This window comes from Diospyros lotus, chromosome 11 (genome assembly GCF_014633365.1).
Source record: "Diospyros lotus cultivar Yz01 chromosome 11, ASM1463336v1, whole genome shotgun sequence".
NCBI classification, from domain to species: domain Eukaryota; kingdom Viridiplantae; phylum Streptophyta; class Magnoliopsida; order Ericales; family Ebenaceae; genus Diospyros; species Diospyros lotus.
The window spans coordinates 23,957,529-24,029,617 of NC_068348.1; the positions used below are offsets into that span (position 1 = coordinate 23,957,529).

At 39.7% G+C, this 72,089-nt stretch overlaps 3 protein-coding genes and 1 long non-coding RNA gene across 12 annotated transcripts; 3 read left to right on the top strand and 1 right to left on the bottom strand.

Annotated features, from left to right (window-relative positions):
* Positions 1 to 2,643: 2,643 nt before the first annotated feature.
* LOC127813197 (subtilisin-like protease) lies at positions 2,644 to 26,492 on the top strand. Of its 9 annotated transcripts, none has more exons than XM_052354014.1 (7): positions 4,069 to 4,310; positions 5,985 to 6,148; positions 17,753 to 17,980; positions 18,195 to 18,417; positions 18,506 to 18,645; positions 23,621 to 23,674; positions 23,754 to 26,492. In XM_052354014.1, the coding sequence occupies exon 7, from the start codon at positions 24,004 to 24,006 to the stop codon at positions 26,272 to 26,274; it is 2,271 nt and encodes a 756-aa protein (XP_052209974.1). In that variant the 5' UTR covers positions 4,069 to 4,310; positions 5,985 to 6,148; positions 17,753 to 17,980; positions 18,195 to 18,417; positions 18,506 to 18,645; positions 23,621 to 23,674; positions 23,754 to 24,003; the 3' UTR covers positions 26,275 to 26,492. The 9 variants fall into 9 exon arrangements, 7 of the variants coding, with proteins under 7 accessions (XP_052209974.1, XP_052209977.1, XP_052209975.1 ...); XM_052354017.1 differs by lacking the exons at positions 4,069 to 4,310; positions 5,985 to 6,148 and adding exons at positions 8,109 to 15,689; positions 15,812 to 15,891; XR_008026087.1 differs by lacking the exons at positions 23,621 to 23,674; positions 23,754 to 26,492 and adding an exon at positions 18,823 to 19,151 and having other exon boundaries at positions 2,644 to 4,310.
* A 3,789-nt stretch (positions 26,493 to 30,281) lies between these two features.
* LOC127812785 (uncharacterized) lies at positions 30,282 to 31,196 on the top strand. The gene has a single exon (XM_052353314.1). The coding sequence runs from the start codon at positions 30,282 to 30,284 to the stop codon at positions 31,194 to 31,196; it is 915 nt and encodes a 304-aa protein (XP_052209274.1).
* Positions 31,197 to 32,008: 812 nt separating this feature from the next.
* On the bottom strand, positions 32,009 to 32,857 carry LOC127813703 (uncharacterized). The gene is made up of 2 exons (XR_008026174.1): positions 32,797 to 32,857; positions 32,009 to 32,574 (listed from the first exon to the last, which is right to left on the bottom strand). It is a non-coding gene; the product is annotated as an uncharacterized LOC127813703 (long non-coding RNA).
* A 22,006-nt stretch (positions 32,858 to 54,863) lies between these two features.
* Positions 54,864 to 56,991, top strand: LOC127812786 (subtilisin-like protease). Its single transcript, XM_052353315.1, has one exon. It carries the CDS (start codon positions 55,030 to 55,032, stop codon positions 56,989 to 56,991), a length of 1,962 nt encoding a protein of 653 aa, XP_052209275.1. The 5' UTR covers positions 54,864 to 55,029.
* Positions 56,992 to 72,089: the final 15,098 nt, after the last annotated feature.

Sequence of the window (72,089 nt, forward strand, 5' to 3'; positions counted from 1 at the left end):
ATATAGAAAATATTTCAAACTTTTATCATTTCTAATATATTTGTTAATTTTTTTTTAATAATCCAAATGTCAGAACTTGCGCCCCACAATTATTGGAGGAGATGAACCTCATCCCAACTCACTCCCAGATAAATCATGGTTTAATGTTCATATAACACTTTTAAAAAATTTCGAACTTGAGACCTTAGAATTGTTAGTTATGTATTTATAATCTGAACCTGAGACCTTAGAGTCGTATCACTCATAGTTAGTTATGTATTTATATATATTTTTTAATTACTTAACACTATAACTCAATTTAATAAATTAATAAAAAAATAATTTATAATTCAATTTACTTCACCTCAATAAACCCAAAACCCAAATCTCAAAACCCCCTTTAGTTGTGGCGATACCATTACGACGTTATATTCCTACATGTCCTTATCATAATAATAATAATAATAATAATAAAAGATTAAAGAAAGAAATTCTCGTGAAGGCGACGCTACATGGGGATGGGTTTTGTTTTGTAGGAAAGGAAAGTGAAGTGGCAGCCAAAGCAGATAGATATTCCAAGGTGCCTCCTCTAAATCCTCTAATTAAAAGCGAAGAGAAGAATATGAAGCTAACCGGCCGTGACAACATATTCCGCATGCATCTCTTTTCGTTAATCATGTCCCCTTTGTTCTCTCAAGATAAATGGACCCATATTGCACCAATGCGCTACTGTTGTATTTCAAATATTCTTTAGATATTATATTTGAATTAAATTATTCCATCTTATTGATAAAATATCTTCCCAATAATTATCAAAAAATAAAAAAAGTGACGGCGGAGTCTTGACTTTTTGTTGACTAAATTAAGTAAATGAGCTCATCTTAGGATTGATAACGAAAACACAGAAGAATGAGTGATTTATAGGAATAAAAGAAACATGGGGGGAATCCTAATTTCCAATTTGTGATTGTGATAGTAACGTTGGGTTGCTATCACTTCACATGAATGAAAAATTCCAAAGCCAACTTACCAACCCGCCACCCCCCCAAGTATCCGCTGGTTTCGCGTCTCAGAACATCAACCCAACAAAGAAAAACATCACAACCAACATTCCCCTGCCACGCCACGCAAGGAAACAAACACTCCGCATGTTCAATAGTAAAAACCATAGAATTAAATATAGAAGTCACGTCTCTCCAGTTTGAGGCCGGAGGTATGTATTATAGGAAAATATTATCGATACATAATAAATGATTGAAAGACGTCAAAATAATAAAAATATCTTCACTTGCAATTGCTTTCTCTTTTCTTTCAATGATTGCCTTCTCTTTCATTTCTCTCCCATTCTCATAGGCGTTTCAAGCAATCGTCGACAGCCGCTACCTCACACCGATCGTCACATTGTCATTGTCTCTACCATCGTCGCTGCATCCTCTCATCGCCTTTCTGAGAGGATTGTGTTGATCGTCGTCGCCCTTGCCATCATTGGCAACTAATACATCATCTCATTGCCTCACCTTGCACCTCGGGCCAATCGTCGCATCTTTGTCGCCCCTACCACCAAGCTGTCGATTCTCTTTTTCAACAAGTTTGTAGACATACTCTTCTCTGATGAAGTCCAATCTCGAGCTTCATCCATGACTGTGAAAATTGTGTTAATCCGTGATGGAGAAGCATTTGGAAATGTCAACGACAATGGCAGGTGAAAGCGACAATAGGTGTGACGCGCAATTATGGCTGGCTGATGGGGGCAACAGAGGTGCAAAAGTGACAATGACGATGCGAGGGCAACCATAATGATGGGTTTTTCAATATTGAAGAATTTTGTGAGAGTGATTTAAGAATATTTTGGTTATTTTATCATATATATATATAAAAAATTATCCGTAAATCTCTATCTACAAATAGCATTATCCTGCACTAGATGCCAATTGGATCATTTGATTCCCCAACATCTCAGCTCCAATCCTTCCAGGCACCACCAGCTATATGACCTAAAAGTCAAACCAACCTTAACCACAATTAAATTAACTTTTTATAAATAAATAAATTATATTCGTTTCCTAGTTAAAAAAAATAAATTATATTTGGTATTTTATCACTTGGGTGATGGTGACGTCACCTAATTTTTATTTGCTAAAGGTAACCGTTGAACTTTACAGTCCGACGCAAATAGTTGCCTTTGAACTGATTCTGGTGGTGACGGATGATGGAGAGTAGAATTTATTAGTGACATTCATAATTTAGTGGAGTGAGTGGCAGCGCAGCGGCATGTGTTTAATCTATTAAATAAATAATAATAATATTGTACCCCAACAAGCCGCAGATGTTGATGAGTCCCGTGCAAACTGCAAACAGACCCTAGTCAAAAGGACCCCTCTAAAGTAACTCATCAGGGTTGACCACTTGGTCACGTGTCACTTTAACTGAATCTACACCGTCCATTCCCGGTGGCACTCCAAATCCAGCCCTTGGATGATACGCGTTTTGTCCTTTGCAGCGAGAATCCGCATAAAGGTAGCATGATATTCCACGTGGACTCCCCTAACCCACCTGCCCTCTAACCATGCTTACTTTATCACCCGCTTAACCCTAACCCCACTCCACGCTATATATATATATATATATATCCCCAGCCTCTCCTTTCTCGCATGCATACGCCATCTCTCTCTCTCTCTCTCTCTCTCTCCCTCCCTTTCTCCCCCCCTTTCTCTCTCTCTCTCTCTCTCTCTCTCTCTCTCTACAGCTCTCTCCCCTATGTATTTGTTTCCATTTCTATATATTTATATATATACACATCTCTCTTTCTCCGCGAGTCTCGATTCTCTTGAAGTAGAAAGAGAATTGAGAAGAGGATAGGGAGATTGATAGGCGAAACCCTAATTCTCTGAATTGGAGAGTTTGGGTTTTCCGATTTTGAGTGTGGTTTTGTTGGAAGGTTATGAGTTTTGTGCCGTTCTGCGGAGAGATTAATGGCGGAGACAATGAGGAGATTCGGAGTCGGTTACGCGCTCGCGGAGAAGAAGCAAACGAGCTTCATTCAGGCGTCTCTTGTGAATATGGCGGAAGAGCGAGGCATCGATCTCGTTAGGATCGATACGGAGAAGCCCTTGGCGGAGCAAGGGCCGTTCGACTGCGTGCTGCACAAGTTGTGCGGCGAGGATTGGAAGAGGGAGTTGGAGGACTACTCTGCCAGGAACCCTAATGTGTTGATAATCGACTCGCCCGAGGCGATTGAGAGGCTCCACAACAGGGTTTCGATGCTTGAGGTGGTGGAAGGGTTGGAGGTTGAGAGTGATAGCGAGAGCTTCGGGGTTCCCAAGCAGATTGTGATTTACGACTCGGACAAGCTCCTCGATCCGAATGCGTGGGGGGAGGGGCTCAAGTTTCCGGTGATTGCTAAGCCGGTGGTGGCCGACGGCAGTGCCAAGTCGCACAAGATGTCGTTGGTGTTCAACCAGGACGGCTTGAGCAAGCTCAAGCCGCCCATTGTTCTGCAAGAATTCGTCAATCACGGTGGGGTGATCTTCAAAGTCTATGTGGTTGGGGACTATGTGAAATGCGTGAAGCGGAAGTCCTTGCCGGACGTTTCAGAGGATAAATTGGGTGGCTCGGTGGGCTCTTTGTCTTTCTCACAGGTTTCGAATCTGACCAGCCATGAAAGAAACGATAACAAGTATTACGAGACGATGAATTTGGAAGACGCAGAGATGCCTCCACAAACTTTTATTGCTAACATTGCTCGTGGATTACGGCAAGCAACAAAACTGCATCTCTTCAACTTTGATGTCATTCGAGACATTAGACTTGGGAATAGGTACCTTGTAGTTGATATTAACTACTTCCCTGGGTATGCAAAGATGCCATCGTATGAGATTGTCTTGACGAACTTCTTCTGGGATGTATTAAACAAGAAAGGGACAGCTCTTGATAATCTGAAGGTCACTAGTCCTGAGAAAGAAGCAAGAAAATTGGTTGGCAATACTGGCTGTGAGGGGAATGATGGCCCTCTTCCAATTTCCCCTCTTAGTATGGAAGGGAATGGGGAATCCTATTCGCGTCTGATGTGTGGCAATACACATTAGTCCAGGGACCATGGTATACCTTGTTGCTGTATTGGCCAATGTTTTTGGTTCAGCAGAAGCAAGCTATGCGCATTTCTTTTAGGTAGCAGTTAGTACAGTGGTGAATAAGTAGGCTCTTTGCGTCTGTTCTTCTCTCCAAAGGCATTACCTGATGTTCCTTGTTGATCATGTACATTCTGTTGTTGCTTTGATTTAGGTACTTCTCAAATACTCTGAAGTTTTAGGAAGGTCAAGTTGTCCTTCGAGGTATATGTAATTTCTGGCTCAGAACTCTTCTAATGTCTGCCTTTGGCAACTTTATTCAATGAAATTTTCCATTTTGTCAAAGATTGCTCCATATTGTTTCCTTTCCATTCCAATATTGTTAAATCTAACGCTTACTACAATTCTTCTAGAGCTCATATTTGAAATATCTTTTCACTTAAAAAAAAATTGACTATGCGGTTGAAATCATTCACTGGGGCGAGTGATTTGCTATTGAGAGCCTCTAATACTTGGTCTTATTTTGTTGAAGTTGAAACATCAAATTTCCCATTGTCTGTTTATGCAATGGCCCCTTTTTCTAGACCTAGACCTTAAGGCCAGAATGAAAAACAAATTGCTGGTTTTAATTTATCTGATGGTTTGGCTATGATGTGATACCTAGCTTGCAGTTACTAATCCTGAATGGAACTTGTTACTGCATGGGACTGCAGTGTTACCTTTTAATTTAATGATTGCATCTTCATATAATTATGTTGACTGCTCTAAATGAGCTTATTGTCGGATGTGTACTTTATTGCTTATTTTGTTCGTTGTCTGAAGCTTTTTTTCTTTTCTAAAGTTTTGACAAAATTTTCTTGTATTTCTGCTCATAAAAACTTTAACAGCTAATTATTGTTTTATAAGAAGCTTTTTTGTCACCTTCATTTGGTGTGCTTAACTCTGGGAAACTCATCGAGATCAGAAAGGGCCTGCTTACACCAAAATCAGAGGGTCGTAAAGGAGCTTGTTGTCGGATGCATACTTTACTGATTATTTTGTTTTTTTCTCTAAGTTTGTTCTGACAAAATTTTCTTTTTTTTTTTTCTACTTTAGCAGCTAATTATTCCTATATAAGAAAACTTGTTTTCATCTTTCATCAATACTTGGATTTGGTGTGCTTAACTTTGGACTTGATGGAGAAAGGAAAGGGCCTGCTTGTACCAAAGTGAGAGGGCTACAAAGGAGCTTACTGTCAGATGTGTACTTTACTGCTTTTGTTTGTTTGTCATGCCACATATGAACAGTCAGAAGTGTATTTTTTTTTTGGTAAAAACTTTAGAAGCTCACTATTTCTTTAGAAGAAACTTTTTTTTTTTTTTTTCTTTTTCTTTTTGGGTTTGAGAATGGATGTTATTTAGTATCTTCCATCAATAAGTGGTTTTTGTGTGCTCAACTTTTGGAAACTTAATGTCAATGGAGATAGATTTGTGGATTTGTTTTCTACTACTTTAAGTGACGTTGTATGTATACGAACACATACATGCATCAAAGTCTGATGGCATATGATGCTCATGCAACCTTTCCTATAAATGATCGGTCTCTATTTGTGGATTAAAGAGAGACATCAGTTTAACACTCTGTTGCTGTTTTATTGCTTTAAAAATAAAATTGATTTGCACTCATATGAAAGATACATAGAAATGCTGAGAGTTTATCAGGCCAGTTTATTTTTCTATCTTTAAAGTTGTATACCGGCCTGAGGAATTGTAACAATAAAGCTTGTATCAATTGTTGTCTCACAACAGCAACAACAATAATCAGAGACTTAATTTTACTTGGCAGGTGTATTGTCTCACAAATTTAAAGAATTTTGGTTTGAGTTTGCGTTAATCCAAGAGTAGCTAGTGAGTTATATGTTTGTAACAACTGGATAGGCTTTTTTTATTTTTGCTGCAGGGTGATATATTCGTAACTGATCGAAAGGAAGCTTGGACCTTGTTAGACCTCTCGAAGCAGGGTGACACATTTGGAACTGATTAAAAGGAAGCTTGGACTTTGTTTCACCTCTTAGAGAGTGGGCTTGGTTATAAGGTTGCTTGATTTCTTTCTTAGGAAGGCAGGTGTGTCCTTTTTCAGAGCAATGATCCTTTTGATTCTGTGCCATTTGCACGTTTTTGTTTTGTTGTAGTAACAACATTTGTTATTTGTTCTGTTTTGTGTTTTTTTTGGTAATCCATTTCCCTTGGCCTTTGAAGCTGATTTTTGGTTCTGCACCTGGCGTTCTATGATGTTCTCTTCCAGCATCATTTCATGCAAATGCAGGGAAGCATAACTTATTTACATCCTGTAGAAATTCTTTTATCGTTTTATAACTGTGGCTTATATGTATCCACTGAAGGCTTTCTGAAAATGGGAAGAAATCAAAGGCAGTAATGTCCAATTTTCTGTTTCTATTAATTAATTATTATTTCCTGTGGGAGTTATTGTTTTTTTGGGGGTGGGGGTATGAGCTTTTATCCTTGTTCTGTGTTTCCTCCTTTTCACTTCAGTCTCTTTTAATATTATTAGTATTGAAACAAAACTTTGAAAATAATCCAATAGCTTGCTTGAATTAATTCCGAGAGTAGCAGAAAATATATATACAAACTACTGCTATATCACTTTCCTAGAAAGTAGGAAAGGATTTGGTACTCTACTAAAAAATAGGGATAACTATCTTCTAAAACTTAGGAGATAAAGAAGATGTAAAATACAAAAGATTATAACAATTATCTACTACTAACAAACATAAATTTAAATAATCTGAAGATAATCTTGAGTTCCAGCAGATATTATCATGTTTCTAGTCATTCTCCACTTATACTTCTAACATAAATTGATCTCGTCCAACACTCCCCCTCAAGTTGGAGAATAGATGGAAGTCATTCCCAGCATGCTAATTAGAGCCTAAAAAACTGGTCTTGCAACTGCCTTTGTTAAAACATCAGCCACTTGATCATTAGATGGTATATAGGTCAAGATTATTCCTCCTTCCTCAATTTCTCTTTTTATAAAATGCCTATCAATCCTCACATGCTTCCTCTGGTTATGTTGCACTGGATTTTTAACAATGCTGATAGTTGATTTGCTATCACTAAATACTTTTGTTGGTTGAGATAGGGGAATCTTCAAGTCCTCCATGAGCCTTTCCAGCTAGATTACTTCACATATCCCATGAGCAATTGCTTGAAACTCAGCTTTAGCACTGTTGCATGCCACAACTGACTGCTTCTTGTTTCTCCATGTAACAATATTCCCAAATACCTTAATGCAATACCCTGAAGTTGAACGACTATCTTCTCTAGAACCAGCCCAGTTTGCATGTACATAGCCTTCAATGCTCCTATTTTCAGTTTTCTTGAACATTATTCATTTTCCATGAGTTCCTTTTAGGTATCTTAGAACATGTTGAACTGCCATCATATGTCTTTCCGTGGGTAAATGCATATATTGGCTGATTACACTACTGAATAAGCTATGTCTGGCCTAGTTAATGACAAGTAAATCAACCTCCCTACCAACTTTTGATACTTTTCTTTGTTCATGGGAGCATCATCACCTTTTTCTTTGAGTTTCCAGCCCTTTTCCAAGGGTGTTCCAGCTGGTTTGCAAGCTATCACTCCGATATCTTTCAGCAAATCCAAGGTATACTTTCATTGTGAGATGAACAAACCCTCTTTGCTTCGAGCTACCTCCATGCCTAGGAAATATCTCATAGTTTCTAGGTCTTTAACTTCAAACTTAGCCTTCAATTGCTGCTTTAGATGATCAATTTCTTGCAAATCATCACCTGTTACAATAATATCATCAACATAAACAATCAATATAGCCATTTTTTTCATTTTTGTTAGAGTTTAATGAACAAAGTAGCTCGGATTGGCCTTGTTTATACCCTAGCTGCTTGAGGGTCATGCTGGATTTGTGAAACCAAGCCCTTGGTGACTGTTTTAGACCATAGAGTGACTTTTTCAGCTTGCACACACTACCACTTCCGATATTTTGCTCAAAATCGGGGGGGGGGGGGGGAACCCTTATATAAATCTCTTCCTCCAAATCACCATTAAGAAAAGCATTCTTAATGTCGAATTGGAAGAGAGGCCAATCAAAATTCACAACAATAGATAATAGTAATCGAATGGAATTTAGTTTGGCAACTGGGGCAAATGTCTTCTCATAGTCGATTCCAAAGGTTTGGGTAAAACATTGTGCAACCAACCTAGTTTTGTATCGCTCAATGCTCCCATCAGCCTTGTGTTTGACTGTAAATACCCATCTACATCCAACCACTTTCTTGTTAGAAGGCAATGGAACTATCTCCCATATCTTATTTCCCACTAATGCATCCATTTCTTCCATTACAACCATTCTCCACTTAGGATCTTCCATAGCAGCCTGAATATCTTTTGGAATATTAATGCTGTCAATCTGGGCCAAATATCCTCTGAACTGTGGAGCCAATTTCACATAGGTTAGATGATTAGATATTGGGTACTTTAACCCATGATCTTACCCCTTTTCTCAATGCTATTGGAACAACCCAATCTAAGCCATCTTCTTCTTTAGTACTGCTGTCACTTTCTAGTGCAACTGTCCCCTTATTGCTACCCCTTTTTGTTGAAGGATTGGTCTTTGGATATGGCTGGTTTTGCTTCAGTTCTATATGACCTTTAGATTTTCTTGAGTAGACAAATAGAGGAGGATTTTTGGCTGCTGTAGGACTAGGTTTTTCCTGCTCAGAATGATGAGAGGACTCAGAATTTGCAGGATTTTTTGTGTCAGGTTCAGAATTTCCAGCACCAAACAGTATGTTGTCATGAGGCACTAAGAATTCTCCCCCTTGAGAACATACTGGTTGATTGGGATCGAAGGAAAATAAGGGAGAAATGGATTCATTGGAACTGTTATGGTGGCCTGTGAGGGAATAATGGGGAAGATCTTCATAGAATGTCACATCGGTGGAAACCAAAAATTTGTGACTGGTAGGACAATAGCATTTGTAACCCTTTTGAGAGGGGGAATATCCCACAAAAATGCACTTGGTGCCTTTAGGATCCAACTTGGTCCGAGAAGGGGCATTGTTGTAAACATAGAAAATGCAGCCAAAAACCTTAGGAGCAATAGACAAGATGGTAGAGATGGTTGGATACATAGTACATAGAATGTTGAGAGGAGTTTGGAATTGCAAAGTTTTGGATGGGAGACAGTTAATTAAGTAGGCAGCAGTGATGACTGCTTCTCCCCAATAAGAATGAGGCACATTTATAGTGATCATCATAGCTCTAGCCACTTCTAGGAGGTGTCGATTTTTTCGTTTGGCCACTCCATTTTGTTGGGGTGCATATGGACAAGAGTTTTGGTGAAAAATACCATGCTCGGCAAAGTAATGAGAGAGATCATTTGAAAAATATTCTCGGCCATTATCAGTGCGAATTATTTTGATGGAAGTTTGGAACATATTCAAAATTAATTTGTGGAATCGTTTGAATATATTTCCAGTTTCAGTTTTTCCTTCATCAAGTACACTCAACAAGCCTTAGAATGATCATCGATAAATGTAATAAACCATCTAAAATCAGTGATATTAGGGCATTTAGAGGGTCCCCAAATATCACTATGAATTAATTGGAAGGGAGTAGAAGGCTTGTACATTTGAGTAGGATGATGAGATCTATGTTGCTTAGCAAGAGTACACTGTTCACATGAAAGAAATTGCTCTTTATTACCAAATATATCAGGATATAAAGATCTAAGGTAAGGAAAGCTAGGATGTCCTAAGCGTTTATGCCATAACAGGACATTGGCATTGGTTTTTACACTTAGAACAACTTTATTAGAAGAAAAACTAGAAGGAAAAAAAAGATCTATTGCAAGACAATAAAGGCCATCCATTACTTTAGCATTGCCAATCATCTTCCCTGAGGCTCGATCTTGAAAAACACAATAAGAAGGGTAGAACATTACAGTGTAGTTCATATCTTTACTGATCCGGCTCACTGATAATAAATTGTGTTGCAGTCTAGGAACATGTAACACATAATTCAGCTTTAATTGGAAATATATGCAGTCCCCATACCCAAAACTGGTGAAGTGGTTCCATCAGCCATAGATATATTGAGAGATGAGTCACATAAGGTATAATTAGCCAAGACCTTGCTGAATTTGTCATATGGTCTGGTGCTCCCGTATCAATCACCCATAGATTCTTAGAAAGACTTTTAGAAACCAAGAGGTAGGGCTGGAAATTATCTTGTAGTGCTAGAGAAGCAGAGGGCTGAGGATTGGTTTGGACGAACTGATTTGTACCTTGGTTTAGAAGCCTATACAAGGCTTGAACTTACTCTTCTGATAGATTCAGATTGGATTTATTTTCTGTTGGAGCCTCAGCATTATAGGCTGCTGCTTTGGGGTTATTTCTCCTCAGCCGTGGCTTCCAATTTGTTAGTTTGCCATGGATTTTCCAGCAATTTTCCTTAGTATGGTTGGGCCGGTTGCAATGGTCACACCATAACTTGTCCCTTGCCTGACTCTTTGCAAAAACATCCCCCTGTTTAACAGAGGCAAGAGCCGAATGCTGGTGAGGTAAGATTGAATCTGATGGGTTTTGGAGCATCACTTTTCTCCTGCTTTCTTTCCTTACTTTTGAGAAAACTTCCTTCGAGTGATAGAAGAGGCTTTGTACCCAAAATCCTACCCCAAACTTCATCCAAATCAGGGTTAAGACCATATAGGAAGTCAAAAATTCGCTCTCTTTCTATCATCTTATTATATTATGTGCTATCAGTTGGAGACTCCCAAGTTATTGCATAGAATATATCCATCTCATGCCATAATCCAACCAAAACATTAAAGTACTCGGTCACACTATTCATACCTTGTTTAGTGTTCCTGATGGTTGATCGGACTTCAAAACATTGAGAGAAATCTTCCAAATCCGAATACATCTCTTGGATTGATTCCCAAACTTCCTTGGTCGTTTTGTAAAACAAGTATGTTCTCCCTATTTTTTTGGCTCCATGGAGTTGATTAACCAAGTCATGATGGTAGAATTTTCAGCCTCCCAAAGGCCATAGTTGGCTGCTGTAGTAGGCGAAGCAGGGATGGATCCAGTTAAATACCCGGATTTTCCTTTGCCTTTTATCACTAACATTATCGATTGAGACCATTTCCTAAAATTACTCCCATTAAGTTTGTGTTGAGTAATTTGTAGGGGATGGTTATCAATAGGTGTTGTAGTGAGGTGTGAGGGAGACGGAGATGTAAGAGAAGCACTTGGAGATGAAGTGGCTGAGGCTTCGGTTAGGGTTGGGTTGAGATTGGCGTCGGCCATGAATGAAATCGAGAGAAGTCATTGCCGTTCTTCCTTGATCGAACAGTTATTTGATGCCATGAAACAAGACTTTGAAAATAATCCAATAGCTTGCTTGAATTAATTCCGAGAGTAGCAGAAAATATATATACAAACTACTATTATATCACTTTCCTAGAAAGTAGGAAAGGATTTGGTACTCTACTCCTAAAAAATAGGGATAACTATCTCCTAAAACTTAGGAGATAAAGAAGATGTAAAATATAAAAGATTATAACAATTATCTACTACTAACAAACATAAATTTAAATAATCTGAAGATAATCTTGAGTTCCAGCAGATATTATCATGCTTCTAGAGTCCTTCTCCACTTATACTTCTAACAGAAACTGATCTCGTCCAACAAGTATCAATTGTTAAATGATCTTCTAATCTTTTGTGTATATACAGCTATATACTACAATATGGAAGAATGGGGGTTGTGTTTGAAGCATGCTGCCTTTTTTATTTTTAAACAGCCTAAAAGAAGTTGATCAGTTCATTCATAGCCTTACAATTATGCATGAGTTTTTTCCTTTTTTTATCTGATCATGTCTCCTCTAATTCTTGGGGGTTGACACTTGTAGAACTTGTGTTGGTGAGATGGTGGTAGAGTTGTCAACTTAGTTATATGCTTGGAAATCATGTATTGGTTAGGGTTAAAAAAAAAAAAAAAAACTATGGTTGAAGTGCTTGGTGGCATTTCTCGAGATCTAGGCCTTAGAGGATATTGGCATTTTTTCCCAAATTTTGGATAATTAAGTTTAAACTGTCAGGATTTCAGTATAATTGATAGAATTGGAATTGGAATTGGAATTGGAATACTTCCAAATTTTCTAAAGCTACCATGACCCTAGTAGACCATGTATTATTTCCTTCAATCAAATAAAGAATGACGTAAAATGCATGGGTAAGGGGTGCTAGCTGTTTTTATTGTTCTTGCACTAAGTATGGCGCTCGTGCTAAGTAAGTTTTCCAAGGTAGGTGATGACTTGGGTCGACCATAGCTTACCATGAGGGTTTTGTAATCCCTGAGTGGGTGAAGAACCTAACAAGTGGTGTCATAGATGTTTAGGAGGGATTACATGGGGTATTGCCTTAAGGGTAGGGGTCTTGGTGTGTATAGGTGTTAGGCTATTGTTATGTTGTAAGCAATGTGTACTTTAGGGATTGAGTGGGCTACTGATTTGTCATCTTCCATGTTGTGTGCTACAGTAGGACGTGGTTAGGTTCAATGTAGGCTAGCACTGCTACACTCTGGCAATGTGCTTACTTCCTCCCAAGTAAGCTATGCAATGTGTGCTAAAAGATTGTATTCTCAGAAAAGTGTCATGTCTTGCAAGTGGTGTTTAAAAGGGATTTGCTTGGCTTGTGACTTGTCTTGTGGTAGAGCACAACAAAACATACTGAAAGGCATGTACTTGGTATGTCTGAATTGACTGTGCATACAGTGGACCTTTGAAAAGAGTAGTAGGTGATTTTTGGTATGCTGCATACTAGTGGAGGTCACTAGGTTGCTTGTACGCAATATTTGTTTGTTAGTGTGCATCACAGCTGTTATCACCAATATTCAAGTTAAGAGACTCAAAAGGGAAGCTCCAAACCAGGAGTCAAGGTGGCTGAGTAAGGAGGTAGAAGAAAAAATTACGACCAAGAAAATTTGTTCCAAGACTTAGCATAACTTCCCTAATAAAGAAAAGTGGAAGATGTATATTCTAGGAAAAAGAAGGCAAAGAAGATTGACCACGAAACAGATCAAATGCTTGTGAAAAACTGTACAATTGACTTGGCATAAGATAGAGAGAGGTGTATATATAAGTTGGCTAAAACCAGAGATTTTAACTAAATAAAGTGTATAAAAGATGAAGACCGAAAAGTATTTGTAAATGAAGGGGATGGGAGGGGTGTTTCTTGAAACTATTCAATGAATGTGGAGAAACAAATGTTACCTCAGGGCTTCTTTAGTGATTCTGTAAAAGATAGACATTATATGTTTTATAGATACTTTTGTCCAAGTCCAAAATAAGTGAAACAAGCCATAAAAAGATGAATGGTAAAGCAGTTGAACTAGATAGTATCTTGATATAAGCATGGAAATGCATGGGAGAAGAGGTATTTGTGCTTAAATGAAATTACTTAATAATGAGGTCCTTAAATCATAAAGGATGCCTGACAAATAGAGGAGGAGCACTCTAGTGCCTATAATGTGAAAAAAGAAAACATTCAAAGTTGTGGAAATTACAAAGAGATCAAGCTACTGAGCATATTATGAAACTTTAGGAGAGTGATTAAGAAAATTTTCCTATTTTGGCTCTTATACATGCTGCTACTTAAGGGAAATCGAGGTGTTTGAAAATCAATTTGGTTTCATGTCTGGTAGGTCAACAAGGAAAGCAATATATAAGGTGCCTGATGGGAAGGTCTAGAGATAGAAGAGATGATCTACATATGGTGTTTATAGATTTAGATAAGTTTATGACAAATTCCCAAAAACAGTCCTATAGAAGGTTTGAGAGGAGTTTGAATTGCTTATGTATGGGTTATTAATGACATTTATCATGGAGTTGAAATATGTATTAGAACATGTAGATGAGATATTGAAACTTTCCAATTACAATTGGATTACATCAAGGATCTAATTAAGTCCTTATCTCTTTACCCTAGTAATAGATGAACTGGCTAAACAAATTGAAGTAGAGATGTCTTGGATTATGCAATTTGTAGATGACATTGTCTTGGAGGATTAGACAAAAAAAAAAAAAAAAAAAAGGTGTGAATATTAAGCTCAAGATATGGGGGAACACCTTAAAATCTGAAGGCTTTAAGTTGAATAGAGTGAAAACTGAATATATGAAATGTAAGTTTGGTAAAAATATGTGTGGATGATATTATGGTGAGACTTGAAGATCAAGTCATCCCAAGAGAAGATCAATTTGGATATCTTGGATCAATTATTTACAAAAGATGGAGAGATTAATGAGGATGTTACCTATGGAATTAAGGCAAGACGGTTGAAAAAGAACAATGTGTTCAACATTTTATGAGACAATAAAATAAGCTAAAAGGAAAATCTTATGGGATGGCTATAAGAGTTGTTTTGTAGTATGACATGGAATGTTGGGCAATAAGACTCCACCATGTGCAAGATACAAGCGTAATGGAGATAAGGATATAACTAAAAATGAGTTTATTTGTAATATGGTTAGCGTGACTCCTATTGAAGGTAAAATTTATGAGACATGATTAAGATGGTTTGTTTATGTGAGAAGAAAACTCGTACAAAATGTTGTGAGGAGTGGATAGAATTGTCATGTACTTACTGAATGAAATTGTCGACGAGAAATAAGGGGGAGTAGTATTTGTGACACCCATAACATAAAACATACTTAATAATAATAATAATATTCGTATGAACTTCAAGGTTTAGCGCATAAAAACTAGAGAAACACTACTTTTATAAACTTAAGTAAAGTTTCAGTATACAATAGATTCAAAGCATGTTTCGTGTAAATATAAAGTTTGATATTGAAAACAAGGCTTCAATAGAAGAAAGGAAGACTTAGCAAATATACTTTGTAACAATAGCATCCATACTGAGAAATCCGGACTTGAAATGAGACTCAGCCTTTTCATAAACTTATATAAGCTTTAAGGACATACGATTGAGCAATAGTGTACATATATCATAAGAGTTTAATGCTGAAAATATTTCTAAAACAAAAAGAGAGAGACAAGATTTCAATTATTGAAAATTATTTTCAAAGAGCCTCCACACTCCACGTCCATGTCCCGATCTCCTCATTCATGATCACCTGGGAGGGAAAAATATATGGGATGAGATTTATGCAAATCTCAGTAAGTGCAAGAGAACCATCATACGTATTTAAGCAAAACATGACATAACATAACATAACATAAGGAGACACAAGAGGTTCCACCAACTATGGGGGCACGAACCCTCATGCATAGCGCTACCGTACTCCAGTTCCGAAACTTGTGTGAACATAAACATAACATAAGGGACCACATAACATGATTCATGAGCATACTTAAATATTATAAATAGTTCATAATGTACTTACCTTAACTTGGTTGGATGAGATCTGAATGTTTAAGGCTTCACACCTTACAAGGTTTGCTTTTCTGCAGAAAATACATATTTTGTGAACTAAACCCCAAATAATTTTACATAGTATTGTAGGTAATTTAATAAGGGGTTGATACATGAAATTTCATGGGAAAAGGGGATGTCACGCGCCCTCACGCGTCGACGAAAGGTGCCACTTTTAATTTTCGTGACAGCTTTGCACCCTTTTGGTTTTTCGGCCATATCTCCCTTGTTTTAACTCTGATTTGACCTCCGTTTTTTCCTACATGCTCCTCTTTCGTCCCTCTACAGGAATATCAAAAAGAAACTGGACTTACCTCATTGTTTTCCGGTGATTCAGGCCTAGATTCTTGCGACGCACAGTTTCTCCGGTGAGGCTCGTATCTCCTTCGTTCCTTCACCGATTTCCCTTGTTTTTCTTAAAAAATTTCTCCCCCTCTCTCAATAACACACTCTTTACCTTCACACTTCTCAATATGGCATAAACTTGGCTTCGAATGATTTGGAATGCCCAAAACTCAACCCAAGATCCTATTTATAAATGTTTTCGGCCAATCATGTTTCGCCACATATCTCGTCATCATGAGGCCTCATTATTATCTTCCATGTGTGGCCAATAAATGCTTGCCACATGACCCAAACTTGGAGGTTAAGTAAAATACTTGGAGAAGACTTTTAACAAAGACTTGGAGAAGACTTACTTAACAAAGACTTTGAGAAGACTTATCAAAGATTTTGATTTAAATAAGGTTTGTACTCCAAAATGATCAAAAACTATATTGGAGTTTTATTGAAATCCACAATCATGACTTTCACAATCTCTTGAAATGTGCTATTTCCTCAAGTATCTGAATCTAAACATCTTGAATATTACATCATATTTTAGTATAAAATCTCGGGTGTTACAGTATTAGCCGAGTGCACATACTTGGCATGAAGTGGTTAGGTGGTTATGTAATTTTGGCGGGAAACGTCCCACTTGAATTGGTGAGATCAGTATAAATATGAATTGATCTCACCCGATGAAAGGCATGCTATGAATCATTTCATTCTGGAATTCTCTCTCTAATTCTCCCATTCTCCCTCTCTCTCCCTACCAATTCTTCTCTAATTCTCCATAATTCTCTATGGAATTCTTGAGGATTCCTTGTTAGATCTCTAAGACCGGACAAGAATGGATTAAGTCTTTAGCAAATGAAGTAGAGGAGGATAAAAGAAAAATTTAGTGGGGAACTCTTAGGTATGATATAGGTGCCATATAGAAGATATGGCCCCATAGAGAGAGATGATTCATGAGTTAGAATTCTTATCAGTGGGAGAGTGGATAGAATGGAAGAATCTTTAGCAAAAGAAGTAGATGAAGATGAAAAATTAGGTAGGAAACTCTTAGATATGATATGGTTTATAATTGCCATACAACGGTATGGTCATATATAGGGATGATTGGCAAATTAGTACTCATATAGGTGATTGCACCTATTAGGATTAAGCTTGATATTTATTATCATTGTTGGTTCAGTGTACAGTGGTGTGAGTTGTGCTTTGCCTTGTTTTTTTACTTTCTGCAGCATTAGATGACCTTGTTTTTGGTTATCCATATCCATCAGTTTTCAAGTTTTTTGAAGTTTTTATGATGGATAACTATACCTATTGGGCATTGGAATTTCTTGCAAATGTTACCCTACCTACTTACAAAATTTTAAATATTGACATTAACCATGTTCTTTATATTTTTCTTATTAATCTCGTTGCCCTTAAATTTGGGTTAATTTAATTTATGCTCCATTTCTTTATAATGAGCGAACTTATGAAGAAGTGACTGTAAAACAAATTGAAGGCATTGAATTGCAAGAAATTTGCATCCTTTTATAATGATACACAATTGATTTTTTAGAACTTGATTGCATGCTAGCATGATATTTTGGTGCATCGCAGATCATGAATCTTAAGATGCCTACTCCAGTGAATAAATAAATGAAATTCATTTTGTGTATGCACTTCTATTTTGGATGTTAAGTTCCCTTAAGGCCAGGATAAAAAGGGCATCCCCAGTACTTTGCTAGGGTTGGGAGAGGGTTGTAGTTGTATGCGACCTTCTTGCTTTTTGTAAAAAGGCTGTTTCCACAACTCCAACCCTATAATATTTTATCCTAATGGGGTTTTGCTTTTGCTTTATTTCATTTGTCTTATGTTATATTGGAATTATAGTTTACTGAGCTGCATGGTTTTCAGGTGTGCCATATTTCGTATTCAAATGCACAAGTTGATGCATTCTCATTGAGTCTTAACAAACATTTGGAAGGCAGTGTGCTGCAAAAAAGTACCTATTTTGGAAGTTCACACGTTGACATTTAGTTCATGATTTCTTCCTTCTTATGTTGCCAGCAGCAGAACCATCTTGGCTGAACTTTGTTCAATTGCAAAATTAGCATGGAGAAAACAACTGGCCAAAATAATCTGGTATTGTATCTTTGAAAAGTTGATTCTACAGAAGTTTGTGCATTAATATCAAATATCATATCATTTTGTCCTTTACTTGTTCATTGGACCACCCGCCAGTTTTCACCCCATTTGTGGACTTCTTGGATAATCAAAATGGAGATATCATTTGACACGTTCTGATGCATGATTTCCTGCATTGTTGTTGTTGATGATTTATTTCTTTCTGTTGCAGTGGCAATAGCTCTACACGGACTTAACTTTGCGTCGAATCATGATTGATAAAGTGTTTGACCTGTTCACGTGAAGAATTAAACCATTGATGACTTGGGTGGCTTCTGTTGTTTGTTTATACTTTCTTGACATTGGCGCCTGACTTCACAAATGGCTCAGAATTTGTAGGCTTCAGTTTGCCTGGGATAAGCATGGTTTTCTGCGGCTTCAAACATAGCCTGGTGGTAAGCTTGATTTGACTGGGGCTTCTTCCAGTCAACACATACAGGTCTGTTTGTTTTGTGATGATGCAATTGTTATTTATGACTGCAGATTTAAGGTTGAATACGGATGGGTAAAGAAGAATATACAGAACAGGCTTGATATCTTTTCATGCAGATGTAGGGACCCCTTTTGGCTTTTTCTATAGGAGTTGTCAAGGCAGTAAGGCATTAGTTTGGGTTCTCATGCAGGTGAGTGTCCTTGCAATGCTTCAATAGAGAACACTATTTTCAAGTGTAGATGATGACACAAAGATAATGGCTTCAAATTTCCTTATCTTTGTTAATTGTTTTTGCTTTGAATACTAGTAGTTTTGGTGGTTAAAGGGATACAACAATAACAAGCCTTATTCTCGTTTGGTGGATCAGCTACATAAACCTCCAGCCATCTCTATCTATGGCCATATTTGGTGCTTTTGGGGATAAAAAAAATGAAAACAACTGCTGTTTTCATAGTGACTCATTTGTGTTAAAATTGTTGTTCGCTTTTATAGTGACATGCACATTGGGTAATTTTATTATCAAGATGGGAGGAAATACCAAATGCATTTTAGTTTCTCCAGCCATTGGCTTTCTCACCTTTGTAAAGAGAGAGCAAAGTTGTTGAGTTTTGTAATATGATGGAAGGAAAGCATAAAAGAGAGATCATAAAGAAGAAATTTATGAGAAGGTGATTTTAACATGTGGTTTCCTTCTTCTGTTAAGTATATAGAGAAGAAAAGACTTCTTTATGTGGTTGAACCCATAGAAAGGAGAACTTATGATTGTATTTACAGGAGAGATTATCTAAAAGCACACAAATAATTCATAATTTTTCCTTTTCTGACAAAAAAACAAAGGAAAATGAAAAATTGTTCCTTGAGACAAAAATCCAACTTGTTACCCTTTTAAAAGCCCTATTTTTCTCATATGCCAAGATTCATGAGAGATGATTTAGTACTGAACAGGTCTATGGTCCCCAATGTTTGGGGTACAAAGGGGTGCACTAGTGGTGTGGGCTACCGAACAACTCTCCCCCTGGGTAATTCTTTGCACAGGTTGCCTTGCTTTCATATCCAGGTAGATGCACAGAAACATCAGGGACAGCTCATCGCAAATCCCAATGGCCATCTCCAATCCACTATCATTCATTATGGACTCAATAGCCATCTCCAATCCACTATCAGTCATTATGGACTCAATAGCCTATCACTTCAAGTAAAGATGGCCACAATTTTTGACTTTACCAAATCTAATTAATTCCCACTAAGTCACAAGTTGAGCAAAGGAATTCCTCTTTCGTCCCTCCCTGTCTTATTCTGGCAAATGTTTTTTTCCCCACCAACATACCTCATGCCATCTCAGCTTTCCTCCCATTGCCCATTCCATCAACACACTACCCTTGTTGTCTAGCCACCTATCCTGTCAACCACGTTATGATTTCACTTCAACTATTGAAACAGGAAGAATGACAAAACAAGCACCAAATTTTCCATTTCAAAAAATACAGCATAAAAACATTTGCTATTATACGCACATTTCACTTGGTCAAAAAAGACGTGCACACACATTTCCTGTTTCTGACATACAATCTTCACAACCCTAAAAAAAGATAATATTTAAAGAATCATGTTACATGTACATCATTTTTGTACATTTTAGGCTACACAAGGGGTATTATGACCAAAATACCCTGCGTCTCTTCATGCGCCTCACGAGCCTTTATGCGCCTCATGAGGGGTTTTTTTGTCATAATACCCCATTTTGTACCCCAAGATGTACAAAATGGGTGTACCAATAGCATTTTTCATATTTAAAACGTATGCATGTATGTCTAGTTCATCTGTTCACATCCTCATATACATATAGCAGAACAAATAGGGAGAACCACTACAGCCCCAATCTGGTCGCTTAGAAAACAAAAATAAGTTTTGTAAACAATATCCTTTTTTTTTTTTTTTATCTTAGTTATTAGTACTAACCCCCTAGCCCCCCCCCCCCCAAAAAAAAAAAAAAAAAAAAGAAAAAAGGAAAAGAAAAACAAGTTAACTGGATAATTTAACACAAAACCACCAGGAAAATATTCCAACTTCAATTTTTATTTCTTTTCCAACCATTTTCAAATCAACCAAATCATATCTAAATGCACCCAGAATCCAAAGAGGGACCCATTTGTAAAACAAGAACCATTTTGTAAACTGATTTCCAGAAATTTTTATGAAAATATGAACTGGCTATTCTGGCAGAACGACTTTGATGTGTGTGTTCAATGAACTTCAAAACATTGAAATGTGACTTTAACTATTTCACCTAGCAAAAATCAGAAATAATAATCTTCAAATATTTTTAGTTCCTAATATGACTCAATTAAATTTAGTAGCAATTTATATACTCTAATAATTATATAACCGTCCAACTTGTCAATTTATAGTTACCTAGTTTGCTCCTCTCCCCTGGAACCCTGGTCTGGATAATGGTTCTTTTGCATCATTGGATTGCGAGAAACCTGATTTGGATCCCCAAGAATGGGGATCCCAAGTTGTGTATGAACTTTGTTAAAACAATTTAGAACTAGTAGGGAAGGAACTTAAAATAAAAATAATTTTCAAAGAAAATTTAAAGAAAGTTTACCTACCTCTCTTTCTTGTATGTTCTATTTCTATTTCATTTTGAATTATATTCAAACCTGACTTCCTTTGAGTAGGATTCTTCAATAATAAGACTATAAGGTTGCGTTTGGATAGAGTCATTTCAAATGGGAGTCATTTGAAAATTATAATTTGAAGTACTTGCAGTTCAAATTCTGTCATTTGAAATGTGACACTTGGGAATATGTCATTTCAAATTCTTAAGTTGCGTTGTCTTTATTTTTTAATTTTTAAATTTGAGTTTTGAAATTATTTTTAATTTTCTATTTTGATAGCCTATTTTTAGAAAATTGAAAACATGTTCTTTTTATCATTTTGAAAAATTATTTCTCAAAACAGAAAATTAAAAAACGCGTTCTCTTTGAAATTTTGAAAATAAATTTTTAATAATATTTTATTCAATAAATTTGATTATTCAGTAAATTAGAAATATTTAATGTTAATATATTATTAAAAAATATATATTTTAAAATTAATGAATTTTGTAATATTTTTTCTTATTATAATAATAAAATATGAATAAATAAATAAATAATTGTGTTTTGAGTTTAGAGTTTGTTTTGGATGAAAACACTCAAAATAACTTTTTATAGTTTTGAGTTTTTTTTATAATTTTTTTTTTGTTTTCAAAAATACATTTTTAAAAATAATAAAAAGAACACGTTTTCATTATTTTAGAAAATCGAAAACTAAAAATGATTTGAAAACAGTAAAAAGAACGCAACCTTATATTTCTTAGATCTGTCTAAATCTATGGTGGATTTGGACCCAAATATAAATGCTTCTTACAGTGATATTGTATCCAAACAATAGATAAAGGAATTTGAGACTCCATAGCTATCTTTCTAACCAAAACATGGATGTGGAGAAAATAGAGGAGAAAGGCACTTCTTGTGAAGTTGAATTCGATTCATTCATAGTTTTGTAACTTCTTTTTGAACTAGTTCCTAAGATTGAAATATGAATTTCATGAAGTATATAGAATGCGAACTAACTGTTCAACATAGGTTGTACAATAACATAGAAAACAATTCAAAACAAAACAAACCAACTTCTGTAATAGCAAACTGTTAGTTCAACTAATTTTGACTCAAGTACAATTATAAAATATACAACCACCAAACAAGAAACCAATTAAGCCCACCCCCTCTGTACCCCAAAGTTAGCAACACTACTACCCTGTACCTGTTCCCTTACCACAACCTAGAGTGTACCATGGTAACTATTTTCTAATTACTCGTATACAAACCTTAAAAAATACAAATATCTGAAAATTAGTTTATCTTTCCACAAATATTCATCATACTGAACATTTCCATTTACAGACCCTACCAAAATAACCCAATAGAATATTTTAATCCTTGTTCCTTGGACGTAAAAATAACCTAAGTCTGATGCTTGGACACTTACCTGCTCTCATTTTGAAGTAGCCCAATCCATGTAACATACAGTAGATTGAGGATGAACTATCCTTTGATCTTCACCAATGATGGAATGCAATCAATTTTTCATAGCCTATCAGAGATAAACCCTATTTGCTGTAGCTTTATCCAACCTGAGGAAGCTTGCACATCAGTCCTCTGTTTCCTTAAAACCACCTCATCACAGAAATGTGGTGGAACTCCTAGAAACTTCATGCCTGCTGATTCTTCTTTAACTGAGATGTCTGGTCAACTTGCTAGGTTGTCCACATAGCAAGCTTGAGTTCACTGCTGTCGAATAGCTATTCCTGAGCCTTGATGCAATCTACTGCCTCGTTTGAAGGGAGGAGAAAGGGTAAATGGGCCACTTAATCTTGCACCTCCATTCCAGACCATTTGACACTCCTTGATCCCAAACTGGACCATGATTCGATGTCCTCTGCATCTGGAAAGATCTTGCCTCAAGTTAGGAGAGTTTTCATACGTCAGGAGAAAACTATTGATGCCTAAAATTGTTCACAGCCTCCGCCAATGAGAGGTTGCGGAAACTTGACATGGTGGTCTGGCCATGATGGAATAGTGATGCCTTCCCGAGAAGATCAACCAGCAGCAACTTATTGCCTTGTGGGCCCGATGTTTCAGTTTGTTCAAGGAGATATGGACTGACAAGTCTTGCGGTTTATAGGTGTGCAAAATCTAGTCAATGTTGTATAATATCTCCACATTAATCTTTGAAGGGCCAATCTGCTGGTATGCATTGTATATATGTGGCCGTGTTCCTTTCTGAACTTGATATGTTAATCTGTTCAAAATTTAAAAAAAAAAAACTTTAAAAAGGCAACTGCATACCCTCCGTACTTTCATGTTTGCGCGTCTGTCTACACATGTTTTGGTTACTTGTACAAGTATGGTAAGTTTTGGTTGGTTAACTGAGTTGGGAGTATGACTTGCCATCTTGTATTTATTCCCGTGTGGTCAATTAAGATATATATATATCAAAAAATACAAGATGTTTATGTATTCCAAATTCAGATTGGCTTAGAATTTTTTTATTTTTTTATTACGTTTATTCAAACAAACAAATATAATTTCAAATCAAAGAATTTGTTTTCTATGCAGCTAGAAGGAATCTGACGGAATAAGTCAGTTAGCATTGGGTAAACCGAGTCCAAGGTGCGTACTTATCTAGAAGAATAAAGAAATTCCCGTTTGACATAAGATTAACCGCCAATTGGTTCGTACTTCTTAACAGAAAGGCATTTGCCGGCCGAAGGGGATTTTGCCAAATCCTCCATCCTCGAATTTCTCTGCTTTCAACTTCCTTCAGCTCTTCATTTTCCCATCTGCCAAACACATCCTTCTGTTGCACTTGCAGCCGGCCATTGTATTTATAGAACCCAAAGCCATCTCTCTCTCTCTCGCTCTCTCTGTATCAATTTATATATATAGTTGCAGGTGGACTTGTACAAAGCATTAGCCTTTTCTCTGCTTTGTGAACAATCATGGAGCAAAAAAGGTGTCCACCACGGCCAAGCATGGCTTCCACGTTGGTTCTTGCTCTCATAATTTCCAGCTTCAATTCCAGACCTGCCATGGCCGAGGAAGTAGAAACCACATTGGCAAGACAAACATACATTGTTCATGTAAAGCTTCCAAATGACCTTCTTTCCTCTTCACCGAAAGATGTTCGAAAGTTTTACCGGACTTTCTTGCCAACCACCACTCCAAACGAACCATCATCACCTCGCCTAGTCTACTCTTACCACACCGTGCTCGCTGGTTTTGCAGCCAGATTGTCGCCCGAAGAAGCCAAAGCCATGGAAAAGATAGATGGGTTCGTCTCCGCTCGGCCCCAGAAGGAGTTCTCTCTGCACACAACTCACACCCCAAGCTTCTTGGGGCTGCACCAGAATTTAGGCCTCTGGTTGGGCGCAAACTACGGCAAGGGCGTGATTGTGGGAGTTTTGGACACTGGGGTGTATCCCAACCACCCTTCTTTCAGCGATAAAGGGGTGCCTCCTCCGCCAGCTAAATGGAAGGGGAAGTGTGATTTCAGTGGCACAGCCTGCAACAACAAGCTCATAGGCGCCAGGAACTTCGTAAGCGGCGAGACCGGGCCGCCATACGACGAGGAAGGGCACGGCACCCACACTGCCAGCACGGCTGCCGGGAACTTCGTGGAGGGCGCCAATGTGTTTGGCCAAGCCAATGGCACGGCGGCCGGGATGGCGCCTCTGGCTCACTTGGCCATCTACAAGGTTTGCTCTGAGGTCGACTGTGCGGAAGCTGATATCTTGGGTGCAATGGACGCCGCCGTGGAGGATGGAGTTGATATCCTGTCTCTGTCCCTTGGCGGTGGCTCTGCCTCTTTCTATGCTGATGGAATTGCAGTGGGAGCCTTCGGCGCGATCCAGAAGGGTGTGTTTGTGAGCTGCTCGGCTGGCAACGGAGGTCCCGAACATGGCACCTTATCGAATGAGGCTCCGTGGATTCTGACTGTTGGAGCCAGCACCATAGACAGAAGCATAAGAGCCACCGCGGTACTCCAAAACAAGCAGCAATTTGACGGCGAGTCCCTGTTCCAGCCGAGCGATTTCCCAACATCCTCGCTGCCTCTTGTCTACGCTGGAGAGAACGATCCAGACGCTGCTCTGTGCGGCCTAGGATCACTGAACAACACTGATGTGAAAGGCAAGGTTGTGTTGTGTGAGAGAGGCGGCGGCATAGCAAGAATAGAGAAGGGGCAAACAGTGAAAGACGCTGGCGGCGCAGCCATGATTCTGATGAATCAGGAACCGGATGGCTACAGCACATTGGCTGATCCTCATGTTCTGCCTGCAACACATGTGAGTTATGCCTCTGGTGTGAAGATCAAAGAGTACATAAACTCCACAGCTTCTCCCATGGCCACTATCTTGTTCAAAGGGACGGTTATAGGCGACTTGTCTGCCCCTGTAGTCACTTCCTTCTCATCAAGAGGCCCAAGCTTGGCAAGCCCTGGCATACTGAAACCTGACATTATTGGCCCTGGTGTCAGCATTCTAGCGGCATGGCCTGTCTCGGTCGAAAACAAGACCGACACAACCGCAACATTCAACATGATTTCGGGCACCTCCATGTCCTGTCCTCACCTCAGCGGCATCGCAGCTCTGCTCAAGAGTTCACATCCAGATTGGTCCCCTGCAGCAATCAAGTCTGCAATCATGACCACTGCTGATCTGCTGAACCTGGGGAAAAAGCCGATCCTCGACGAAAGGCTGTTGCCGGCTGACATCTTCACAACCGGTGCAGGCCATGTCAACCCACCAAGAGCGGCTGATCCGGGCCTCGTCTTCGATCTCAAGCCTGAGGACTACATACCTTACTTGTGTGGTTTGAACTACACAGACGAGGAGGTCAGCTTCATCACAAGCAGAGCAGTGAACTGCTCTCAAGTGTCGAGCATTCCAGAAGCAGAGCTCAACTATCCTTCCTTCTCTATCACATTAGGCTCTGCCAACCCCAACCAGGCATACACAAGGACAGTGAAAAACGTTGGGCAGGCTAAGGCATCTTATGGGAGTATTATTGTGGTACCTCCAGGTGTTGAAATGGCCTTGAGCCCCGCTACGCTTGAGTTCTCAAAGGTGAACCAAGAGATCACATTTCAAGTGACGTTTAATCGGGCCGGCTTCGACAGTCCAAACACCTCTTTTGTCCAAGGATCCTTAATCTGGACATCTTCTACCAGCAGGCATTCTGTTAACATGCCAATTTCAGTTGCACTGGAGTAGTGAAAGTGAAGCTTCTCCATCTCCAAACTACATCCATTTCTTCTGTTTTCTGAATTCCATACAATGTATTGAATAACGCAAGTCTCTTTACATTGTTCTTCTCACTTCTCAATACAAGCCTTTTTACAAGTTGTAAAATAATTTGGAAGAATATGTGCTACTACGAGTAGGTATTATTTTCAAGTGCTATGGAACCATTCATGATATGGTGGTGTAAATAATTGGATGAAGAGGAGGAGGACTTAATAATTGTCTCAAGGATGGGAAACTTGTTAATTAGTTAGGACTGCTTGTGTACCCTAGATCAGGGACCTGGGCAGCACGTAATTCTATGAACTTGCCTATATTTATCATAATAAACTAATTTGTTAAAAACTCTTTTAACTATCCTATTTAATTGGTGGATTAAATAGTATCACGATAAATTATTATTTCGCACTTAATAAAGAAGATATTACTTGAGATTAGAATTATTCCATATTTGGTGAGTGAATAAGAAGACATTACTTAAATGGTAAATGACCAAACTTTCCGTTTCTTAGAAGGCATAAATAAATTTGTATAAATTATATTTTCATATATCGTTCGTAATCTTATCACATACCCTTCACAATCTTCACTTAGTCTTTGGATTCTTAATTTTACATTGGAACATATTTATGATAATAAATCCTAATTCTCACATATTGAATCTTTTATTTCTCTCCCTCCTATTATTGTAGTTGATAGATTCAGAACCAATTCCATAGGAATAGTAAAATTTACTTTTTCTTTTTCTTTTAACTTTGTCTTGCATATTCTTGGTTGCCCTTATAATCTTATTTATATTAATTATCTTACCCAATCTCTTAAGTGACATATTATTTTTCATGCATACCAAGGTACTGTATGCAAATTGATATCGAACACGAGTTCAACAGTGGAGTAGAATCTGCCCATTAGTGCACATATTTTTTATTTTAATATCATATTATAAATTATATATTTAATTAGCTAGCTAATTTTTATTTTTTACTATGCTACACTCCAAATAATTGTATAATTGAGATGAATAAAAAATAAAAGATCAATCTTTTTCTTTAATTTTATAATTAAAAACAAACTTGCATAGTATTGAAAAATATTTTAATTAAAAAATAATTGTATTCCTTTTTCAATCATTGCTCTTCAAATGATTTTTTTCCGTTACTTTTTTATTTTTTTTCCTCTCTTTATCTCCTATACTTTTTTTTTGGTTAATTTAAAGTTGTAAAATCAAATATATATATAAAAGAACTATATTCTAAAGTAGCTAAAAGAAAAGTATATTAATGGCTATTTTAAAGTTTTGTGAAAGCCCAATTTTCTTTTAGATCATCGTCCTTGCACAACTCTTGATACTAGTATGCTCGATTAAGTCAGGAGAGGGCTCTTGTGCAGGGCGATGATCGAACTCCCAATCTACTAGATTAATACCGACATATTACTCATTCGACTGTTCGACCTATGTTATGGAAACAAAGCACAATTTCTTATTTTCATACATACTGATTCAAGCATTTTAAAATGTTACACAAGCATTCACAAATTTCCAGTTTCTATATACTCATTGATTTTCTAATTGACCCGTTATATTATATATTGGGATGGGGGAATTTTTAAAAAATTACATGTGTACACATATTATACCCTATATGCATTTCTTCAAACTTGGATGCGGGAAATTTTAAAAATTTTACAAATATCATAGTTTATGTATAATTTTATCAAAATTGAGGGGGCGATCGGTCCTTCTCATCCATGTGTAGCTCGACCTATGCATGAGTTTGGGAGCTATCATCTCCCTTGCATGGTCAAATTCATATTTTTATTTTTATATATAATTATATATATATTTTTTATTATTTTAAATACATCTCTAAATTTATATTTTTAAATTAATTTATTTTTTTATACTTTAATATGTTTTTATGGTAATTTAAACTTTTCTTTGTTTTGATTACTTTTTGTATCTGTATTTTTTAATTAATTTAACCTATATATTTTGATGTGTAAAAAAAAAATAAAAATAAAACGAGATGAGTTAATTTAATTTTTTTTTACACGTCAAAGTATAAGGGTTAAAATAATTTAAAAATATAAATATAGGAGGTGTAATCGAAATAATAAAAAATTCGGGTTGTCACACATAAAAAAAAAGGGATCAAATTATAAGAGTTAAATTGATTAAAAAATATAAATACGAGAATATAATTGAAATAATAAAAAGTTTGGATGGGCAAACGAAAAAAGACTTGCATAGACAAAAATATAGATTTGGCCTAATCTTTTATAATTTGTGGTATTGTAGTAATGTCGCCTTTGTCGGGAAAAAAAGAAGATGAAAAACGAAAGATCCAATCACACTCAAATACAAGAGATTTTTATGTGAAAAACCCTAAAAGGGAATAACTACGATCGTCAGGATGACAGAAAAAAAATCTCATTATGTAGTAAAGTTTACAATTACAAAATTCAATATTCTCTTTCTAAAGCTAAGTCCCAATTACACCCAATTCCGATCTCTCACTGATCTCTTACAAGTGATTTGCACACTTTGAATAACAAGCCAAATATCATATTTATAGACTACTTTTCTTGTTCACTAAAGTTAAGGTTTCCTTATCTAATAACAATTAACAACTAAATAGGGTTACACATTAAATAAAAAATCAATATTAAGAATAAGAAATAATCTTTAAGAATAAGTAGGATTTCTCGTTGAAAATCCCAACAGCCTTTTCATACACATTGTTGGCTTAATCATCCCCATTTGTCTTATTAATAGGGTATTTGGCTTACCATTTTGATAGCTTATAAGCTCCATTTTCAACTTCTAAGCTATACAACTCATTTAGTTATGCGTTTGTTAAAATTTAAAAGTTTAAATGTTGACAAGATTAGAAGTTTTTTTAACAACGTTTGAGATAAGCTGCCTCCAACTTTTCCAAATAAGCTCTTAGTATAAACTTTTGATAGCTTATTTTGTTGACTAAGTAAATGACAAATTTGCCCTCAAACAAAACACATATTTTCAACCTTTACCTTTCTTTTTCATTCCTCTGCCTTCTATGTCGCCACCTCATCTACATATTCTTTGTCGCCATCATCACCTCCATCTCCTCCATGGTGGTCATCACCTCCAAACTCGTCCCCATAGGCCGCCACCTCCAACCTCTATAACATATATATATATATATTTAATATATATACATATATATTATATTAATATATTTTTTAATAATTGTATATAATTTATCAACATCTAATGGTAAATTTTTTATCAGTTGAATATTAATTTATAATTTATTTTTATTAAAAATTAATATTTTATGAATTTTATTTATATTATTTAACAATATATCTATTTTTATATTTTTATTAAATTTTAATAATTTATCAACTCTTTTAAATTAAATATATAATTATATAAATAATATATTAAAATATATTTATTCAAACACGTTATTAAGTTAAATACTATCTAACTTTTAAACTTGACTCCACTTATAAGATGTCAACAGAGGGGGAGGGGCAATAAGCGAAACCGCCTACAAAAGAAATGGTTCCTGCCTTGTTATCTTTAGCATTCTTAGGGTGCAAGCCTTGTCGGTTGAAAAAACATATATGTAGTTATGATGATTTATGATTATTTTTATTGTACTTGTTGAATAATGACTTATGATGCTATTGAAATAGTCAAATAAGTTAGGATTTAATGCTGATATGGAATTGAAGTTGTTAAAGTTGTGTTAGGCTTGATCTAGTTTTTAGCTATTTTTTAGGAATTTTTTTTGTTATGTAACATGTAGCAGATTTGGTTGCACTTTTTATGTTTTTTCTATTTTAAATAAGTTGTATAAATAAGTTCTTTGATTATCAATAAAATTGCTTGAGAAGTCCATAAAAATACCAACAAGTGGTATCAGAGCATATTTTCTTGAGGGACCTATGAGTTAAGAGAAAATTCAAGCCAACAATCTGCAAAAATGGAAGCAGAATCAAGTCATGGAATGCCGGCAATACCAATATTTGGTGGTGACAACTACCAGGTATGGGCTATCAAAATGGAAGTCCATCTCAAGGCACAAGATCTTTGGGAAGCAACTGAGCAAGACTACGAAGTTGCTGATTTGCCAGCCAATCCAATCATGAACCAAATAAAGATTCACAAGGAGAGGAAGACAAGGAAGGCTAAAGCCATGGCCTACTTGTATGTTGCAGTTTCTCCCAATATTTTCACAAAAATCATGAACCTATCTTCAGCAAAAGCCATTTGGGATCATCTCAAAGAAGAATACAAAGGCAATGAACGAGTGAAGAATATGCAAGTGTTAAACTTGATCAGAGAGTTTGAAATGCAAAGAATGAATGAGTCAGAAACTGTGAAGGAGTACACTGACATATTGCTTAGCCTTGCTAACAAAGTGAGGTTGTTAGGTAAGGATTTTCCTGATCAAAGAATCATTGAAAAAATACTTGTTACACTTCCAGAGAGGTATGAAGTCACCATCTCTTTTTTAGAAAATGCAAAAGATCTGTCAAGCATTTCTTTGGCAGAATTACTTAATGCTTTACAGGCTCAAGAACAAAGAAGGCTTGTGAGGATAAGAGGAGCCATCGAAGGAGCTTTGCTGGCACAAACAAGGCCTACCGGTGAAAAAAAGGTTTGGAATCACAACAATAAGCTTGCAAATGTTGGAAACAACAATAGTGGAAATTATCCACCTTGCCCATACTGCAAAAAAACCAATCATCCACAATATAAGTGTTGGTGGAGGCCCGATGTAAAGTGCAACAAATGTAGTCAACTAGGTCACATCACAATTGTGTGCAGATCACAACAACAAGAAGGAGAAGCTAGAGTTGCTGCTGATCAACACGAGGAGGAGGAGTTATTTTAACTCTACTCAAAAAATCATATCCATGCCTATGCTCCAAAAAAATACCTATACCCCAAAACCCATAACCATACCTATGCCTCATAACTATGAACTATAAAATACCCATATGCTATACCCAAGATATGCCAAAATTAAAATGCTTTGCATTTGCACCCTCAAAGTCAAGGAGGAGTGTTGAATAATGACTTGTGATGCTGTTGAAACAGTCAAATAAGTTAGGATTTAATGCTGACATGGAATTAAAGTTGTCAAAATTGTGTTAGGCTTGATCTAGTTTTCAGCCATTTTTTAGGAATTTTTTTTGTTATGTAACATGCAGCAGATTTGGTTGCACTTTTTATGTTTTTTCTGTTTTAAATAAGTTGTATAAATAAGTTCTTTGATTATCAATAAAATTGCTTGAGAAGTCCATAAAAATACCAACAGGACTTCCCTTTACTTATGAAAGCGACGATGTTATAAAAAAAGAAAAAGAAGATTCACCTCAAATAAAAACATCGTGCTACCAAAGTAATGCTTGAAGTCAATGTCCCGCGCGTCAAATTAAGTTGGACTCAAATGGGATAAGATTTTTGACATTCACCATGCGCTAGGACTTTGAGCTACGCATATCCTCATATTTCCCATAAGCTAAAGGAAAATTTGGACAAAAGATAAATACTAAAATATCAAAGTCTATATAGAATTTACCTTTACGTAAAATAATGAGTAGTTGATTCTTATGCATTTCAAATATACATTAAGGCTCTGTTTGTTTAGCGGAAAACATTTTCTTGTTTTTTTTTTTTCTGTATTTGCTATAAAAAAAAAAGTCAAAGGAAAGTCATTTTCAATCGAAGAAAAGTCAAGTGATAAAATGTGAAAAATGAGTTCCCAAAAGAAAATCATTTTTTAGAAAAAGTAATACACTCTCTACCTTTCTCCATCGAGCTTTTCCTTTCTCCGCTTGCGTTGATCCACCTCTCTCTTTCTCTATCACTTTTCGTCAACCTTTACTTGCACAACATATTTGTCGTCATCTCTATCAAGCTCTGTTTCTATATGTCTTCATCGAGATCCGCATCTCTCAGTCTTTGTTTGCGTCGATGTCTCAATTCAGTTCCATCTTTATCCGTCTCCGACGAGATCTGCCTTTCTTAGTCTCCAGTTGCATCATCGTCTTAGTTGGGCTCCGCCTTTGTTCATTTTCGTTGAGATCTACCTCTCTTAGTATCAACATGCGTCGTTGTTGCCATCATCCTGTCCACCTACATTGCCGTTGTCATCCACCTCTCATCAACCACTGTAAGCACCCCCGCCCGGATATCCCAACCACCCGGTCTATCCGAACGAGTGCGCTCACAGAAGGGAAGAGGAATAGACAAAAGACAGAAATGCCCTGGCATGCATAAATAAGAAATTTAACAGCGGAAGCAAAACGGTAAACATGCATGCCCACAAGCACCCCGCTGATACAGCGGTCATGAAGTATATAAAAATACATACAGACCCTGTGCCAACAATAGGAGGTACAAATGACAACCTGGCACAGTCAAAAATAAAAGACAGCGACTCTAGCAAAACATCAGAGATGACGGGGGCAGCTAACTGTACACCTTACCAATGCGGCCGACTGCTAAGTGGAACGATCCTCGCCCTCGGCCTTTGCTTTACCCTTACCTGGAATGATGGAAAACAAGGTGAGTCGCAAGACTCAGCAAGTTTATAAGAAATGAAAGGCTATAAATAAAAGAAGAGACCACCCCAAACACAGCCCCACAAGTACACACAAGTCATGAGACGCTACAACACAACAGTGCAGTATAGTGAAAGCACATACCGGTCCTTGGGGCCCACACAAGACACCTGGCACCCAAGTCCCATACCAACCTGCCGCTGCCCTGGAAGGCAACAATATCCTCAACAAACCTGTGTGCACTGTCCCGGGGCGGTACTCCCGTCACCCGTATCCACGTCGGTACTCCCGACAACCGAGCCATAGGCTCCCTCGGAACGGTACTCCCGTCCGAGAACTAAATGCTATCAGTAGCCATGCAATGCACATAAAATGCAATGGCGTAGTGAGCATCAACGTGATACCAGGCGCCCATACATCCAAGCATCAGGCCATGCTCCGCCCATATAGTAAGCCACACACGATGCATATGCCCGTGCTGGATGCATTATAATCAAGCTAAAATGCCCGTGACCAAGCATAACCAAATCATGTTAATCCCAACATGCAGCCCGTACCCATGTGCACATCAAGCCATGCAACGAGAATAAAATATAAGCAGGCATGCTATAATCACATAACGGCTAAGCAAGTTAGCAGTGCTTGGCACCGGTCAACGGTCAGTGGGTAGGAGAGACTCGCCGGCGGCCTAAGGTAGACCGTACGACAGTCACTCCGCCACCGAACCGTCGATCCTAGCCCCCACTGCACAACCGCTCCAGCCAGAAAATAACCAAAAATCCAATTAATACCCGAACCGCTAAGAACCTAGCCCCGGGTGAGTACGGCATCATTCCCAACAGGCAGGGGGGTGGCACAAACCCCCGTAGGCAACCAACGAATAAAACCCACGAGATCCATTTAATAAATTAAATCGTAAACTAACCGTTTAAAAACTTCATAATTAATTAATCGCTGAAACAAATGAAGGGAGGCCCAATAAATCGCCAACGACAGAAACGTCGAGATAGGTAAGAAGAACTTGCCTTATCAGAGATATCCTTAGGCTCGTTGGATCCAAAAGCAGTAAAAATTATACAAACTGCAATATCCCAATTATTTGCCAAAATTAATAAAATTGGGCTCTAAAAGAAATTCTGACCGTACAGAATATTTATTACTAGCTTGTTTACATACCTGGATAATCAATTCACTGATTAAACTTGATTTAATTCTGATTTGAAGCCCAAAGTCTCTCAAATTCACGATCGCGCGCTCGCTGGATTCTTCTGAAATTGCTCACTGCTCGTGCTGTAAAAGTTGAGCAGAAAAGCGGCCTTAAATTGGCCAAAAGAAGCGGCCAGAATGTGGCCACGTGGCTACCGCTGGGAAGCCACCGCCTCTAACCCAAAACGGCGCCGTTTTGGGCGCCAATTAGTTGATTAAAACTCAACCAATTTCCAACCTTGCGTGCGCAGCCCCGCCTGCGTCTCGAACCCGCATCCGCGCCCGCCTTCACATGCCCGCGTGCCACCCATACTGGCTGCATCTTCATTTAAATTAGCATCCCACTTCAATTTTAAATGTTAATTAAGGCTGCCTTTATTAATTCCCACCACTTCACGCACACCACTCAATTCTTTCCCTTAACTTATACATTGAACCTCTAAATCCTTAAACATTCCATGAAACTTCCTAAGCCTTAATAATAATTTATTATTATTATGTTTATTAATATAATGATTCCTATACTTCACATTATTGTTAATATTATTAATCTTATTATTAATTAACACATTAAACCAATAATTAATTTGATTTCTAATTATGGGTCACTACAAATCCTTCCCCCCTTAAAAGAATTTCGTCCCCGAAATTCGTACCTAGTTAGGTAAATAACTAAGGGTGAAGTTGCCTCATATCCTCCTCTAGCTCCCACGTAGCCTTCTCAGGAGTATGTCGCTGCCACTGGACCTTTACATAGGGAATCGTACGGCTTCGGAGCACTTTTTCTTTCCGATCCACGATGCTGGTAGGCAACTCGATGTACGACGCGTCCTCTTGCACCACAAGCGGATGATAATCAATGACATGCCCGGGATCTGCCACATACTTGCGGAGCATAGAAACATGAAAGACATCATGTACATGGGCTAGCTGAGGGGGTAAAGCTAATCGGTATGCCAACGATCCGACTCGCTCCAATATCTCGAACGGTCCCACATAGCGAGGACTCAACTTGCCAGATACTCCGAAGCGTCGAACACCTCTCATCGGCATAACTCGAAGGAAAACATGATCACCCACCTCAAACTCCAAATCTCGGCGTCGTCTATCAGCATAACTCTTCTGACGATCCTGAGCTGCCTTCATCCTAGCCCGAATCAACTGGATCTTTTCTGTCGTCTGCTCCACCAACTCCGGTCCAAGTAACGCTCGCTCCCCAGTCTCGGTCCAGCAAAGCGGTGACCTACACGGCCGCCCATATAATGCCTCAAATGGTGCCATCCCAATGCTGGCCTGGAAGCTATTATTGTAAGCAAACTCCACCAACGACAAATGGTCATCCCAGCTCCCATGAAAATCTAGTACACAGGCGCGGAGCATATCCTCCAAAGTCCGAATGGTCCGCTCCGACTGCCCGTCAGTCTGAGGATGGAAGGCTGTACTGAAAGTCAGCTGGGTCCCCATAGCACTCTGCAACGCCTCCCAAAATCGTGAGGTAAACCGAGGATCCCTGTCTGACACAATACTAGCTGGGACTCCGTGCAGTCTCACCACCTCATCAATGTATAGCTTGGCCAGTCGATGAATAGGATAGGTCTTCTTGACAGGTAAGAAGTGCGCTGATTTAGTCAACCGATCAATAATTACCCATATCGAGTCGTACCCCCGGCTGGATCGTGGCAATCCTGATACAAAATCCATAGCTATACGCTCCCACTTCCACTCCGGCACAGATAAAGGTCGTAACAATCCTGCGGGCCTCTGGTGCTCAGCCTTAACCTGCTGGCACACTAAACATCGCGATACAAATTCTGCTACGCTCCTCTTCATGCCGCTCCACCAATACTGACGCCGTAAGCCCTAATACATCTTCGTCGCTCCAGGATGGATAGTATAGGGAGAACGATGAGCTTCCTCTAGGATCCTCTGCCTGATATCACTGTCACTCGGCACACAGATCCGTCCACGAAACAATAGCAAACCATCGTCCCTCTGACTGTACCCCAATGACCCAAATCTCTCCATATCAGCCATAATCTCGCCAAGCTCCACATCCTGTCGCTGTCGATCGCGAATCTGACCCTCTAGATCCGAATGGATACTCATGGCAGCGCAATAAAGTGTAGGATTGTCTGGTGCCACAGAGATAGTAAGATCGCTCATCTGCTCCAGTAAGACCCACTCCTGCACCATCATAGCTGCAACTGATGCTCCACGGCGACTCAGTGCATCTGCTACCACATTGGCTTTACCTGGATGATAGAGGATCTCGCAATCGTAGTCCTTAAGCAGCTCCAACCAACGTCGTTGTCTCATATTAAGTTCCTTTTGAGAAAATAAATACTTGAGACTCTTGTGATCTGTATATATCTGGACTCTCTCACCATAAAGATAATGCCTCCAAATTTTCAAGGCAAACACGACAGCCGCCAACTCCAGATCATGTGTGGGATAATTCTCTTCGTGCCTCTTCAACTGTCTGGATGCATAAGCATTCACTCGGCCGTCCTGCATCAAAACACATCCCAATCCTGCATACGAGGCATCACTGTAAACAGTAAATAACTCACCACACCTGGGTATCGTCAGTACTGGCGCCGAAGTCAAACGCCGCTTTAACTCCTGGAAAGACCTCTCACAAAACTCGTCCCAAATAAATCTGGCGCCTTTCCTTGTCAACTTCGTCAGGGGCGATGCAAGCCGTGCAAAACCTTCTATGAATCGTCGATAATATCCGGCAAGGCCAAGAAAACTCCGAATCTCTGTCACTGTCATCGGTCTCGGCCAATCCATCACGGCTCTAGTCTTCTCTGGGTCTACTGAGATACCCTCTCCTGAGACCACGTGTCCCAAGAATACCACTCGGGTCTGCCAAAACTCACATTTCGAAAACTTGGCATATAACTGCTCATCTCTGAGCTTCTGCAGAACCACGCTCAGATGTGCCTCGTGTGTCTCAGGGCTCGGTGAGTAAATTAGGATGTCGTCAATGAAAACTATGACAAAAGAATCCAAATATTCCTTGAATACCCTATTCATCAGATCCATGAACACTGCAGGTGCATTGGTCAGCCCAAATGGCATGACCACAAACTCATAATGGCCGTAACGTGTACGAAATGCGGTCTTTGCAATATCCTCATCTCTGACTCGCACCTGATGATAACCTGACCGCAAATCTATCTTGGAAAACATCGATGCACCACGCAACTGATCCAGTAAATCATCCACACGGGGTAGGGGGTACTTATTCTTGATTGTTACCTGATTAAGCTGTCGGTAATCTATACAAAGTCGCATAGACCCGTCCTTCTTGCGCACAAATAATACTGGGGCCCCCCATGGCGATGTGCTCGGCCGAATAAAACCTTTCTCCAAAAGATCTTGCAATTGCACCTTGAGTTCTTTCAGTTCATTGGCAGCCATACGGTAAGGAGTCTTGGAAATAGGCTGCGTACCTGGCATCAGATCGACCGCAAAATCAATCTCTCGGTGCGGTGGTAGTCCCGGCAACTCATCTGGGAACACATCTGGAAAGTCTCGCACCACAGGATAGGCAGCCAACTCCTTCTTCTCCCCCGCTATCACGGTCACGAACGCAAAGTAGGCTTCACACCCACGTCGAATAAGTCTCTCGGCGTGCATAACCGATATCATCGGCGTAGTCACCACTGGTTTCACACCCCGGTATGTAACAACTGGTCTCCCCGGATGCTCAAATGAAATTACCTTCCGACGACAATCAACCCGAGCATAGTGCCGAGAGAGCCAATCCATACCCAACAGTAAGTCAAAATCCTGGATCGCCAAAACAACAAGATCCCCCACAAATACCTGGTCATAAATCCCTATCTCGCAATCCCTGACCATCTCACTCCCCAACAACACCGTCCCTCCCGGTGTCGAAATAGATAAATCATATGGTAAGGGGTTACACGGGATTGGGATCTTATGCAACAAATGGGGTGCTATAAAAGAGTGGGTGGAACCTGTATCAAATAGGGCACGTACGTCATGGCCATAGAGAGTAAGTATACCTTGCACTATATCACTGCTCTCAGCTGCCTCGGCCGCTGACACTGCAAATGCCTGTCCCTGCATCTGAACTCTCTCTGTAGGTCCCGGGCGCTGTGCTGCTGGAAGAGGTAATGGCGCTCCTGAACCCTGCGCCCTAGGTGCAGACTGTCTCTGAGCTGGTCTGGGCCCCACACCTCCAGTCCGTGGCCCTCCACTCTGTGCTGGCTGGGAGCACCTGTTCGCTCGGTGGCCCCTCTGTCCACAGCGAAAACAAATAATCTCCTGCCCTGTGGCCGGTGTAGCTGGTGGGGCTGGTGTAGTCGGTCTAGGCGCCTGTGGACAGTCTCTCTTCAAATGCCCCGGCTGACCACAGCGATAACATACATCTCGACGTACCTCCCGACACTGCCCCTGGTGTCTCTGCCCGCACTGCCGGCACTGTGGAAACCCCGAACTCTGGCTGCCTGCATCCCACTTCCTCTTCTTACTGCTGCTCCCTGCACCCTTCAAGACTAACTGCTCTGCTCGGGCCTCCAATCGATCCCTCTCCACCGCGTGGGCTCGCTGAACAGCCGTAGGGAAGTCAGGGGCCTCAATACCAGCCATGGCATGACGGATCTCTGGTCGTAACCCCCTCTGAAACTTGCTAACTCGACGCGACTCAGGGGTCACTAACTCAGGAGCATAACGAGATAATGCCACGAACTCGGTCTCATACTGCGTAACTGTCTTACTGCCCTGCTGTAACTCAATGAACTCAAACACCTTCTGCTCTCTGATCCAAGCTGGTACATAGGTCTCATTGAACGCCTCGACGAACTGTGCCCATGACGGACCTCCATCGCCATATCTCTGTCTGGTGGTCTCCCACCACCGCTCGGCGTCACCTCGTAACAAGAAAGTCCCCAGCCGAACTCTGTGGGCCTCTGCACAGTCTATGGATCTCAAATGCTTCTCCACCGCTAGTAACCAATCCTCAGCCACTGTCGCATCAGCGCCTCCACTAAACTCTGGTGGTCGCAGGGCCATAAAATCTCTAAGCACTGTAGCACCTGAACCGTCCCCTGTTCCCGACGTACCTGAATGCGACGCCTGGGCCGTAGCGGTCCTATCATCATGTCTGCGCTCCTGTCGCAACTGAGATGCTGCCAGTACATCTACAGCTCGTAAAATACCCGCTAATGTCTCCTGCATATCTGGTGGCCCTGGCTGTCTCTGCTCTCCCGCACCTGTAGCCTGAACCTCCGGAGTAGGGACAAGATGTCCTCTACCTCGTGCCGACGGTCTACCACGACCTCGCCCACGTCGTGCGTCCATGATACCTATACAACCAGAATTAATTAGAACGCATTTCGTAATAACAGACACGTCCTAACACTCTAACTCTACCTAACAGCCTTGGTGTACAGTTACTTGTCCCCCAAATTGACTTAAAGACGCTCTGATACCAACATTGTAAGCACCCCCGCCCGGATATCCCAACCACCCGGTCTATCCGAACGAGTGCGCTCACAGAAGGGAAGAGGAATAGACAAAAGACAGAAATGCCCTGGCATGCATAAATAAGAAATTTAACAGCGGAAGCAAAACGGTAAACATGCATGCCCACAAGCACCCCGCTGATACAGCGGTCATGAAGTATATAAAAATACATACAGACCCTGTGCCAACAATAGGAGGTACAAATGACAACCTGGCACAGTCAAAAATAAAAGACAGCGACTCTAGCAAAACATCAGAGATGACGGGGGCAGCTAACTGTACACCTTACCAATGCGGCCGACTGCTAAGTGGAACGATCCTCGCCCTCGGCCTTTGCTTTACCCTTACCTGGAATGATGGAAAACAAGGTGAGTCGCAAGACTCAGCAAGTTTATAAGAAATGAAAGGCTATAAATAAAAGAAGAGACCACCCCAAACACAGCCCCACAAGTACACACAAGTCATGAGACGCTACAACACAACAGTGCAGTATAGTGAAAGCACATACCGGTCCTTGGGGCCCACACAAGACACCTGGCACCCAAGTCCCATACCAACCTGCCGCTGCCCTGGAAGGCAACAATATCCTCAACAAACCTGTGTGCACTGTCCCGGGGCGGTACTCCCGTCACCCGTATCCACGTCGGTACTCCCGACAACCGAGCCATAGGCTCCCTCGGAACGGTACTCCCGTCCGAGAACTAAATGCTATCAGTAGCCATGCAATGCACATAAAATGCAATGGCGTAGTGAGCATCAACGTGATACCAGGCGCCCATACATCCAAGCATCAGGCCATGCTCCGCCCATATAGTAAGCCACACACGATGCATATGCCCGTGCTGGATGCATTATAATCAAGCTAAAATGCCCGTGACCAAGCATAACCAAATCATGTTAATCCCAACATGCAGCCCGTACCCATGTGCACATCAAGCCATGCAACGAGAATAAAATATAAGCAGGCATGCTATAATCACATAACGGCTAAGCAAGTTAGCAGTGCTTGGCACCGGTCAACGGTCAGTGGGTAGGAGAGACTCGCCGGCGGCCTAAGGTAGACCGTACGACAGTCACTCCGCCACCGAACCGTCGATCCTAGCCCCCACTGCACAACCGCTCCAGCCAGAAAATAACCAAAAATCCAATTAATACCCGAACCGCTAAGAACCTAGCCCCGGGTGAGTACGGCATCATTCCCAACAGGCAGGGGGGTGGCACAAACCCCCGTAGGCAACCAACGAATAAAACCCACGAGATCCATTTAATAAATTAAATCGTAAACTAACCGTTTAAAAACTTCATAATTAATTAATCGCTGAAACAAATGAAGGGAGGCCCAATAAATCGCCAACGACAGAAACGTCGAGATAGGTAAGAAGAACTTGCCTTATCAGAGATATCCTTAGGCTCGTTGGATCCAAAAGCAGTAAAAATTATACAAACTGCAATATCCCAATTATTTGCCAAAATTAATAAAATTGGGCTCTAAAAGAAATTCTGACCGTACAGAATATTTATTACTAGCTTGTTTACATACCTGGATAATCAATTCACTGATTAAACTTGATTTAATTCTGATTTGAAGCCCAAAGTCTCTCAAATTCACGATCGCGCGCTCGCTGGATTCTTCTGAAATTGCTCACTGCTCGTGCTGTAAAAGTTGAGCAGAAAAGCGGCCTTAAATTGGCCAAAAGAAGCGGCCAGAATGTGGCCACGTGGCTACCGCTGGGAAGCCACCGCCTCTAACCCAAAACGGCGCCGTTTTGGGCGCCAATTAGTTGATTAAAACTCAACCAATTTCCAACCTTGCGTGCGCAGCCCCGCCTGCGTCTCGAACCCGCATCCGCGCCCGCCTTCACATGCCCGCGTGCCACCCATACTGGCTGCATCTTCATTTAAATTAGCATCCCACTTCAATTTTAAATGTTAATTAAGGCTGCCTTTATTAATTCCCACCACTTCACGCACACCACTCAATTCTTTCCCTTAACTTATACATTGAACCTCTAAATCCTTAAACATTCCATGAAACTTCCTAAGCCTTAATAATAATTTATTATTATTATGTTTATTAATATAATGATTCCTATACTTCACATTATTGTTAATATTATTAATCTTATTATTAATTAACACATTAAACCAATAATTAATTTGATTTCTAATTATGTGTCACTACAACCACTGTATGTCGTTTGCTGCTCTACCTAGCTCGCTCTTTCTTTGTGTTCTTCACTGTCATGCAAGTTAATGATTCATTTTTGCACTTCTTTACTAGTTGGTTTTTGAGTTGATGATTAGGGTTAGTTTTTGGTTTTTGGATTGATAATTTTTGGAAATGAATTTGTTGGGGAGATTATTGATGTTGTTGATGATCCATTATTATTGTTTCATGTTGGTGGATGGTTCTACAAATCGGTTCAAACTCTATATCGCTATTTTAGAATTGCACTATATGTGCAATTTTAAAATTATACAAACATGTCATTAAAGATCTTGAAAGCTATACTACTGTACAAATAATTAACAACAAAAGATATTATCCTTATCTTAAGGCAAGGGTGTTCCTGTATGTTTGGTTTCATAATCTAACAAAAGAGAAAATTCTCACCAAATATCTTTTTTTTTTCTTTTTTTTGTAATTATGATTGTGTTGGAGCACTTGATGAAACTCATGTTCAAGCAAATGTACCTTTTAAACTTTAAGGAAAATTTTGTGGTCGAAAGGATTAGACTACATAAAATGATTGCCAACCATCTCTTTTGATTTAAAATTTATTTTTGTTTTAGTTAGTTGGAGAGAAAGTGCACATGATTCACGTGTTTTAAATAACGTATTATTGAGAGTAAGGGCACTTAAGATTCCTAAACGTATTCATAGAATTAAAATTTATTATATTTATACATATATTGTACAAATATAGATATATTTTAGCTGTAATATATTTTGTATTAAATGTATAAGAAAATATTATCTTGACGATGTTGGTTATGGCACTTGAAATGGAGTAATAACTTCATATCATGGTGTTCAATACCATTTCAAGGAAATTACAGATCACCAACCTAAAAGTGAAAAAGAGCCATTTAATTTTTGTCACTCTTCAATTAGAACCATAATTGAATGCAGTTTCACCATACTAAAAAAAAAAAAATTTATGCAGTAGATTTTCATCCATATTGATGCTGTAAAACACAAGTTGATGTTGTGCTTTCTAGTTGCATTCGACATAACCATAAAATGGGAATGGATCCAAATGATTTTATTATGGAAGACATTTTTGCATCAAGTCAAAGAGACACACAAAGAACTTTTTTAAGTCAAATTAGAGATGAAAGAGGAGAACAAAGGGAATGAACACGAAAAAGAGATATGATAGCTTTAACCATGTGGAATGATTATGATACAATTCTTAGTTTAAGAGGGGTCAATTATGCCTTCTCACCCTTTTATAAATTTGAACTTAAATAAATGAAATTGAAATAATAATGCGGTAATAAAAAGAAATAATGCAACTAAGGATTTTGCAAACACACCAAGTGGTTCAACCTCAATACTTAGTCCATTATATTGGTTCACAACTAAGGATTTTGCAAACACACCAAGTGTAGTCTATTATCTTGTAATTTTTACAGACTCAACTACAAAACCTTTATAGGTGATTTTTTACAACTAAGCTTAGCCACGATCATTGCCTTTCAAGGACAAGGCGTAACCTACCATAGTTGCCTTTTTATACTTAGCTCAGCCAAAACCAATACATAGCCTTTGAAAAGAATCAGGTGTAATATTTTATAAGTTTCACAAATATTGTGAAAGGATTTTTTAAGAAAAAAAATATATAATAAAACAATAAGCACTTAAGCTTTTCTCTTGAAAGAGAGAGTTAAAAGATTTTGAATGAAAATCACTCTCTTAAAAAAAATCTCTCACAGAGAGATTTAAAGAATAAGCTCGTGAGAAACATAAAGGTTTTGAAAATGATCACTAGAAGCTTTCCAAGGTAGCTCTTTGAGTTTGTATTCAGTTCTTCTGTAATATCCCATGTTTGTATGAGTTTGTCACGTAATTTCGATAAGTTTAGAATACCAAAAAATTGGTTTGATAGTAGTTGTAAATACCGAATAGACTACATGGAATGCCTCGAAGTGAAATTGTCTAAAGAAAATGATATGGTCTCGATGAGCGTTTCGAGATAGGATTTATGGTATCGAAAGAAATCGAATCGGGAACAGTTTTTGGTACAGTTAAAATACAACTGCCATTTAGATTGAAAAATCGAATTGTCGTAAGGGATGTCTAAGAAGTCAACGGAAGCCTGAGGAGGCTCCGATTTTTTGTGATAAGCAACCCTTCAGTGGTTTCGGGATGAAACGACAACCCAGTGAGGACATTGGGGCGAAATCGTCCAAATCAAGTAACTTTGAAGTTATTAATTTTATGTTTTCGATATTGTAATGCAATTTAATTCAGTGTTTGAGGGTGTATTTGCAATTAGGAGATTTTATAAGTGAGATAGAGATGAATTTTTAGATTAAAATATGTAATTTTTCTATTATTATAGTTTAATATATAGTTATATATATATATATATGCAAACGCGTGTTGTGTGCGTGAGTGATGGTTGCCATGCTCTGCAATTTGATGATCGATTATGGGAGAATTTGCACGCAAATCCCATCCCTGCAGGATTAAAGCCACACCTTTGCAAGATTTATGGAGTAATTCTCACGCAAAGAAGAATGGGCAAGGCAGGCGTGAGGCAGTGGTGTGATGCCTATAAATAGGGGAAGAATGAGAGTGAAAAGGCAGGGAGCTCGAGCTTCGGCCAAGAGAGAGGCAGAGAGGGCTCGGGGGATTGAGAGAGAGAATGAGATAAATTGCGAAAAAGAGTGATCGACCGAGGAATGGTCGTTTCCAGCGGCCGAAGGCCGATGAGGAAGAAAGAGCACAAATGGGCGGTCGACAGCAGCCAAGGTGACGACCAGCGAGGTCGATGGGGTCGTTGGAGGCTCAGGAGACGATTGGGGGAAGCTGGCGCGGCCATGGCAGCCATGGCTGCAACAAGCCGTGGCCATCGGCGGTCGTGAATGGCTGCCAACGGAGGCGCGGTGACCGGGGAGGCCGGCGGTAGCTGACGAGGGCGGCGGCAGGCGGCGAGCAGGGCGGGTGGAGGCGGGCTGAGGTTGGTTCGCGCGCAAGCGGGAAGAGGAAGAAGAAGAAGAAGATGAGGGGGAAAAAAGAAAAGAAAAGGAAAAAAATTGGAGAAAAAATAAAAAAAAATGCTAGAAAAATCCTGAAAAATAGGATTTGGGGATTTAGTAATTTTTCGAAGATTTTGACAAGAAAAATGGTTCGGACATGCGTTTCGAGGATATTACACGCATACCAAGGAAGCCGGAGAGGCTAAGTCAAGGTAAGTAAAATTTCCTAGAAAATTTCAAAAATTCAAGAATATTATTTTATGAATTTTCATAGTGAAATATTTGAGAAATATTTAGTTTGGATTTATTGAAGAAAATTAGGAAGAAATAGAAAGAAAAATAAAGAAAATGCAAGAAATTATGGAAAATAGGTTTTAATGCTTATGTAAATAAATGTGGTGATTAGGATGCTTTGGGGCTTAAACTTGAAGTGACTTGTACAAATTTTGAGGTTGACACGCAAATCGAGGTGATGCACATATTTTGAGACAAGACACGAATATTGATGTAGCTCGATAAGCTTGAGAAGGTAAGTAGTACTTCCCAACTGAATTTAGTTTTATAGAAAATGCTTGGTTTGTAAGTGATTTATGTTTTAAACCCCAATCTTCGGAAATGCTTTCATCATATTGACATGTTCTGATATGTATTCATCATGTGGACTGCATACATGACATGCTATGAAATGCATATGTACACGTTGATATCATTGATCACGCGCATTGTGGTCGTAAGGAGTACGAACTGGCATCTCTGCTTTACCAAGGGTGCACCCATACACCCCGGCTTCGAAAGAGGTGGCCGCAAAAATAGTGAGTAGCATGAAGGGTGCAGTTGACCCTTATAATGAAGTAAGACATTGCATTCATGCACGAAATATGTTTTTTATATCCTTACTTAGATGATTCATCATCTAACTTGAATTTTGCCATTGGAATATTCAAACGTTCCAAATGGAGATTGTAGTAGATACGAGGATGAATGAGGCATGAAATGGTACTTAGTAGAGTGCATGATGAATGTAATGTATGTTATGTAGCCCATGCATGTAAGTTTTGCTACTTTGAATTCTGGACGTTTTGAAAGCATAAGGATGTATAACCCTATTAAGGTTAGTGTTAGTTGAGAACTTATGCTTTGTATTAAGTTATGTTGAGGAACGATGATGTAAGATCTGAATTTCGATTAATGTTAAGGTATCAGGTTCAATCCTTGCTTCTGCATTTGATGTGTATAATGATTCTATTTCGAGAAAAATGAATAGGAATTCTGGGATGGATTCGAGGAATGATGTGGTTTAGAATTAGTTTGAAAAAAAAAAAATTATTATCCCAAGTTATAACGTGCCCAGGAAAGCGGGGCGTTACATTTTCTAACATTCTTCAAGCAATTTTATCTCATATTTATAGATTTCTTGCATTGAATGTTAGTTGACAAGGCACGTAATAATTGGAATGTTTCAATTGTCTCAAAAGTGTCACTTTTTGTTTCTATAAGCATTAAATAATAGATATAAATTCATAAAAGTATGCACATGTTGTCTGAAATGCATTTAATAAACTGAAAAGATGAAACTGTCAGGCATTCAATGTGTTCAATGGCTATATTTTTCAAAATTTGAGAAAAGATACCCGACTAATATGAGGACTCACTCGACTAATATAACACCTTACTCGATTGGACTTTTTATGTAATCAATTATATAACAAGCTTACTCGAGTATGATCAAGTCATTAGTCGACTAACATAAAAGCCACAAAAATTTGCATTACTTACTCGATTATAAAATTAAGATTACCCGACTAATAGATATCTTTACTTGAGTACAAACACTTAATACTCGATTACCTTTAAGACAAAAACTTAGCCAGCATCCAACCTATCTTTACTCGACTAAGAAGATTATTTGCGGTAGTCGATTATTAAGAAATCTTTATTCGATTAAAAATATGCTAAGATGATATAATTTTAGAAATACTCGATTTTTAGAAAAGTTTACTTGAGTACAAAAGATTGATATTTGATTGGAAAAAAAATTCTTAATTGATTAAATTTATGATGCAGAATTACCTAATGCACTCAAGTGTAAGGATCTTAATAGTCAATTATAAAACATTTTTACTAGATTAAACTGATACATGTAATTAATTAATTTGAAAAACAAATTGAGCATTACTTGATTGGATTTATAAGCATTCTTGATTGAAAATATTTTCAAAAACTTTACTCAATTAACACAAAAAGGTTACTTGATTGATTTGCTCTCATAAGTTTTATGAAATATTTGATTAATATAAGCATATACTCGACTATTTTAAAAACATTATTGAGAATAAATTTATCAAACGTAGGAGTATTACAAAATGTTTTGAAAATTATCAATAAACCAAATTTAATGAAAATATATTTTCTTCATTTAAATTTTTCAAAAATTATTTTCAAAATAACTCAAAACACAAATTTCTCAATAAATTATATTGCAATTAGCCTAGAATAGATATGGCATTCTTTTTTTTTTTCTATAATTTTTTATGATGGTGATAGATACGAGTAGAATAGAGGAATAAGGTAAAACGAAATAATAAAGGAGCCATTAAAAGTGTGGGTGCATATGCCAACAACTAGGTGTAAACAATAGCTAGGCACATGCAAGGGTGTGCATGTAAGAAAAAAAAAAAAAAGTAAAGGAAAAAAAGAAGTAATAAAGAAACATGGAAAATAGGAAATTTTTGAGAAAAATAATTTTGGTCACTTCAGTACTGTCATTCAAAATTTTGAAAATAGGAAAATAAGAAGTGATAAAGAAGTAATAAGGTTTTGTCACTTCAGTGCTGTCATTCAAGACTTTGGTATGATTCGTAGTGAGTCTGATCATTCAGTTTTTTATAAGCATACATCACATGGGAGGTATATATACTTGGTTGTTAATGTGGATGATATTGTTATTACGGGTGATAATCATGATGGTATTGTTCAGTTGAAGAAATATGTTTTCCATAATTTTCAGACTAAGGATTTAGGGTTACTCAAATACTTTCTTGGCATAGAAGTTGCTTAGTCTAGTTTTGGTGTTATTATTTCTTAATGAAAGTATGTGTTAAGACATTTTGAAAGAAATTGGGATACTTGATTAACCTATAGATTCTCCCATGGATCCTAATGTAAAGCTCTTACCAGGACAGATGGAGTCTTTTCCTGATCTTGGGAGATACCGTAGGATAGTCGGAAAACTTAATTATCTCACTATCACTCACCCAGATATTTCTTTTTCAGTCAGTGTTGTCAGTCAGTTTTTATAGTTTCCTTGCGATAGCCATTGGGATGCGGTAGTTTGGATTATCAGGTATATTAAAGGAGCTCCAGGTAGAAGACTATTGTACGAGGACATATGTCATACTCAAGTAGTCGGATATTCTGATGCTCATTGGGGAAGTTCTCCCTCTAATAGATGGTCTACTTTAGGATATTGTGTTATGGTTGGAGGAAACCTAGTATCTTGAAAAAGTAAGAAACATGAGGTTATTGCTAGGTCGAGTGCAAAAGTAGAATATCGTGCTATGGCTTTGATAACGTGTGAATTTATTTGGTTAAAACAATTGCTTCAGGAGCTCAAGTTTGGAGAGATATCATAGATGATATTAATTTGTGACAATCAAGATGCATTACATATTGCCTCCAATCCAGTCTTTCATAAGAAGACCAAACATATTGAGATAAATTGTCACTTCATTCAAGAGAAGATTTTATCTAGTCACTTTACCACAGATTTTGTTAATTCCAATGCCTAGTTAACAAATGTTTTCACTAAGTTTCTCAAGAGTCCTCGAATTTAGTATATTTGTAGTAAGTTTGGTGCATATGATATATATGCTCTAACTTGAGGGGGAGTGTTGAGTTATATGGTTATAGTCTAGGGCTAATCTTATGTTAGAGCCCGTGACTCATGATCCATTGTATTTGTGTGTGTATATATATATATATATAGGTGTATAGTCTATAGATGTATAGTCTATGAGTTTAATTAAGTGGTATATACATATTAAAAGCTAGGATTTTCTTCCTAAGCTTCATAGGGTCATTTGAAAATTATAATTTGACGTACTTGCAGTTCAAATTCTGTAATTTGAAATGACACTTGGGAATATGTCATTTCAAATTCTTATATTTCTTAGATCTGTCCAAATCTATGGTGGATTTGGACCCAAATATAAATGCTTTTGACGGTAATATTGTATCCAAACAATAGATAAAGGAATTTGAGTCTCCATAGCTATCTTTCTAACCAAGACATGGATGTGGAGAAAATAAAGGAGAAGGGCACTTATCATGAAGTTGAATTGGATTCATTCATAGTTTTGTAACTTCTTTCTGAACTAGTTCCTAAGATTGAAATATGAATTTCATGAAGTATATAGAATGCGAACTAACTGTTCAACATAGGTTGTACAATAACATAGAAAACAATTCAAAACAAAACAAACCAACTTCTGTAATATCAAACTGTTAGTTCAACTAATTTTGACTCTAAGTACAATTATAAAATATACAACCACCAAAAACAAGAAACCAATTAAGCCCACCCCCTCTGTACCACAAAGTTAGCAACACTACTACCCTGTGTACATGTTCCCTTATCACGACCTAGAGCGTACCATGGAAACTATTTTCTATTTACTCGTATACAAACCTTAAAAATACAAATATCTGAAAATTAGTTTATCTTTCCAAATAATTATTCATCATACTGAACATTTCCATTTACAGACCCAACCAAAATAGCCTAATAGAATATTTTAATCCTTGTTCCTTGGACATAAAAATAACATAAGTCTGATGCTTGGACACTTACCTGCCCTCATTTTTCTTGGGTGTAGCAGTTAGCAGCATGTATTTATATAGTGGATGCATCTAATTAAAATGAGATCGATTGTAGAGGATTAGGCATATGATATATATAATGTACACAGACTCGGTAACGAGGTCACCAGATTTTGAATAGAGAAGTATTTTTTACTCTATTTTCTTCTTCTCTGTATCTTCTAGTTCTTGATTGCTACAGCTTTTGATTCTTCACAATTTTGAAGTCGCCCAATCCATGTAACATACAGTAGATTGAAGATGAACTATCCTTCTTTGATCTTCACCAATGATGGAATGCAATCAATTTTTCATAGCCTACCGGAGATAAACTCTATTTGTTGTAGCTTTATCCAACCTGAGGAAGCTTACACACCAGTCCTCTATTTCCTTAAAACCACCTCATCACGGAAATGTGGTGGAACTCCTAGAAACTTCATGCCTGCTGATTCTTCTTTAACTGAGATGTTTGGTTAATTTGCTAGGTTGTCCACATAGCAAGCTTGAGTTCACGGCTGTCAAATAGCTATTCCTGAGCCTTGATGCAATCTACTGCCTCGTTTGAAAGGAGAAGAAAGGGTAAATGGGCCACTTAACCTTGCACCTCCATGCGAGACCATTTGACACTCCTTGATCCCAAACTAGACCATGATTCTATGTCCTCTGCATCTGGAAAGACCTTGCCTCAAGTTAGGAGAGTTTTCATACATGAGGAGAAAACTATTGATGCCTAAAATTGAAAATTGTTCACATCCTCCACCAAGAAAGCAAATACTTTTTCTGAGAGGTTGTGGAAACTTGACATGGTGGTCTGGCCATGATGGAATAGTGATGCCTTCCTGAGAAGATCAACCAGAAGCAACTTATTGTCTTGTGGGCCGATGTTTTAGTTTGCTCAAGGAGACATGGACTGATAAGTCTTGCGGTTTATAGGTGTGCAAAATCTAGTCAACGTTGTATAATATCTCCACATTAATCTTTGAAGGGCTAATCTGCTGGTATGCATTGTATATATATGGCCGTGTTCCTTTCTGAACTTGATATGTATAACACCCCACTTTTTTGGAGCAATACATAACGTAACATTTTGAGGATATAAATTTTTTTTTTCCAATCAATGGAAACTCAACACAAAATCATTCCCTAGAGATCCCGTTACATCTTCTCAGTATATCAATTATGAACTATCAATAAACTAAGACAGGTTCACCATCTCAAATGTGAAAGCTAGATCGAAACCTTAATAGGTCATAACCGAAACCACTTTATTCATATTATAAAGTCAAACCAACGTTTACAAAAGTAACAACATAATTGAAAACGTCATAAAGTAAACTATCTACTAATCGCCGTCACTCCTCGGCAATTCCTTTTCCCTTCGCACTGCTGCCTTCACCTGGAACGTTTGAATATTCTAGGGACATAGTCTAAATTAGATGATGAATCATCTAAGTGAGAGTTCAAAAACAAATTTTCATGAATGAATGTAAGACATGAAATAAACCAATACACTCGGTAAGCCCTAATCCAAGAGAATCCCAAGCGCTTAACCCTACCACGAAAAAATAACAATCTCTCTAAAAGCTATGCCACCATACCGACTCGACGACATGACGCAATTCTAGCTTAAGAGGGACAAGCCAATGTATCTCTCCAGATTACGCTTCCACTCTAAGCATTCGGGAACCACCATACAATCCCAACTCCAAAATTTCACATGGACCACCTAGTCATCCTAGTGCAACTTCCCTAGCCAAATAGCCCGGCACGGAACCAAGGCGGTTATCTCAGCATACACACCAGCACAAGATACTCTTATTATTCCGTCACGCCCTTGGAGAATTATGGCTACACTATCCAGACAACATTCTACGCTGACATCCCACATGAACAACACAGTATGGACCACCTAGTCATCCTAGTGCAACTTTCCTGACCAAACAGCTTGGCACAAAAACCAAGGCGACTATCCTGACATGCACACAGCATCAGATACCCTTATTATTTCGTCACGCCCTTGGAGAATTACGGCTACACTATCCAGACAACATCTTAGGCTGACATTCTATACAAACACACAAAACGCAAGATAATGCCACATTTCACAATTCCATGCATCATATAAACAACAATTTATAAAATGTAATGCACAAGTTCAAAACATTTAGGGACGAACCTCCCTCATAAAACCAACCATTACTAGCTATCATTTGCATGCAACAAAACCATTTGCATGAACGAGTCAAGTTTGATAGTGAACAACTCACAACAAGTCAAGTTTTCCAGTCATAACACTTACCTCGACGTATTCGAATCGTCTCGATCCTCGTGCACAACCTCAATTTGCGTGCTGAATCACAAACACTTGAATTTATTCTCAACCTCAAGCCAAGATACACCCTAAACATCATATTTAATTAAGGAAGTATCAAAATCCATTTTCCTCAATTTTTCCATAATTTCCTCTATTTTTCTCCCAATTTTCACCTCGATAATTCCAAAATAATTATTTTCTCAAACATTTTTTCAAATATTTCAACATGATAAATCCTAAAATAAATCAATAAAAATTCTGGAAGAGGAAATACTGAAATTGCCCCTGTCACGCGCCTGGTGCGTGGGTGCAAGTGAAGGCTGGCACGTGCAGCCACGCGCTATCGTCTTCCCTCTTGAGGCCCACTTAAAGTCGATCATATTGGCACCAGTTTCAGGTCGAAAGGCCACAGGAAAACTCCTCGAACGGCGAGTTGCAGGTCGACGATGGGCAGTCCGCCTCCAATTTCCAGCCAACCCTCGAACGACCACCAAACGCACTCCAAAACGCTTCAAAATGCTCCCAATTTCTTCTCCCAAAACATGACCAATTTGATGCCAAAATCATCGAAACCCTTGACCCCTTTTATACCCAAAAACTGATCTTTTCTCGGCCAATCATCGGCCATGGCTTGGTCCCCAAGCCTTCTACCGCCGTATGCAACCTTCCCCAAGCCACCCTCGGCCGTCTCATCACCAGAATCGGCCTCCATGTGCGGTGAATTTGCGGCGGCCGATTTTCCTTCACCGTGTTCATATCGCAACTTTTATTTATTACACTTTCACCCCCCGATTTCACCAAATCTCATTTTGGTCCCTTCTATGATACCCCCGATATTTCCAACACCATTACTATAACATCCCGTTCGAGCGATAGGAAGGACCGGAATAACTTACCCTGATGGGCCTACACGAACTTCCCAGGGGGGTCACCCATCCCTGGATTACCCCAAGTCAAGCACGCTTAACTTGGGAGTTCTTTGCCAACATTCAGCCCAAAAGGTATCCAGCTGGTATTGTTTCATTTCTTACACTATCCTCGATATATACTAACTTCTTTGGGCTCTCGGGGTATTACAATTACTAAGGCTCACAAGTTTAGTACTTCTCATTTCACATTCGAAACTTCCAAAAATCTATCGTCTTGACCTTCTTTGGGCAAAATTAAAAAATTGCACTTAGGTCCGGCTAGTCGATTTGAACTTAAATACATTCATTTTAACCCGAAATTGCTTAAGGGTTGTTTTATACATAAAATATTGGTCCTTAACACGCTCCGTTGACCTTCCAGATGATCTCTACGTCGATTCGGTTTTCTCAGCCCGGTCGACAGTTGTACCGAAAATTATTCCCAATCCAATTTCTTTTATCACCAAAAATCATAACTTGAATCACTCGTCAATACTATACCATTTTCCTTGGCTATCTAGGGTCCGGGGTACTCCTTTCTTCTAATTCGGTCGCTTAAGACTGCGATAGTGTACCCTATAGTCTCATTTTTTCAAAAATTTCATTTATACCCTTCATTAAATACCGTTTGTATCTTCAAATCATTTCTGGGTGTTACAATATGTTAATCTCTTAAAAATTAAAAAAAAAAACTTTAAAAAGGCAACTGCATATCCTCCCCACTTTTAATGTTTGCGCGTCGTCTGCACATGTTTTGGTTACTTGTACAAGTATGGTAAGTTTTGGTTGGTTAACTGAGTTGGGAGTATGACTTGCCATCTTTCTATATTGTGCTTGTTCTCATGATTGCCACGGGTAAGTCTTTTGTATTCAGGTTAGTTGCCAATAAACGAATGAAAATGCAGTGGATGAAATGTTGGACGCAAATTTGAGTGCAAAGCTGTACATTGATGAGTTTGGCTGCTCTGCACATCCTATCCTATGCTCTATTTTATCCCATATGCTGCAGTCAAGAATGGGCTAAGGTCAGGTAGCTTCGTCCAAAACAACTTCTGCTCATGAAGATGTAGCTTTCTTAAATAATGGATGAATTTTGTTTTGTTTTCTTGTTTAAATCGGCAGGGTGATGAATTAGTTTGACATTTGTCGTTTTCCTGTGTGTCTCCTGGTGCTCTGGATTTTGGCCACGGAACTATCTGCTCGTGGCTAAGGATTTGAGTCCAAGTCCTTTGGACCAACGTGGATTCGGAAATAACATAGACATACATGGGTGTTCTACATGATTTAAAATTGGAAAGCATAAATTATATTTTGCATATATTTATTCCCGTGTGGTCAATTAAGATATATATATATATAGCAAAAAAATACAAGATGTTTATGTATTCCAAGTTCAGATTGGCTTAGAATTTTTATTTTTATTTTTATTTTATTTTTATTTATTACGTTTATTCAAACGAACAAATATAATTTCAAATCAAAGAATTTGTTTTCTATGCAGCTAGAAGGAATCTGACGGAATAAGTCAGTTGGCATTGGGTAAGCCAAGCCCAAGGTGCGTACTTATCTAGAAGAAAAAAGAAATCCCCGTTTGACATAAGATTAACCGCCAATTGGTTCGTACTTCTTAACAGAAAGGCATTTGCCACCAAATTTCTCCGCTTCCAACTTCGTTCACCTCTTCATTTTCCCATCTGCCAAACACATCCTTCTGTTGCACTTGCAGCCGGCCATTGTATTTATAGAAACCAAAGCCATCTCTCTCTCTGTCTCTGTCTCTGTATCAATATATATATAGTTGCAGGGGGACTTGTACAAAGCATTAGCCTTCTCTCTTCTTCGTGAGCAATCATGGAGCAAAAAAGGTGTCCACCACGGCCAAGCATGGCTTCCACGTTGGTTCTTGCTCTCATAATTTCCAGCTTCAATTCAAGACCTGCCAAGTCCGAGGAAGTAGAAACCACATTGGCAAGACAAACATACATTGTTCATGTAAAGCTTCCAAATGACCTTCTTTCCTCTCCACCGAAAGATGTTCGAAAGTTTTACCAGACTTTCTTGCCAACCACCACTCCAAACGAACCATCATCGCCTCGCCTAGTCTACTCTTACCACACCGTGCTCACTGGTTTTGCAGCCAGATTGTCGCCCGAAGAAGCCAAAGCCATGGAAAAGATAGATGGGTTCGTCTCAGCTCGGCCCCAGAAGGTGTTCTCTCTGCACACAACTCACACCCCAAGCTTCTTGGGGCTGCACCAGAATTTAGGCCTTTGGTTGGGCGCAAACTACGGCAAGGGCGTGATTGTGGGAGTTTTGGACACTGGGGTGTATCCCAACCACCCTTCTTTCAGCGATAAAGGGGTGCCTCCTCCGCCAGCTAAATGGAAGGGGAAGTGTGATTTCAGTGGCACAGCCTGCAACAACAAGCTCATAGGCGCCAGGAACTTCGTAAGCGGCGAGACCGGGCCGCCATACGACGAGGAAGGGCACGGCACCCACACTGCCAGCACGGCTGCCGGAAACTTCGTGGAGGGCGCCAATGTGTTTGGCCAAGCCAATGGCACGGCGGCCGGGATGGCGCCTCTGGCTCACTTGGCCATCTACAAGGTTTGCTCTGAGGTCGACTGTGCGGAAGCTGATATCTTGGGTGCAATGGACGCCGCCGTGGAGGATGGCGTTGATATCCTGTCTCTGTCCCTTGGCGGTGGCTCTGCCGCTTTCTATGCTGATGGAATTGCAGTGGGAGCCTTCGGCGCGATCCAGAAGGGTGTGTTTGTGAGCTGCTCGGCTGGCAACGATGGTCCCGATTATGAAACATTATCGAATGAGGCTCCGTGGATTCTGACTGTTGGAGCCAGCACCATAGACAGAAGCATAAGAGCTACCGCGGTACTCCAAAACAAGCAGCAATTTGACGGCGAGTCCCTGTTCCAGCCGAGCGATTTCCCAACAGCCTTGCTGCCTCTTGTCTACGCTGGAGAGAACGATCCAGACGCTGCTCTGTGCGGCCTAGGATCACTGAACAACACTGATGTCAAAGGCAAGGTTGTGTTGTGTGAGAGAGGCGGCGGCATAGCAAGAATAGAGAAGGGGCAAACAGTGAAAGACGCCGGCGGCGCAGCCATGATTCTGATGAATCTGGAACCGGATGGCTACAGCACATTGGCTGATCCTCATGTTCTGCCTGCAACACATGTGAGTTATGCCGCTGGAGTGAAGATCAAAGAGTACATAAACTCCACAGCTTCTCCCAGGGCCACTATCTTGTTCAAAGGAACGGTTATAGGCGACTTGTCTGCCCCTGTAGTCACTTCCTTCTCATCAAGAGGCCCAAGCTTGGCAAGCCCTGGCATACTGAAACCTGACATTATTGGCCCTGGTGTCAGCATTCTAGCGGCATGGCCTGTCTCGGTCGAAAACAAGACCGACACAACCGCGACATTCAACATGATTTCGGGCACCTCGATGTCCTGTCCTCACATCAGCGGCATCGCAGCTCTGCTCAAGAGTTCACATCCAGATTGGTCCCCTGCAGCAATCAAGTCTGCAATCATGACCACTGCTGATCTAATGAACCTGGGGAAAAAGCCGATCCTCGACGAAAGGCTGTTGCCGGCTGACATCTTCACAACCGGTGCAGGCCATGTCAACCCGCCAAGAGCGGCTGATCCGGGCCTCGTCTTCGATCTCAAGCCTGAGGACTACATACCTTACTTGTGTGGCTTGAACTACACAGACGAGGAGGTCAGCTTCATCACAAGCAGAGCTGTGAACTGCTCTCAAGTGTCGAGCATTCCAGAAGCAGAGCTCAACTATCCTTCCTTCTCTATCACATTAGGCTCTGCGAACCCCAACCAGACATACACAAGGACAGTGAAAAACGTTGGGCAGGCTAAGGCATCTTATGGGAGTATTATTGTGGTACCTCCAGGTGTTGAAATGGCCTTGAGCCCCGCTACGCTTGAGTTTTCAGAGGTGAACCAAGAGATCACATTTCAAGTGACGTTTACTCGGGGCGACGCCGACAGTCCAAACAACTCTTTTGTCCAAGGATCCTTAATCTGGACATCTTCTACCACTACCAGCAGGTATTCTGTTAACATGCCAATTTCAGTTGCACTGGAGTAGTGAAAGTGAAGCTTCTCCATCTCCAAACTACATCCATTTCTTCTGTTATCTGAATTCCATACAATGTATTGAATAACGCAAGTCTCTTTACATTGTTCTCACTTCTCAATACAAGCCTTTTTACAAGTTGTAAAATAATTTGGAAGAATATGTGCTACTACGAGTAGGTATTATTTTCAAGTGCTATGGAACCATTCATGATATGGTGGTGTAAATAATTGGATGAAGAGGAGGAGGACTTAATAATTGTCTCAAGGACGGGAAACTTGTTAATTTGTTAGGACTGCTTGTGTACCCTAGATCAAGGATCTGAGCAGCACTTAATTCTATGAACTTGCCTATATTTATCATATTAAACTAATTTGCTAAAAACTCTAACGTCTTAAAATTTTTAATTGGTGGATTAAATAGTGTCACGAGATATTACTTGATTAGAATTATTCCATATTTGGTGGGTGAATAAGAAGGTATTACTTAAATGATAAATGACCAACCTTCTCATTTCTTAAATATATTTGAATATATTATATTTTTATATATCATCCGTAATCTTATTACATACCCTTCACGATCTTCACTTAGTCTTTAGATTCTTAATTTTACATTAGAATATATTTATGATAATAAATCCTAATTCTCACATATTGAATCTTTTATTTCTCTCCCTCCTATTATTATAGTTGATGGATCCAAAACCAATTCCATAGGAATAGTAAAATTTACTTTTTCTCTTTCTTTTAACTTTGTCTTGCATATTCTTTGTTGCTGTTATCGGCAATGTTATCTAGCTCACTGTCGAGCAAATGCTATGTTGCCCGACAGTGAGCAACATTACATTGCTGTGCCCTTATAATCTTATTTATATTAATTCTCTTACCTAATTTCTTAATTAACATATTATTTTTCATGCATGCCAAGGTAATGTATCAACAATTGATATCGAACACTAGTTCAATAGTGGAGTAGAACTGCCCATTAGTGGACACATTTTTTATTTTAATATCATATTATAAATTATATATTTAATTAGCTAGCTAATTTTTTTTTACTATGCTACACTCCAAATAATTGTATAATTGAGATGAATAAAAAATAAAAGATCAATATTTTTCTTTAAATTTATAATTAAAAATAAACTTGCATAATATTGAAAAATATTTTAATTAAAAAATAATTATATTCCTTTTTCAATCATTGTTCTTCAAGTACTCTTAATGATTTTTTTACCTCTCTTTATCTCCTATATTTTTTTTTGGTTAATTTAAAGTCATAAAATCAAATATAAATAAAAGATCTATATTCTAAATTAAAGTAGCTAAAAAAAAGTATATTAATGACTATTTTAAAGTTTTGTGAAAGCATAATTTTCTTTTAGATGATCGTGCTTGCGCGGCTCCACACTCTTATTCTCGATTACGTCAGGAGAGGACTCTTGCACAGGGCGATGACGAAACTCGCAATCTACTAGATTAATACTGATATATTACTTATCTGATCACTCGACCTATGTTATGAAAAAAAAAGCTTAATTTCTTATTTTCATGCTTACTGGTTCAAGTATTTTAAAATGTTACACAAGCATTCACAAATTTCCAGTTTCTATATACTCATTGATTTTTTTGGATTTCGTTTTACTAACTGACCCGTTATATTATATAATGGGATGGGGGGAATTTTTAAAAAATTACATGTGTACACATTATACCCAATATTTTCAAACTTGGATGCGGGAAATTTTAAAAATTTTACAACTATCATAGTTTATGTATAATTTTATCAAAATTGAGGGGGCGATCGGTCCTTCTCATCCACGTGTAGCTCGACCTATGCATGAGTTTGGGAGCTATCATCTCCTCGCGATCATTTGCGAAATTCATATTTTTATTTTTATATTTTTATTATATATATTTTTTGTTATTTTAAATATATCTCTAAATTTATATTTTTAAATTAATTTAACTTCTTTATACTTTGATATTTTTTTTTCGTATGGTAATTTAAACTTTTCTTTGATTTGATTACCCATCTGTACCTGTATTTCTTAGTCAATTTAACTGATATATAAAAAAAATAAAGCGAGATGAGTTAATTTAATCTTTTTTTTTTTAGATTTGAAAATATAAGGGTTAAAATGATTTAAAAATATAAATATAGGAGGTGTAATCAAAATAATAAAAAATTTGAGTTGTCACACAAAAAAAAAGTTTAAAGTACAAGGGTTAAATTGATTAAAAAATACAAATATGAAAATATAATTGAAACAATAAAAAATTTGGATGGGCAAATGAAAAAAGACTTACATAGACAAAAATATGAATTTGGCCTAATCTTTTATAATTTGTGGTATTATAGTAATGTCGCATTTGTTAGGAAAAAAATAAGATGAAAAATAAAAAACCCAATCATACTCAAACACAAAAATTTTTTATTTAAAAAACCCTAAAAGGGAAAAACTATGATGGTTAAGACGACAGAGAAAAAATCTCACTATATAGTAAAGTTTACAACTACAAAACTCAATATTCTCTTTCTAAATCTAAGTTTCAATTACACCCAATTCCTATCTCTCACAGGTCTCTCACAAGTAATTTGCACACTTTGAATAACAAGCCAAGTATCCTATTTATAGACTACTTTCCTTGTTCACCAATGTTAAGATTTCCCTGTCTAACAACAATTAACAACTGACTGGTAAATAGGATTATACATTAAACAAAAAACTAATATTAGGAATAAGAAATAATCTTTAAGAGTAATTAGGATTTCTCGTTGAAAATCCCAACAAATCACCACCTTAGTAAGAATTCCTAAAAAACATTCGTCTATTCTCCAACAACAGTCATGACTATCTATTATTGATAATTATCATGATTTCAATCACCAATATCACAATACCCTACCATAAAAGGTACAACTACTTAGGCACATACCGCCATAAGATTTTCACGGCACAATGTTAAAAAATACCTTGCTGAAAAACTATGGTGCAACCCCCATGCTTGACTTCCTTGGGAGCTCTTCAACCATCGACATCTTTTCCACCACACACCTTACATCACCGCCAGTCAATGCCCATGTGCAAATTTCTGAATTCGCTAGAAGTATCACATCCTCTTTCATAGCAACTTTAATGGTCTAATGGCATGCCATGAGGATGTATTCTCTTTAGAGGACATCTTCATCTCCCACAAAATTGAGGGACGAACTTCCAGCTTCACAATCTTTGGAGCCCTTTGCCAGACTTGCTCTATCAGCGCGACAATTCCTTTTCACATGACCAGATTATTTGCATTTCCAGCAAATCACTTTACCAAATTTTTTAGAGCCTTCAAGAGTTGGTTTGCTCTTCAACATCTTGTGTAACTTGTATTGGATCAAGATATCCTTGACTTGTATTTACTACAAGTCAAAATTAATTTTCCTATCTGACTTTTTAAAATCAAACTTCATTATACTTGACATATATTTTGTGTACTAGGCGACAGATAACCAAAGCTCTAATACCACTTGTTGAAAAATAAAGATAAGAAACAAAATTGATCTAATCACACTCAAATACAAGAGATTTTTACGTGAAAAACCCTTAAAAAGAAAAACCATGGCCGTTAAGATGACAGAGAAAAAATATCACTATGTAGTAAAGTATACAACTATAAAACTCAATATTCTCTCTTTAAACTCAAGTTCCAATTACATCCAATTCTTATTTCTTACTGGTCTCTCACAAATAATTTGCACACTTTGAATAACAAGCCAAGTATCCTATTTATAGACTACTTTTCTTGTTCACTAAGATTAAGGTTTCCTTGTTTAACAATAATTAACAACTGACTAACTAGTAAATAGGATTACACATTAAACAAAAAACTAATATTAGGAATATGAAATAATCTTTAAGAATAATTAGGATTTCTTGTTGAAAATCCCAACAGCCTCTTCATACACATTGTTGGCTTAATCATCCCCATTTGTCTTATTAATAGGGTGTTTGGCTTATCATTTTGATAGCTTATAAGTTTTATTTTTAGCTTATAAGCTATATAACTTATTTAGTTATGCGTTTGTTAAAATTTAAGAGTTTAAATGTTGCCAAGATTATAAGTTTTTTTAACAGCGTTTGAGATAAACTTCCCCCAACTTTCCAAATGAGCTTTTGGTAGCTTATTTTGTTGATCAAGTAAATGACAAATTTGCACTCAAACAAAACACATATTTTCAACCTCTACCTTTCTTTTTCATCCCTCTGCCTTCTCTATCGCCACCTCACCTACATCTTCTTCGTCGCCATCACCACCTCCATCTCCTCCATGGCGGTCACTACCTCTAACCTCCATCATTGCTTCCTCCATGTCTGTCGCCATCATTCGTCTCCTCCTTATTCGTCGCCATTGCCTTCGCTATCGTCCAACGCCGTCTTCCATCTTTTCCTCCATTCATTATATATATAACATATATATTTAATGTATATACATATATATTGTATTAATATATTTTTTAATAATTTTATATAATTTATCAACACTAATGGTAAAAATTTTATTAGTTGAATATCAATTTATAATTTATTTTATTAAAAATTAGTATTTTTATGAATTTTATTTATATTATTCAATAACATATTTATTTTCGTGTTTTTATTAAATTTTGATAGTTTATCAGCTCTTTCAAACTAAACATATAACTATATAAATGACAGATTAAAATACATTTATCCAAATATGTTATTGATGATTAATTTTATGAAGAGGTAATCGCACGCTCCCTTCTTGCCTCTCCGAAGGTACCTGCAATGGAGACGGGGACTTGTTCCCCCGGTCGATCTCCGACGATCAAGTTAGCTCTCCCTCAATCGAGGATTAATTGTCCCTTTCAAACTATATGCTCCAGAAGAGGATAAGAAGAATCCCCTACCTTTTTCTCTTACCTTTTCTCGAGATAGGGATCATGGAGGGATCTTCGGGATCTCCCCTCCGCCTTCTTCGGAACTTTCCCGATAAGGATTTCGCAATAATATCCGTCTCCAAGGAGTTCAGGATAGCTGTTGCCTCCGTGACCTTCGGTGAGTTAGTCTGTTCCTACGGCCTCAGAGATTTCTTTACTGAGTGCCTATCCGATTGACGTGGCGATGCTTGTCTGTCATGTATCTTCTAGATTTAAACGAAGAAGATCATAGACTAAACTCCCTATTGGGAAACGTATCTCCTGACCGCCACTGGGTATCCGTCTTGGCGTAATTATGGGACCAAGGGCATTCTCCTCATCACTTGCCCCCCCACTTCTTGAGCTCTTCGGCTTGAAGGGCTCGAGGAGTAGTAAAGCTCCTGAGGCTCCTCCTTCTAACTTCTTCTTTCTTCTTTTCCTTTCTTTTTTTTTTTTTTTTTTTTTTTTTTTGCATTTCTGGCGGGCGCGAAAATCGATTGGTTTTGACGGCGATATCCCTTCCCTATGCGTTATCCGAGGCATTTTCGTCTTTCGAGCTCTGTCAATGTGGGGTGATTAATGCTCATTATTGCTCGCCCTTTGGTCTCTTATTCCCACAGTTTAAACTTTAAATGGGAACTCTTCACCCTCTCTACTTCTCTTTCCGCACGACTTTCCTTCAGCTTTAGCTTTTCTTGTGCCGGCAAGCATTTTCCCTTTCTTCCGCCTCTCTTTCTTCTAGCTCTTTGTTATGGCGATAATTGGTTCTGGGAGGTTCAATCCCGCCGGCGTAGAGCTTATTGAGTGGGAAAAACACCCTGCTACCTCAATTCCATGCCAATGGATGAGCCAGACGGAATGCCAGCAGTTCAGAGAAAAGTACAACGTCCCCGAAGAGTGGGAGGTAGAGTTCAATTGCCATTTGCGAGCGTGTCATCCCGTCGCCGACCGCCTCTGCATTTACAAGTGTGCTTTTGACAGGGGCTTTCGGCTTCCTCCCTGAAGAAGAGTGATGTCCTTACTTCAACATCTTACCATCGCTCCCGCCCAGCTGTCCCCCTTCGGATGGCGATCCCTGATGGGGTTCCTCCTTATTTGTCATTTTGACAAAATTGAGCCAACCGGGGACCTCTTCGACTACTTCTTCACGACCAATCGCGACCCCGGAGGGTGGATCTCCATCTCCCCTCGGATCGTGAAAGATGACTGTCTCCTCGCCTGCAAGGGGTACTCCGGACTTGAGATTTCTGCCTCGACTCTCATGCAATCTGGCGGGTCGAAAGATTCTGATGATTGGAAAGAGCGCTTCATCTTCGTCCGCCCCAGGCCATCCGGCTCTTCTCAAGAAATCTGGTCTGTCTGCAACGAGTGGACTCTAGATACTAAGCACAAGCGTCCGAGCGTCGAGACCATCGAAGATTTCGCCTGCTGACTTATGAAGAACAGTCGGAACTGGGAAGAAGGATGGCTTTCCAATCCCAGCCTTACCCAAGCGGGTTTGGACGGCGAGAACTGTGAGCTCTTTTTCTTTCATCTTCTTCTTTACTCTTTCTTCTTCCTTTGTTTGTATTTGATTTTCGTTGTTATCTCTTTCTTAGTTGAAGAGGTCTGGGAGATATCGTATTCTACTATCACCGGAGGAATGATTTTGGACTTCCCCAGGAGTAAGGGTCCCTCGGCTTCTCCCAGCAACCAGAGAGTATTGGAGAGGGCTGCACATCCCGAGCGAGTTCCAAAGAGCAAGAAGAATAAAAAAAACTCAATACCTTCTAGGTCGCGAAGAGCGGTGGAGGAAGATCCTCGAACCTTCCAAGAGGCTTCCAAGAGGGACGTTGCTGGGGGTTCGGGGGACCCATCTTCCCAACTCCTCGCTTCTCAGACCAGAGACCCTCTGAACGCGTGGCTGGAAGCCTCCACCATGCCTGCGCCCTCACCGATCTCTCATGAAGATGATTCAGCAACCATCGCACAGGTGCTTGCTGTAGCTCGCGCAAAGGCCCAGAAAAGACAAACCTTGGCAGGTACGGAGTCCAGTGCTACGTCTCCTAGCATCCCTATCAATTCGGTTTTTAAACGAATTTTAACGCCAGTGGGGCGTTCAGAGCTGACGGGGGAGGCTTCGCTGGAAGAGGCTTCGGCGTTGTCAACGAAGGAGATATTAGCACGCCGGACGAAGCGTCATAGGATGGAGGCCACCTCCCCGGCTGCTACTCCCTCCGAGCCTCTGGCTCCTGAAGCCACCAATGTTCCCTCAACAGCTTTAATCCTATCGGGGACCCTACGAACTCCGAACGAAACCGACTACTGCGCCGAGATTCTGAGGGTACGACTGTGTTCCTTTCTCTTTTGACTTCGCCCTTTTTCTATGCGAGTAGGTCTTAATCTATGTTCTGTTTTCACTTCCTCATAACCTTACAGAGTTCCAAGGTTTGGTCTCTCGGCGAGAATCCGAACTTCGAGCCCGGATTATTTCCCTAGAGTCTGAGGTCGAAAGGCTTCGGGGGCTTGAGTCTCTTTCCTCCCAACTGTCGAGTCTCGAACACCGTGTTCACATTTTAACTAAGTCTGTTGAGCTGGCGCAAGAAGATGCCCGACTCGCCAACGAAGCCGAAGCTCAAGTGCGCGAGGATTTGGAGTTGGTCCAAAAAAACATGCTTGAAGCTAATCAGGCCAATTCCCGGCTCGGGGAGGAACTGGACGCCACTAAGGGTGTTAATCACCAGCTTCAGGAGGATATAAAAAGACTTACACTAGAGCTGAAGGAGGCCAAGAAGGGACAGGTCGAAGCGTTGGAGTCTTATTCTCGGTGCAAAAAAGACCTTCGCACTGCTCATGTCCAACTCCAATCCGCCCTCAAGGATGCCCAAGTGGCTTTTCAAAATGGTCGCGAGGATTTCCGAAGCTCCGAAGCTTATGCCGCGGAACTAGAAGAAGTTCTTCGGGGCGGGTTCGAGCATATGAGGAAACTCGTCAAAGAGCGCTTCCCGAACCTGGATGTAGACTCCATCCCCTTCGACGTTGATGCCGCCTTGTCCTCTTTAGAGTAGATATTTTTGTATTCAAACCTGCTGTCGTAATAATAAAAGTGTTAGATTTTTCCGCACAATTTTCTTTTGCTACTGCCTTTTTGTTGCCTTGTTTCCTTTGCTTTTTGTCGAAAACAAGAAAAGGCCGTTTGGGATCAGGCTTGATCCTTCCTTTTTGCCACCCCTGCTTATCGCAGGACTTGATCTTTGCCACTTGCTCAAAAGGGCTCAGCTTCGGCCCCCCAAGGATCACGCCTGATCCTCGTAACGTCCTTGAGGGGTTGAGTCGTATCTAACCCTTTTATCTTATGCCTTTCGAGGATCATATCTGATCCCTTGTCTTTGTCGGGGGTTCGGACCCTCCGAGGATCACATCTGATCCTTTGTTTTTGCCGGGGGTTCGGACCCTCTGAGGATCACATCTGATCCTTTGTTTTTGCTGGGGGTTCGGACCCCCCGAGGATCACATCTGATCCTTTGTTTTTGTCGGGGGTTCAGACCCCCCGAGGATCACATCCGATCCTTTGTTTTTGTCGGGGGTTTGGACCCCCCGAGGATCACATCTGATCCTTTGTTATTGTTGAGGGATCTAACCCCATTGAGGGTATGTCAAATCCTTCTTTTTGCTCTGATGTGCCTTCCCAGGTCTTTGGAAATAATGAGTTTTTACGCATAGGAGAAAAAAATGAATTTATTCCTGGATAGCATACGCAAAGCAACAAAGAAAAATGCCAAGACATGTAATGAAAAATTATTACTAACAGATCATATAAAGATAATAAAGAGTTATCACTGATAGAACTTTCTCAAGTTCTGCACGTTCCACGCGTTTTTCACCGGTGCACCCTCGAGGGTCTGTAGTTTGTATGCCCCAGGACTGAGAACTTCTGTTACTTTGTAAGGACCTTCCCAATTTGGTGTTAACTTATCTGTTTCTTGGGCTCCCTGAACATCTGCTCGCCTTAATACCAAATCTCCCGGTAGAAAATTTCGTGCTCTTACTCGTCGATTGTAGTATCTCTCTATGCGCTGATTATAAGCAGCTTGTCGAATCTTCGCTTGATCACGAAATTCATCAAGGAGGTCTAGGTTGTCCCTCAAACTTTGCTAATTGGATTCAGGGTTGAACAACTCTACTCTTAGCGTAGGTACTCCAATTTCAACTGGGATTAATGCTTCTGAGCCGTAGCATAGACTGAAAGGAGTTTCTCCCGTGGAGACCTTCATCGTGGTTCGGTAAGACCACAGGATGCTCGATAGTTCTTCCACCCAGCTATCCTTCGCCTTATCTACTATTGCTTTTAAACCGCGCAACAGAGTCCTATTGGCGAGCTCAATTTGGCCATTAGCCTATGGATGAGCTACCGAGGTGAATTGCTGCCTGATTCCCAACTCCTGGCACCATTCCTGAACAGACCGATCAGAAAATTGAGTGCCGTTGTCTGAGATCAACACCCGAGGAACTCCGAAACGGCAGACTACATTCTTCCATAGAAATTGTTTCACCCGCCGGGCAGTAATAGAGGCCACTGCTTCAGCTTCGACCCACTTTGTGAAATAATCGATAGCAGCCATGATATATTTGACTTGTCTAGCTGCTGGGGGAAAAGGCCCCAGGATGTCTATACCCCATTGAGCGAAGGGGCATGGTGTAGCGAGATGAGCTAGTGCGACTATCGGCACATGGACCAAATTAGACGTTTTCTGGCATCGATCGCAAGTCCTGACTAAATGCTCGGAATCTCGTACCATCGTTGGCCAATAATACCCCTGCCGCAGAGCCTTTTGACTAAGAGCCCGAGCCCCGATGTGGTTTCCACATATTCCTTCATGAATCTCCTGTAGGATATAATCTGCTTCGCGAGGTCGGATACATTTGAGTAGCGGTTGTGAAAAAGACCTTCTGTATAGCTCCCCACTAACTAACACGAAATTTTGGGCTTTTCGTTTGACCTCCCGTGCCTCCGAGTCGTCTTCGGGGAGTCTCTCTTTTCTCAAATATAACAATAGAGGGTCCATCCAGCTAGGTTCGTCATTTACACATAACTGGTCCGCGACTTCTTCGATACTCTTTTGTGGAAGAGATTTGATCTGAATTTCCCGAGAGCTCGTAGGGAAAGAGGAAGAAGCGATTCGGGATAGCAACTCCGCCTCTGTATTCATAGCCCGAGGGACGTACTCCACCTTTACGTGTTGGAAACATGCCATCAGCTCTTTGACCATGGTCAAGTATCGCACCATGTGACTTTCTCGAGCTTCATATTCTCCATTCACCTGCTGCACCACTAAGTTAGAATCTGAACTCACCTCGACGTTTTGAGCTCCCAATTGCTCAGCCAATCTTAACCCAACCAATAAGGCCTCATATTCTGCTTCGTTGTTAGACGCTCGGAATTCAAAATGTAAAGCATAAGGCCATATTTGCCCTTCGGGACTTTTTATCATTAATCCTGCTCCGCCACCCCCCGAGGTCGAGCTTCTGTCTACCGCCACCAACCATGGTCTCTGATTTTCTTTGGGGCCTTCGGGAGCTCCTATCCCTTCGGCAATGAAGTCTGCTAACGACTGCGCCTTAATAGCCGGTCGCGGCCTATACTCAATGTCGAAGGCGGTGAGCTCCATTGCCCACTTCAGCATTCGTCCTGAAAGCTCTGGTTTGCTATGAACCTGCTTCAAAGGTTGATTAGTAAGCACTATAATCGTATGAGCTTGAAAGTAAGGTCGGAGTTTCCTCGCCGATATTATTAAGGTGAAAGCCAGTTTTTCCATAGGAAGATACCGAACCTCAGCTCCCGACAATCGTTTACTCGCATAATAAATAGGCCTCTGGATCTTATTTTCTTCTCGTATCAACATCGAGCTTACGGCCTCATTGGCCACCGCCAGATATATGTATAATGGTTCTCCAGGCTTCGGCTTGGTAAGAACCGGGGGCGTGGCTAGGTGCTCCTTCAGCTTTTCGAAAGCTCGCTGGCATTCAGAATTCCATTTGAAGTTGTTTGCCTTCTATAAGACCTTGTAGAAAGGAAGGCCTTTTTCTGCCAAACGAGAAAGGAATCTGCCAAGGGCTGTCATCCTGCCCGTAAGGCTCTGTACCTCTTTCACATTCCTCGGGGCCGGCATATCCATGATAGCTTTGACCTTCGCAGGGTTTACCTCAATCCCTCGGTGGTGTACTATGTAGCCCAGGAACTTTCCTACAGAAACGCCGAAAGCACATTTGACAGGATTAAGTTTCATATGGAACTTACGAAGGGTTTTGAAGCACTTCTCCAGATCCTCCGGATGACATTCTGTTATCAGGCTTTTTACCAGCATGTCGTCAACGTATGCCTCCATATTTCTCCCGAGCTGGTGGTGAAAAAGCTTATTTACCAAGCGTTGGTAAGTGGCTCATGCGTTCTTTAAACCGAAAGGCATTACGGTGTAGCAGTAGGTTGTCTTGTTGATAATAAATGCCGTCTTCTCTTGGTCCTCTGGGTGCAATGGAATCTGGTGATATCCCTGAAAAGCATCTAAGAAACTCATGAGTGAACATCCAGCAGTTCCATCAATTAGGGCGTCAATCCTCGGGAGTGGGTAACTATCCTTTGGGCAGGCTTTATTAAGATCGGTGAAATCGATACAAAGTCTCCACTTGCTCTGCCCTTTGGGAACCAGCACGACATTTGCTAACCAATCTGGATAATCTACCTCCCGAATGTGGCGCGCTTCTGCTAACTTTGCAATCTCCTCCTCGATTGCTCGAGCTCTATCTGGGGCGAAGCTTCGCTTCTTCTGCCTGACGGGCTGAAAACCTGATCGGACCCCCAGTCTATGTGTCATTACCTCTGGATTTACTCCTGACATGTCCCGGGCTGTCCATGCGAAGATGTCTGCGTACTGTCTAAGGAGTGATATTATCCGACTTCTCAGCGGGTCCTTTAACTCCATACTCACTCTTACGCATCGGCTTGGGCAATCTTCTTCCAGAGGTACTTCTTCCAATTCATCCACCGGCTCTGCTGTTTTGGGATCTTTGGGTCCTTCTAGTAAAAAACTAACCTCCTTCGGGGGGTTAGCGTCCTTTTGCGACCCTGCTTCTTTACCCTTCGCAATGCCTATAGAGGCCATGTAATATTCACGGGCTAAGCGCAAATCTCCCCGTACTTCGCCCATCCCCCTATTTGTGAGAAACTTCATCATCATATGATATGTGCTTAGGATGGCTCGAAGGGCATTGAGACCAGATCTTCCTAGAATCATGTTGTAAGCCGAAGGCACGTCTGCTACCAGGATGTCTAGCATAACTCGAGAAGTTCGGGAACCTCTCCCTACCATCAATGGGAGCTGAATGATCCCTTCTGAGTATACGGCTTCACCATCAAATCCCACCAAAGGGACCCTCGCTGCCCTCAACTGTGTCATTTCATACCCCATGCCTAAGAAGGCTTGCCGATACAAGATTTCTGAAGAGCTTCCTGGATCCACGAGGATTCGCCAAATTTCCCACTTCCCGAGTTCAGCTATTATCACCAGTGGGTCATTTCGAGTCGGGTATCCCGGGAGGTCGCTATCTGAAAAAGAGATTGGATCCACACTCCTCGATCTTTTCAGCCGGACGGCACTACTCTTTTCATCCTTCATGACTGGGACCTCCCCTGCTGCGAGTGTATGGAATATCGGAGGCTGAGGATGATCGTCTTCCCCTCGATGTGATCTCTCCCGCTGAGCCCGATTTCGATCCTCCGTGCGGTCCCTCTTGGGGGGGCTTCTCGATCGCGACCGTCGATCCTTTCTTCCCCGAGAATCACCTGCTTTAGCCACGTAGCTCCTCAGGAAACCATGATTGATAAGTTCCTGAATCTGCTCCTTTAATTGGTGACATTCCTCCGTGTCATGACCATGATCCTGATGAAATCGGCAATATTTACTTCTGTTCCTTTTGTCGGATGGTGCCTTCATCGGCCGAGGCTTTTTCAAGTAGTCTTTACCCTTAATAGTAGCAAGGATCTCTGCCCTCGGGGCATTCAGAGGAGTGAAGCCCCCCGAATCCCACTGAGGACGATGTTTTTCCCTTCGGTCGTCACTCTTCCTTTCCTCCGGATGCTTCTTTTTATCCTTCTTTTCCACATGCTCCGCCCTCTTAGCCTGCATGACCTCCTCGGCATTTATGTACTTCGTGGCCCGGCCCAATATGTCCGTGAACGTACTTGGAGGCGTTTTGGCTAATGATTGGGCGAAAGGGCCGGGCCTCAGGGCGTTCTAGAATGCCACCATAGCTACGTTGTGGTCAAAGTTCTCTATGCTCAAGGCTTCCATATTAAATCGTGAAACGAAATCCTTCAAGGGCTCTCATTGGTTATGCTTCATACTTACCAAGGCCATGGTGGACCTTCGATGTCTCCGGAGAGGTGCAAAATGCGTTAGAAAGCTGCCTCGGAGTTGTGCAAAACTTACGATGGAATGATGAGCCAGATTTGAATACCAAGCCCGTGCATGTCCCTCCAGGGTGGCCAAGAAAACCCTACACCACATCGCGTCTGAGGCGTCCTGTACCATCATATGAGAGGTAAAGAGATCAAGGTGATCCATCGGGTCAGAGGTCCCTGCGTAAGGCTTAATGGCCGGGATACGGAGATGCTCCGGTGGTATGGCCGCCATGATCTCTGGGCTAAGGGGCTGGTTTATCCTTGGTCCTTGAGCCTCTCCGGTCTTCGACTTTAGGGCGGCCATCTCCTCTTCTAACTGCCGTAATCTTCTTTCCTGCCGCTGCTACACAAACGACAAGTCAAAAGACTCGGCTTCCTCGCCATGACCATCATCTTGTCCCGGCCTCTGCGGATTCTCATCCCGCCGATAGGACTCCTTCTCTCTTGGGGGCTCGTGCCTTTCTTCCGCCCGAGAATGCTGGGCTTGCTGATGCTGGCGATCTAGAAAACCCATGAGTAACTCCATCAATCGTTGCACTTGACCCTCCAGGAGTGCTATCCGATCGGGCGGAGGTGGAGGGCCCTCCGGACTCCGAGCCCTCCCCAGCGGGCTTTGGGGAGGGTTCTGCTAACTCGGCTCTGGAACGGGGTTGCCTCCCGCGGCTCGAGACGGCTGTCTTCTGGTTGCCATTTAAGGCAAAAAAAAAAAAAAAAAGGCCAGATTGTCTGCTGCACTGGAGAGACAGAAGAGAAGAATGTCGGCCCCACGGTGGGCGCCAATTGATGATTAATTTTATGAAGAGGTAGTCGCACGCTCCCTTCTTGCCTCTCTGAAGGTACCTGCAATGGAGACGGGGACTTGTTCCCCCGGTCGATCTCCGACGATCAAGTTAGCTCTCCCTCAATCGAGGATTAATTGTCCCTTTTAAACTATATGCTCCAGAAGAGGATAAGAAGAATCCCCCACCTTTTTCTCTTACCTTTTCTCGGGATAGGGATCTTCGGGATCTCCCCTTCGCCTTCTTCGGAACTTTCCCGATAAGGATTTCGCAATAATATCCGTCTCTGAGGAGTTCGGGATAGCTGTTGTCTCCGTGACCTTTGGTGAGTTAGCATGTTCCTACGGCCTCAGAGATTTCTTTACTGAGTGCCTATCCGATTGACGTGGCGATGCTTGTCTGTCATGTATCTTCTAGATTTAAACAAGAAGATCACAGACTAAACTCCCTATTGGGAAACGTATCTCCTGACCGCCACTGGGTATCCGTCTTGGCGTAATCATGGGACCGAGGGCGTTCTCCTCATCAGTTATCAAATTAAATATTATCTAGCTTTTAAACTTGACTCAAACTTATAAGTAAGAGAGCTTATAAATTATAAAAAAAAAAAAAAAAAAGGGATAAGCGGAACCTCCTATAAAAGAAATGGTTCTTGCCTTGTTATCTTTAGCATTCTTAGGGTGCAAGCCTTGTCAGTTGAAAAAACATATATGTAGTTCTGATGATTTATGATTATTTTATTGTATTTGCCTTTACTTATGAAAGCGACGATGTTAAAAGAAATAAGAAAATTCACCTCAAATAAAAACATCGTGCTACCAAAGTAATGCTGGAAGTCAATGTCACGTCAAATTAAGTTGGACTCAAATGAGATAAGATTTTTGACATTCACTATGCGCTAGGACTTTGAAATACGCATGTCCTCATTTCCCATGAGCTAAAGGAACCCAATTTGGACAAAA

Bases quoted from the DNA above. Each gene is read 5' to 3' on its own strand.
- LOC127812786 (XM_052353315.1), top strand. From the start codon at position 55,030: ATGGAAAAGATAGATGGGTTCGTCTCAGCTCGGCCCCAGAAGGTGTTC.
- LOC127813197 (XM_052354014.1), top strand. From the start codon at position 24,004: ATGGAGCAAAAAAGGTGTCCACCACGGCCAAGCATGGCTTCCACGTTG.
- LOC127812785 (XM_052353314.1), top strand. From the start codon at position 30,282: ATGGAAGCAGAATCAAGTCATGGAATGCCGGCAATACCAATATTTGGT.